Raw genomic sequence first — 69,609 nt, forward strand, 5'->3', positions numbered from 1 at the left:
CAGCCAAGTGATGTCGTGTGCCTGGGGCCAGCTGCACAAAATATACAATAGAGCTCACCAAAAATATGTGCCTAACCACATCAGATAAATCATCTCCTACAAACACCCTTATCCTCCACTCCCTCTGATGAAAGCAGCCACAAATAATGAACTCTGGAGCAGCTGCCCATGCTGTGGACATGGGAAATGTGGGGAGAAGAATCCCAGCTGCAAGGGCTTGGGGTGACAGGATTTAAAAAGAAGGCTTTAAACTGAAACAGAGTAGATTTAGATTGAACATTAGGGGAAAAATTCTTCCCTGTGAGGGTGGGAGCCCTGGCACAGGGTGCCCAGAGGAGCTGTGGCTGCCCCTGGATCCCTGGAAGTGTCCAAGGCTGGGTGGATGGGGCTTGGAGCAACTGGGATATGGAAGGTGTCCCTGCCACATGCACAGCTTAGCAATAATAAAGCATCAGTGGAAACAGCACTGGAAGAATCTATGCCTTTTATTTATTTATTTCAGAAAAATACTTCTGCTGAGTTTATCACAAAAGTCATTGAACAATGAACAACAACAAACAAAATCCGTACAAAAACTGAAGTGACAGGAAGAATGAAACAACAGGATAAAATACCAGAAATTGTTAATTCCCCCCACCCCCTCCAAAATCAGGAAATTTGCACTAAAGCATAAATATGGAAGAACAGACATTTTCCTCAAGTTCCTTTGCTGAAATTTCTGCAGACAAGTTCAACATTTTTGAGGAAAAACTACACACCTCTGCCTGGCTCTTCCAACAGCCATTCTTCCCAGAAAAAATCCCACACAGCTCCAAGGAGGAACATACTTCACTGCTGGGCAAAAAACCTACTAAACCAACCTTTCATCCCCCATGAAGTTTGCTGGAAGGCTGTAAATCAAACCCCATCATCTCCATCCACTGCTGACACAATCTGGGGTCCATCTATCAAAGGCAAGAGCCTGAGGCTGCTGCAAACCCCCAGGCACTGCAGCAAAGGCAGGGTGGCTCCAAGCTTCCAGAGTCACTTGGAGGCAAGGAAGAGACATCCCAGAGTGGCCACTCTTCCCTCCAACCAGGAAGCCTACCAAAAATACTGAGTTGAGGATAAGGGGACCTACAGGGGAACTGGAATTTGGCTACTACTAACCCAAACATGATGAGTAAAAGAAAGAATCCTAAACAACAACAACAACAAGACAAAATGTGACTATAATGCCCCATAATGTAAGAGTCACTCAAAAACTGTATGTGAAATGCTACATCTGTTCTTCTTCCACCCCTTTCTCTTCCCAAGCCCATTCTCCACCTAAGACAAGAGAGAACTAGTGCTGGTATTTCACAGCTCTTCTAGGAGAACACTACACTTCACCCCAAAATCCACAGGCTACTCAATTCCTGGCCTCCTTAGGTTGGATAATGGACACAGACTACTAAAGCAGCCTCAAACCCACAGGAAGGGTGCAAGGAATCATGTCCTACTGCAAGTTTTGGATAAACTCCATCACCTTCTGCACTGTGGTGGACAAGAGCTCCTGTTCAGGGTTGGATTTTGGTGTTGGAGGCATTTTCCAACCTCACCCAACAATTCCATGATGTTTCCTGCAGATGACACAGGGCTTGACAAGATGGGGCAGGAGAAGAGCATCCACTAAAGGGAAGTGAGCTCGTGGCATTTCATAGGCAGAGCAGCCAAGGACAGACTGACCACCAAGGGCTTGCAGTGAAAATGCTCCAAGAAAAAGCTCTTTGGGCAGAGGAAGGCTGGATGTGCTGAGAAATGACACGGACACAGGAGCAGTTACTGTGGGCTTGCAGCCCAGGGATTGTGCTTGCACTACAACACAGAGAGAGGAGCAGCCCATGGCAGCCCCTCTGATGGAGAGGAGATTGAAAACCTCCAGGATGACAGTGGATATTGCCTCACAACAAAGGCTCAGCTCAAAAAAAAAAACAACCTGCCAGGTTTGGGTCTAACCGAAGGATGGGGATTTCTGAGGACTAAAAAAAAAAAAGCCCCATCATCTATAGGTTTAAAAAACCAAATTCATAAAAAGAACAAATGGAAATGCTTCAAAAACAACGTCCCTTTTCCTGGTAGCTCTACCAAAAAGAAAACAAAAGACACCTAAATGTAGCGTGTGTTGTACATATATAGTAACAAAGGAGGGTGTTCAGCTACTGCTATAGTGCAGAGAGGCTACAACTTAAGGCACTTGGGATACAAAGCATCACCAGCTATGGTAGAAGAGAGGATTGTGCAAGTGGAAAAGCTGCCTGAAGGCAAGCAGGCAGGAGGAACCATTCAGCAGCTGTGTTTTTGGGGGGCTCCATGTGTCACCTGCTAGCAGAGTCAGCAGCTCGGCTGCTGTGAGGCCTGGCCAAGGGTCTGGGGAGGTGCCAGCCAGCAGTTGCTCTTGGAGGGCACTGGCAGTGGATGAGAAGAGGCAGGAGAAAGGAAAAACCTCTCCCACTAGACCTTTTCTGTGTTCTCCCCAACATAAAGCTCTCTCATCCCCCAGACACGCTGCACTGCGGGTCCTGTCGCTGCCTCTGAGCCAAACAGTGTTTTATCCTCCCAGCACAGGCTGTGAGCAGCAATGGCAAGGAACCACCCAGGGCTCTGCTCCAGCCTCCTTCCCCACCTCCCCTGAAAATGGGGAAAGGCCTCTCCTGGCAGTATCCCTCACTGGACACTCAAACGTTGTGGGGATTGAGGAACAAGCGGAATTCGACCAAATGTCCTCATGTCCCTGCACATTTTGTCCTTCCAATGCCTCCTCAGCAAGGAGAGGGGGAGGAAAGGACAAAAACCACCCAGACAAATGGGAAAAAAACCCCAACTCAACTCAGAGAGGGGCAGAAAATCAACTGTCACCCATTCCTCAAAACACAACTGGCGTGAAGAACAACGGCACCAGCCTCAAGCTGGAATTGCACTTGGAGAGTTCAGCAGCCTCCAAGGGCTGAGCCAGGGGCATGCCAGGGATCAATCCTGGACTGCACATGGAGAGCAGCCCAGCTCTGTGTCCCTGTCCTCACCCAGCCAAGGGGACACACCACGAGTCCCCTGTTCCTGCCGTGGCGAAGCAGAACTAAAGCTACGGCCGGCTTCGCTGCACAAGGGGCACCAACAGCAAAGCCCAGCTCAGGAACCGCCCCAGAGCACAGTGTGGGGACAGAGGGGCCACCACTGCTCACCTGCCAAACCAGCCTGGCCTGGCACCCCAAAAAGAAGCCCAGAGGGATGGCACTCACCCACAAAAGCCCAAGCAGATGCTGCTCCCCAGCAGAGGGATCAGGCTGGTGGGATCTGGATTTCCACAAAACCTCTTGCACGTGGAGGTGGCAGCGGGCAGGAGCAAAAGAGGAAAGTGGTGTCTGCAGCAGCAGATGGCCTCTGAGGTAGATTTGAGACAACTCCATCTGCCAACAGCTATGTGTCACAAGCCAGGCTTTTCCTAAAATGCAAGCTGCTCCTTGCAGCCCCGGCCTCCTTCCCCTTCCTTCCCTGTCATCTCATTCACAGCTCAGAAAGGGATGAAGGGGCTGGGATTTTTGGAAGAAACCCTGGATTTGATAGCACCTTGGGTGGATACAAGCACTGTATCCTTTGGAAACAAAGAGTGAGGCTGGTGGCTGCCGATGGCATGGCTGGACTGGTACGGTAGGGACGAGGAAGGCTGAGGTGACAGCATAAGGGGCACAGTCCCACTGATGCAAAAACCCTTTGCAGCAACCACCTGGATGTGGTCATGAACAACAAAACATCAGGTCCATGAGGCACAGACAAGCTGGCAAAGAGCCTGGGCTGACAGGAGCCAGGCCAGTGCTCAGAGCAGGGTAGGAATTAAGGATTCATGTGGAACTGAGGATGGTGCTGCCCCATAACAAAACACTGAGAGCTACAGAGCCCTGGGCCCAGCTCTTGGGGCAAGCACAGGCTGGGAGGTGAACCTTCCACATGAAGAGGGAAGTCCTCTCCCTTCTCTGCTGCCCAGCTCTTGAAAATTCTCAAAAGCAGGGTTCAGAACACCCCAGTTAACCAGAGGTCCACCAGGAGACAAAACAGGGTTGAGCTTCCTCCATCAGACCCTGGTGTCTCTGCAGCATCACCATCCTGCTGAGCACTAGCCAGGTGAGCCCCATCTCACCTGAGAGCACCCTTGAGCCTCAGATCTCACAGCCCAGGTGTGCCCATCTCACCTGAGAGCACCCCTGAGCCTCAGATCTCACAGCCCAGGTGTGCCCCATCTCACCTGAGAGCACCCCTGAGCCTCAGATCTCACAGCCCAGGTGTGCCCCATCTCACCTGAGAGCACCCCTGAGCCTCAGATCTCACAGCCCAGGTGTGCCCCATCTCACCTGAGAGCACCCCTGAGCCTCAGATCTCACAGCCCAGGTGTGCCCCATCTCACCTGAGAGCACCCCTGAGCCTCAGATCTCACAGCCCAGGTGTGCCCCATCTCACCTGAGAGCACCCCTGAGCCTCAGATCTCACAGCTCAGGTGTGCCCATCTCACCTGAGAGCACCCCTGAGCCTCAGATCTCACAGCCCCAGCACATTCCCCCAGGAATCTGATCCCACAACACACATTTGGTGCCTTCAAGCTGTCGTGGCCCTGTCCCAAGGGCTCAGGGAAGCACCATGAAGAGAGGGGAGGAACATGCTGTAGGAGAAAAAAGGATTGTTTGGAACCATCTACGATACATTTGCAACCATTAACCAAAATAACCGAACACTAAAATAGAAAAGAAAAAAAAAAATTGCACACTGGTTTACGATCAAACAGAGGAAGGCAAAACCAGGAGGGCTGGAAAATGTTCCTATGAGGGGGATGGGAGGATGGGAAAGGAGCCTTTTTGGTTTTATTGCAAACGGTTCACGAGAGCAAGAAAGGAAGGGAGGTGAGCGAGAGACACCTTGGGAAGATGATTCCGAGCCTTTCCAGACGCCGCTCGTGAGGAGCAGGAGGAGGAGCTGCTCAGTCCTGGTATCTCACCCTCCTCCCCAGAGACAACCCTTGGCTTCTATGGAGACTTGAGCTTCTTGGTGCGAGGTGAGGTTCCGTTCTCTGCTTTCACCACTCCGTTTTCATGGTAACCTGGGGATGGCAACAAAGGGACGCGGAGCTGGTGAGGGGTACAGGGGGTAATCTGAGGGAGCTGGGGTGTTTAACCTGGGGAAAAGGAGGCTCAGGAGGGAAGGAACTTCTTGTTTGCACAGGAGGGTGCAGCCAGGGGGGGCTCTGCTCCCAGGGAACAAAGGACAGGACAAGATGAAACAGCCTCGAGCTGCCACAAGGGAGGTTCAGGCTGGACATTTCCTCAGAAGGAATTTCCTCACAGAAAGGGTAAATAAACATTGGAAGGGGCTGCTCAGGGAGGTCTGGAGTCACCACCCCTGGAGGTGTCCAAAGAACTCAGCACTCTGGTCTGGTTGACACCGTGGTGATTGGCCAAAGGTTGGACTCCATGATCTCAGAGGTCTCTTCCAACCTAAACCATTCTGTGATTCCATGGAGAAAGAAGCTTTGTCCTTTACACAAGCCAAACCCTTTATCCTCTCAGCACTCCCAGACATGACACCAGGACACTGCTGGGGGGATGCAGAAGCCCAGGACTGGCACCTCCCCTTGCAGCACTCACCCGAGTCCCTCTTGAGCAGCTTGGTTTGCTGCTTGGTGCCGGCGGCGGCGGCGGCTCGCTTCCGACTGCTCTGCTCGTTCCAGTACTCCCTCCAGCGCCGCAGCTGGAAGTGGATGAAGCGCCACATCACCGAGGCCTGGAAGAGGCACACCAACAGCAGCACACTCATTCTGCCAGGGGCGGAGAAGAGGCAGGCTGAGAACACAGCAGCGAGGCCACCCCCAGCCCGGCCTTCCCACACACCAAGGTCCCCCTGCATGGCAGACACCGTCCCTCCAGCCACCATCTCTGCTTTCTGCCACCCCTGAGCCCAGAGCAGCCACCTTCCTCTCCTCCACACCATAAAGCCCTCAGGTTTTGATTCATTCAACTTTAGGGCAGGAATGGATGAACGGGATCATCTCAACCAGCAGTGCCCAAAACACAACATGACCCAGTCAAGGTACGATCTAAAAGGTGGAAGGGAGGTAAGAAAGACCCTCAAATCCTCAGGTGTGCCAGCAGCCCTTGCTTCAAGAAGCTTGGGAATGACCATGCCTAGCAAATTTTGAACTGAACCCACAGCTGCTGCAAGGGTGAGAAAGGCTCCCAGACCTGTCAGACTGCAAGGCATGAGGAGCCCATTCCACCCTCTACTTCCCACATCAACAGGAAGCAAAACATGGCTAAGCAGAAGGAAAATGCTTTTTCCTTGACCACATGCATGTAAATGCACTTACAGGTACAACAGGGAGCAAGGATTTCTCCAAGATGGGCTTGCACTTTACAACTTCACTTGATTAACACTTTATTTCCTGTCTTTTCCTCTCCGTTTTGGCTCTGTGTAGCCTTTAAACCCCTCTTTGCTTCCTTCAAACCCCCTTCAGCTCATGAAGACCTTCCCTAAATGGATCAGGATCAGATCCCCACTATCTGGATCCCATTTGGATGCAGCTTGGAGCAACCTGGTCTAGTGGCGGTATCCATGTCCACAGCAGGGGTTGGAATGAGATGATCTTTAAGGTCCTTTCCAACCCAAACCATTCTGGGATTCCGTGATTTCCAAATTCAGCAAAACCCACGCCGGGATAACACAGCCAAGGAAGAAGACACAGGAGACATTCCTACCTGAAGAGGATATTGTTGAAGAGGAAGCTGAACAAGTTCCCTCTCTCAGGGTCCAGGGCCTGGCTCTCCACACGTGGCAGCCCAAAGCCGATGACCAGGATGTACAAGGTGAGGGTGAAGAGCCTGGTGACCACGAACACGACAGCCCAGACGTTAAACCTGCAGGAGGACAAACAGAAGTGTGGGCAGGAGCAGCCCCAGGGCTGACCCAGGAGGGGAGAGCAGGATCCAGGCTCTCCTGGGCTCCAAAGAAGGATGGGAGGCACAGGAAGCTCCCTTGCTTACAGCTTCTCGTTGTTCTCGTCCGTGAAGCAAACCAGCCGCGCCATGTGGAAGAAGAACTCGGCCAAGTACTGCAACAGCAACAGGATCAGCCCCAGGCGGGTTAAGCTGGCAGGGAAGAGGAAGAAAAAACCATCACTGGGCTGGCCATCCTTCATCCTTCAAACCCAGCTACAGCCCCAGCCCTGCTGTCCATGAGCCCAAAGCCAGACTCTGTGCAGCAGTGGGGTAGGACTGCAATAGGGGAAATCTCTTTACAAACCATCAACACAGTGCAAAGCACTAGCAGAGCTGGGATGTATCCAACACAAAACCTTATGGCTTGCAAGACTGCTCTGCTTTTTATCAGAGAATGGTTTGGGTGGGAAGGGACCTTAAATCTCATCATCTCATTCCAATCCCCTGCCCTGGACATCTTCCACCGTCCCAGGTTGCTCCAGTGCCCATCCAACCTGGCCTTGAACACTTCCAAGGACGAGAAACCCTCTGGACAACCTGTGCCAACTGCCTCACCACCCACACAGGCAAAAATTTCTTCCCAATATCCAAATCTCTCCTCTTTTAATTCAAAACCACCCACCCTGTCCTATACACCTGCCTAGTTAAAAAACCACTCTCCACTGAAACAATCCCATTTATTCCCTCTAAGCCCCTCACCCCACTGAGGATTCCCAGGTGACTCCCAGGGCTAAAGAAGCTGCCCAGCCCTGTCCCTGGTGTGGGAGGGGGTGCTGAGCTGCTGAGGCAGGGGACTCACTTGAGCAGGTAGGCGCCGGCGATGTGCAGCAGGTAGAGCGCGATGCAGCGCAGCTGCCGCGGGATCTCCTCCTGGCAGGGCCAAAAAATACCAAATCAACCTCTCAGCCCTCTCCACCCACCCTCTCACAGAGCTCCCTCTCCCAGAACCTCCACCTGGCTCTCACCTTGCGGACTTTTTGGAAGTAGAGCTCGGGCAGGGCGTGCAGCCAATACGCCAGCTGGCACAGGTAGAAAAACTTCACCTGGTACCTGAAATGAAGGGAGGAGCCATGTGAGCCAGCCCAGGCCAGGCAGGACCCTGAGAACCTGAGTGCCAGGGCAGCACTGGGCAATCCCTCCACTGTTTTGGAGCCATGGGATTTAGGAGAAATCATTTCAGGGCTGAAATTATTTGTTGAGATGAGAGAGCCAAATATGGAGTTTATCCAGATGCTTGTGCTGCAGTCTCTGTGCTCTCAGCAAACCTCAATTTTGCAAAAAACCAAGAAGGAAGGGCTGTCCCCCACTACACTTCTGCTGTGAAAAAATGAACAGCAAAGAGATTTTCCCAAGATGATGCAGGAAAGAGGCAGGATGAGTATTCCTGATGAAACCCTCTGGAACACCCTCTCCAGGCTCACAAATGAGATATCCCCATTCCCCATGGTCTCATTGCTGCAGGGTGCATGCAGAGGGTGCTGTGCTGTCAGCTCCCCACTCCTAGCAGGCAAAACCATGGAGAGGAAGGAAGTGGCCAGCCCCAGAACAAAATGCCCTCACAAGTGCTTACGGCAGATAAATATGCGGGTAGTTTTCCCACAGACTCCGGGGGTTTGAAATGTATCCTTCCTGAAAAAGAGAAGAGAGGCAAGGCTTCAGCAAAACAAAACAAAACAAAACAGGTTATGAGAGTGCCTGATGGTGAAACAAGGAACTGGGGATGGCACCCAAGCCTGGAGGAAAAAACAGATTCCCTGTGAGGGCCAAGGCTGAGCTCTGCATCTGTGTGTCTCTAGCACCCCTCTAAAATTCCACCAGATCCCTTGTTTGGGGGATGAAGGCTGCTTGCTCAGTTGCACAAAGCATCCCAAGCTCAGGAGAGGATATTTTGGGGCTTGGAATGCTCTGGAGGTGCAGGGGTGAGATTCCTGTAGCATGGCTCAGGCAGCCATGTGCAGGTTCCAGAGGCTTCTTCCCCACTGGCATTTCCAACCCCAGCAGCACTTAAGCAACAAGAAGTGTTTCTGAAGAGAAAGAGGAAAAGAAAACACCAACAAAAATAACTGGATATTAATTGGACAGTTTCATTTTCCACCTCTTGCCTTACAGGATGGGACTCCCTTCTCACTCCTGCACATGGATGCTCCCTGGGTTTTGCAAGGAGATGCTGGCATGGGAAATTTGTCCTGCCCAGTCACCATCATCCATTCCCTGTCTGTCCCAAGACCCTCTTTTTCAGCTGGGGAAGGCCAGGGAAGCACAAGGGTGACCTGTTCTGCACATGTTGGGTTTTTGGGAGCAAATCACAGCAATGTGGGCTGAACAGGAGGCTCCAGCCCAACAGCTGCTCAGGGATGGGGCTGGCACTGGGCAAGGGGAGCTCAAACCAGTCAAATCAACTGTTTGCCTAAGTTTCCTTCCTTCCAAATCTCTAGAAATGCTGGCCTTGAAGGGAAACAGTTCTTTAAGAAGGGCTGGCAGGACCCTCTGAGCAGTGGAGAGGGGATCTGTCCCCAAGGATCCATCCCCAGACCACAGCAGGACCCCAATGGCTGCAGGCAGAAAAACATCATCACTTCACACCACCTGTTCTTCCCGCCCCATTCCTTCCCAAAATGAGTTTTCCATCTGAATTCTTTGGGTTGATATATCCCCAAGGATATATCATGGCATGGTTTCCCTGTTTTCAAAGATTCTCTCCCATCAGCTTATCAAGGAAGAACCACAAAGAGGGATCCCAAAATTCTGCCCATCAGCCCCATGACCCTGCAAAAGGCATCCAAAAACCTCAAGGCACTGAATGTACATAAGGAGGAAAATAAGAAGCTGAGAAAGGCATCAGGTCCTGGAGCAGAGGATGGAGATGATGGAGCCAGGCAGGATTCTGGGGCCCAGCTCCAACAAATATTTCACAGCCCATTCACATGTGCCTTGTACAGTACATGAGAAGGATCTCCCAAAACTGCCCTCATGCAGTGGCTGGAAAGATCCACCACAGCTGAAAAGTGAACTGACTGAAATGTGCTAGAAGCTGGCTGGGGACTCTGCTGCCTGTGGGATTTTGTGCTCCAGAACCCACAATTCCCCCTGAAAAGCCAAATGCCAGCCAGCCTTACCGTCACCACGACGTACAAGCACCAGATGAGAGAGGTGAGGTGGAAGGCAACCAGCTGCCCTGACTCATTGAACTTGCTGTGTTTGACTTTGGAGAGATGCAGACGCCTGTTGATTTTCTGGGAAGGAGCAGAGGGCGAGACAAACAACAAGAAAATGTGAGACACCATCAACTCTTCCTCCTCCTCATCCTGAGCAGCCTCCAGAGATGAAGGCTCACTCATCACCACCTCAGCCCCCAGACCACCCCAGAAGAGCATTTAACAGCAGCCCCCCGTGGGATTTGAGGGATTTTGAGGACACAAGACAGGAATGGCGCTCACGTCCAGGGCGTACTCCTGCACCACCGCGTGCAGGATGATGGCAATGAAGATGTAGAAGAGGATGGTGACCAGATCCTTCAGCCCATAGTGATACTGGACCAGCTCCCCATCTGCAGAGAGACCAAAGCATGGTCAGACCCCCACAGCCCAAGGGATTGCCAGGGAAGGGCTTAGTGGGGAGCAGCTTGGATGGGGACACCAGAGAAGGACATGACAATGGCAGTGTGGGGAAAAGGGCTCACTCTGGGGTTAGCTCATGGCAGAGGTGGTGCTTTCCCCTCTAACAGGCAACACCTCAAGGGAGGGGACACTAAAAGCTTCTCTCTGCCCCTGGGGACAGCTCAGCTGTGGAGATGGGATTTATCACCTGGAGGGATGAAGACATGGGAGGCTGCAGCAGGTGATGGGATCAGGGGTGCCCCACTAGGAACATCAGGGCTTGGGACAGGATTTCCACCCTCACTTCCTTATGATCTCCCACTCCTCCCTGAAAAGTGCTGGAAGGGATTCAGCTGCCTAAATGCAGATGCCTTCTGCTATTCAGAGATCTCAGACAGCAGCACAGGGCTGGTGGATGAGAAATAGGACCCATGGGAAGCTGTGCTCTTCAGGAGACCCAAGAGCATCCAAAATACCCCAGACATCTGCATTTAGGTGACTATTTGCAGCCCTGATGCTTATGGGAAGAAGCAGAGTTGGAAAGGCTGCAAAAGTATCAATGAAGCTCAGCACATCCTGGCTGCTGCTCTGCCTCATCCTCTCCTGATACCAGTGCTGGGGAGAGAATGCTCTGTCACCAGCCCTGCTCACCCTAAACAAAGCTTGAGTCCAGATTTCTAAGATCTGAACGGGATTTATGAACACAAGGATATGAAACACCCTGTCCTTAGGAGCCCCTGTGCTGTGCAGACCCAGAGGTAAAAATGGTGCCTGTAATCCCAGAGCAAGGTAAAAGGCAGAACTGCAAGGCCAGAGAAAATAATATCATCTGTATGTGCTCTGCCTCCTCTCTCCAGGGCACCTGAGAAGCTCTAGCAGGAGCTGTGGGGGATGTGGGAAAGCTTTGGAAACATTTACATTCCTCCCAAGAAGCTGCTGCACCAAGATCACCCTCCCCACTAGCTCATGCCCTATATTGATACCCCTATACCTGCTTCTGGAAAGGTGTTTCTGTGCCCACTGGGACTTCTCGTACCAGGAAAGAATAAACCCCTTAAAAACCAGCAGAGGAAGTTGTCTGGACTGTGCCACAGGGGAGAAGGGACCACAATTTAATCTGGAAGCTGAATGATTCCTTCAGCCATAACCAAAGCCTTTAAGGGCAGAGCTTTTATCTTCCGCATGTCTGCCTCATTGTAGCTCCACTAATCCCAACACCCTGCTCTTTCTCTGGATGATTACTCAAACACTCCCAATTAACTGCAGTTTTCTGCCACCAGGCCAGGCTTTGTGCCCCGGGCATTTGGCTCATCCTGAGCCCAGGCCTTTACCCAAACCACCTCCTGCTGTCTCCACACCAGTGCCAAGATCCCTGCCAGACCCAGAGAGGCTCTGAGCCAGGAAGGCAGCAACCAGCAGCCAAAATAGAACAGGGGCTGAGCCTCCTCCTGCCTGGCAGCTGGGACATCTCCTCTGGTCTGCTGGGATCTGAGCTGCACCAGCTCAAAGCCTCCTGGAATTCAGTCCCTGTGAATCAGCACAGGGATGCTGTGCACCGCACTCCTCTCCAGGTGCCATCCCCAAAAATCAGCAGGACAGGGATGACAGGCACAGCCCCTGCAGCTTGACAAAGCCCTCCTGCTCCTCAGGAGCTGCTCCAGGCAGGCAATGACACAGCTGGATCCTGCCTGACCAGGCTTGGAGCAGCATCCTCACTCTGCAGGGAACACAGAGTGGCCTGGCAATGGCAGAGAGAGAGAGGAAGCCCCCAGATCCCCTGGAAAGCATTTCTTCCCAACCCTGGCAGCATGAGGGCTGGCAGACATGACCAGAATGCTCCAAGCCACTCCAACTTTGCTTCTTCCCAAAATATCTTGTTTTTAACATCTCTGCCAGACTGCACTTACTGCCAGACAAGACCCTGAGCAGCTGATCAGCAGAGGGTGAGCCCAAGCTAGCTGGAAGTGAGGATTTGGGGCAGAGCAGACTCAACCTTCCCCTGGAATTTGTGGAGCAGAGGCATCTCTCACCTGCTGTAGGCACACTAACATTGTACTGAGGTAAGATGAACAGGAAGGCAGTCTTGGCTGTGACCTGTCAAAGACACAGAGGGAGAAGAAGCCAATCAGTTGTTAAATCCATTCCTCTGGACCAGTTTTTTTTTTTCTATCAAAATGGGAAAGGCAAATCACCCAGGGAGATGTGCTGGCACAAGCTCATTTGCAGAAACACTGAACCTCACACTGGTCACCCATGAGATCCCAGATGCATGTCCAAAAAGGGAAAAGAAAGCCTGGGATTAGATATCAGGACATCCAAAAACCCAGGGCTGTGCTGCTCACTCTTCTTTTTGGAAGGGACCAAAAAGATCATTGAAATCCCACTCCTGTCCCTGCACAGGACACCCCAAGAATCCCATCCTGTGCCTGAGAGCATTGTCAAAACCATTCTTGAACTCTGTCAGGCTTGGGGCTGTGACCATTCCCTGGGGAGCTCAGGGCGCCCAACCACCCTCTGGGGAAAAAATATTCAACCTGAACCTTCCCTGACACAGCTCCAGCTGTGTCCAGCTCCCTCTGGTCCTGTCATTGATCACCAGAGATGTGGTCACTGACTAAATTGCTTTTAATTCAAAGGAGTGATTCTCCTCAGCAGCAAACAGGAGTGTTTGTAGGGATGGGGCAGAGCATTAACCCCACAGGACACCTCAAAACTTCACCTCCAAGACCAAAGCACCCTCTAGCTGGGGCCACAGCAAAATCCAGACATCAAACACCAAAAATGCCTTCATCCCATCCAACCCCACACTGGTCACCAGATTTTCCTCTTCCAGATTGGCTCCCAGCCAATCCTCCAATGTTTCACAAGCACCCGCCCTCAAACACAACCATTCCCAAAAAATCCTGTGCCCGCCAAACACCGATGGAGATGAGATTCATTTCACACAGACATGGCTGCCACTGCTTCAGAGCTGCAGGTTATTAAAATCCCAGCTGGAAATTGCTCCACAGTTTCTGGGGGAGACAGAGGGACTTTGCCAAGCGTTCCCATCCTGCCATCACCAGCATTGAGCAACCGGTGCAGGCAGCCCGGGCTCGGGGACAGCAAACTCCACAGAGTGTTTTTGTGATGTTTGGGGATTTAATTGCTTTTTCCACTTAAAAAAAAAAAAAAAAAAAGGGAATCCCACATGTTGTGCTGTGTTTGTGGAGGAGTAGATGCAGGAGATGGAGACCATGGGCAGAGTTTGGGGTGGGAATGAAAAGTGCATCGCCCGGCTTCAAGCTGGCTGAGGGAGACACTGCTGGCTGGGAAAAGCCAAGTTGCTTTCATCCCAGAGCTGTACAGCTCATCTAGGACCTGCAGTTTACATCCAAACCTTGCCACAGGCTGGCACAGGGCATGAAACAAAGGCATGGAGCCAGTGGTGGCTGTGGTGCTGCAGGGATGGGCGGCCGTGTCACGGACGTGCTAACAGCAGCAGGCACTGATGGATTTACAGCTCCCCGAGGACCTGGCTGACATCCATGGCTGTAAACAGCTGGGAACAAGACATCATCTGCAGGTGAAGCCTCCTAAACCTGCTGGAGAGGACACAGGCCAGAGCTATGAGTCCAGGAAAATGATCCCAGAGTATCTCCAGGGTGGAATGCAATGACAGACAGAGCTCAGCCCCAGCACAGTTCCCAAGGATTGTCTTTATCTTCTTTCCCAGAGCACCTCGTAGGAAAGTTCCTCCATCCACTCCAGCATCAAGAAATACTCTGTCCCATCTCCACATTTGCTTTCTCTGGGCTGGAGAACCACCAGCAGCTTTGGAGTCACCCCAGCACCCCTCCACCTTTCCTTACAGAGGGGGAGCAGGTGCTTCCTAAAGTCTCAGTGAAATATTTTAACAACTAAAGATAAATGTAACCTCCTAGATGCAGGCACCTGCAGGGCAAAAACCAGGTTTCCCTGGCTTGGGAAATAGGGATGAGCACCAAGGATGGCAAAACTTTTCAGAGCCTGCCTTGAGCATTTCACAGGCAGCCAGGGAAAGCAGAAGTTTGGAGTGGGAAGAGCAATGTGAGGATTATTCAGAGGCACAAGACTCGCTGTCTGTTTGTGCTGAAACAAGATGCTGCTATGGGAAAGGAAGTGCCAGGCACACTTCTGCCCTGCAGGGCAGAGAGCAGAGCCAGAGTTGCCACTGAACTGCTACTTGCAGGGGCAGAATTCATGGAATCATAGAATAATTTAGTTTGGAAAAGCCCTCAAAGATCAAGAAATCCAACTGTTTCCCCAGCACTGCCAAAACCACGTCCACAGGTGCCACATCTACACAATTTTTGAACAGCTCCAGGGATGGTGACTCCACTACTTTCAACCTGTTCCAATCCCTGACTGCCTTTTCAGCAAAGAAATTCTTCCTCATATCCAACCTAATCCTCCCTAGCACAACCTTTTAGAGAGTGGGAGAGGGATTTGTCTCTATGGGACACACAGAGCAGGGATCATGTAGCAAATGCTGTATATTTATTTCTCATCCACTCCCTGCCCTGCATTAAGGGCAAGCCTTGCAGAGGGAGATGTTCCTCATCCCAGCCTCATCCTGCCTTACATGAGGGATGTGACACTTGGGGACATGGGTTAGGGGTGTGCTGGCAGTGCTGGGGGAGTGCTTGGACTCCATAACTTTCCTCACATTAATGATTTTATGATTCTGTGTGCCTGAAGCAGATGAATTTGGGAAGCAGTTGTGCTGGGAGCTCTCTACAGCCATGAAGAAGGAACCACATCCTCAGCAGTGAGTGGCTTTCTGCTGGTTAAAGTCACTAACTCAATGACCAAAGTGGATGGAGAAGAGGCAAAACTCAATGTGTCCACCAAGACCAGAGTTTCCTGAGATGCAAGGACAGGGATGAGGCTGAAATGATCAGAAATCAAATCAGCACATCCACCTTGCAGCCCTGAGTGGCAGAGCAATAGATAAAGCCAAGCAACCCCATACATTTACTGTCTACCACCAGGTATTTACTCCCTGATAATGTGGTGATTGGAAAAATCCACAGCCCCACTAGCCTGGAGCTTGCTGTCTAATGCAGAGCAGCAAAGCTCTCCCCATCCTTTTTTAGAGTCCCAGAATTATTTGGGCTGGAAGGGACCTTAAAGATGATGTTTCCAACCCCCTCCATGGGAAGGGACACTTTTCAGGGTGCTCAGAGCCCCATCCAGCAATTTAAAAGATGCTGTTTTTACCCCTGCCATGAAATGTTCCACATCAAAATCCCAACTCCACTTGATGAGCAAATGGATTTTAAAAAGGTGTCTAAGCACACACATCCAGGCAGTTTAGCACCTCTCCCAGACAGTATCCACTGCAACTCTCAAACATTAATATTTTCAGGAATGAGGGATGATTTTTGAGCATCCTTCCCCAGGACACTCTACGAACTCCTAGAACAGCTTGCCCAGATTAGTTGTGGATTCCCCATCCCTGGAAGTGTTCAAGGCCAGGTTGGACAGGGCTCTGAGCAATCTGGTCTAGTGGAAGCTGTCCCTGCTCAGGACAGAAGGTTGGAATGAGATGAGTTTTAAAGTCCCTTCCAACTCGAACAATTCCAGGATTCTATAAAACACATTTCCCTTCTCCAAAACCTCATCCCAGTGGGATTTGTCTTCACCCAGCCAGGAGCCCCCAGGCATGCCACCATCCCCATGGTCCTGCTTGAGTTAAAGCCACTCTGGAGGAAGGAAGCAGCTCCAAATTTCTGGCGAGGGAGGCTGGGGGAGTTTTCTGCAGTCAGAGCCAGGAAAATATTTCCAGGGCTTGAAAAACAACTCAAACTAATTACGGACAAAAAGCTGTCCAAAGGCTTTTCTCACAACTTTGAGTTTCTTTTCCTCCCCCTAGCCAGAGTTTATTGAAAGACAAACTTGCTGATCCACAGTATGGATTGACATAGGCACTATATGTAAACTAAAGCCCAAACTTTGGACCAAAGCCTTTCAAAGTAAACATCTGGCTTGGACAAAAAGCCCTTCCCAAGGGCAGTGCAGCCCCTCTGCCCCCATAGACAAACTCATCCCTCAGCACAGTGATTTCCACTGCCTTACCCTCCCTCTTGTTTATTCCTCATTTTAAAGTAAACCTAAACATTGCTATTTTTTACCTTTTTTCCACTCTTCTCCAGCTATTCAACCCTTACACTGCCCGCATGCCTCAGTTCCCACATCTGGCAAAGACCAGGAGACAGGAACACATTTTGTTTTCCCTCATTAACAATGGGAAGGCCTTAATTTTTAGAGTACTACGGAGGGGACCGGGAAGGGGAAAGTATATTTAGCAGGAAGCCTGGAAATAGCAGCTCATTCGTCAGCTGCCTTCTTCTGACAGTGTCACAACCCAGAGTTTGGGAGCCTGTGACTCACATCCCACAATCTGCACAAGGGGGAAAGCCCAGTAAGGGCTTGGAACTGCTCCTAAAACAATGGTTTATAACTTTATTTCATCACCCCATGCATAAGATTGAGCCTCAGTTTTCCCACCTTAGAGATTACAACAGCAGCCCCATCTAATATAGAAACTTCTCCAAAATCAGCAAAGTTTCCTCCAAACTTGACGTGACACCACTCACAGGAGCCACCCCAGGTGGGACACAGGTTTAACCCAGCCTTTGCTTCATTGTTCTGCACAGCAGGGTAGAAAAAGATATGCAAAGTAATTTCTGCACGAGGATGGGAAGCACCTGTTTCATGTTTCTGTACAGAGTCACTCAAAATAGTTTTTCACCAAAAAAAAAAAGGGGGAGGTTTCTTTCTGGGCTTCAGCAGCCATGTACACGTAGCAAAAACCCTCTCTGGCACCACGCAGCTGCACAACCAGGTGTGTTTTCACACCCTGAAGGCTTGGGAAGGGAAAAACCCTTTGCAGTGCCCAGCTCAGGACAGCTCTTGTTGGGGAAATTCCCTCCAATCCTGGGGCTTCCCTCCCTGAGCAACGCCATGATCCTCAACAACACAAACAGCACAGGAATAATCAAATCACCTGAAACACCAAGGAGCAGCCTCATGCCACCAAATCCCACCAGGACTGGTACCTGCTCCCTGCCACAGAGGAATTTCCAGCTTGGTGAATTCATGTGGAAAGGCTGTACACCCAAAAAGACCCAAAAAGACGCTCAAGGTGTAGCTTATGCTTGAGCAGTGGGAGACCCCCAGCATCCCCCCGAGCAGGGTGCTGGAGCAAAGACGCAGTCAGCTCCTGAGGGATGCCTGGAAAAGGTTAAAAATCTTATTTGTGTCTTCCCAAAAAAAACCTTCCCTGCAGGAAGCAGCCTATTGTGAGCAGGATTCGGCCTTTTCCGCTGGGCCTGAGCTTGGCTGTGGCCACTGGCATTGGGGAAGGTGGAAGCCCAGCTGCAGGGTGGGAAGTAGGGATGAGAGGAGGAGGGGAAGGGACAGTGACAGGACCTCCTCAAGGGATCAGAGCTGCCACAAATCTCACCACAGAGGTGGCACAAATGGCACAGACGGTTTGGAGGGCTGGGTGAGAGCACAGGCTGATTTCTCCTCCAGGGGAAAAGAAAATAGAAGGAATAGATATAATAATAAAATAAAATTAAACTGAAAACACCCACAAGGACCAAGAGCTGCCCCAAACCCCATGCCAAGGGGAAGGCAGGGATGATGTTGCTGGGCACAGGGAGCACTGGAAGCCACCCTGGCATGGCAAGCACTTGTCCTCCCTCAGGTCTTCTGGGACAGCAGAAAATTGCTGCCTTCAGCATCCAAGGGAGATTTAATTAAAAGACATTTAAAAAAAACCCAGAAAGACCACAACCCTCCCTCCATGGGCTTTTCAAAACTGCCCTCACAGCACCATATCAACCAAAAGCACCACAGCAGCCAGCCCAGACACCACCTCTCCAGGATGGGGCTCCCAATATACGACAAAACTGAGATGCAAACTCAGTGGCATTTTCTTTTTAAAGTACGAGCACGAAACTTGCAGCCCAACTCTGCAGCATTTGCATGTGGCTTTGGATATACAGCTGGCCCTCCTGGGTTGGTTTTGAAACCCTTAAATATATATATATATATGCATGCACAATGCCATTGAAAGGGATTTGAGCGTTGTAAGAGACTCGTTCATTCAATAAGTTCGCAGTAAAAAAAGGAGGGGGATAGAAAAGCAGGGGGTTCCAGCGGGGCGGAATTAAGGAAATGGATTTCCTCCTCCTGCGATTTGCTAGAGAAGGAGCCTTTCCTCCCTCGCCAGGCCCCCCGGCCACCCCTTTCCCATCCGGATTTGCTTTGAAACGTGGCACTGCCGAAGGGGAGGGCTCAGAGAGCAGGCGGGGGGGGTCCCGGCCGGCGCTGCCGCTGACCACGGCGTGGGATGCCCGGAGCCAAGCCAAGGGAAGGGGAAAGCCAAGCAGGAGGAGAGGGAAGGAGCGGGGCAGAGCGGCGTTCCCTGTGCCGGGACAGCGGGGATCTGCGGGGTGAAGGGATCCCGGGGATGTCCCACGGGCCGGGATCGGGAAAGGCCCAGGAGCCCCCGGTGCGGAGAAAACACCTGGGAAAGGGCTGCTGTTGAAGTAAAACAGGCCAGAAAAAAAGGCAAAAAATCCTCCTATTTCCAAGAGCTGGGATGGACCAGACAAGGCTTGGCTTCTCGGTGTGCGGGGGCTGATGTGGCCCTCAGCGCTCGGGACATCCCGGCAGCTGCGGAGGGTTTGGGGCAGGGATTTGGGAAAGGGATTCTGACACCCCCTGTGCTCCCTCCCCAGCCAGGGACCCCCGGCAGAGCTGGAGAGGGGCACAGGGATGTGCCAGCCCCAAGGCCAGCACCAGGCTGGGTGCCCCGGGAATGCGGGGAGCCCCTCCGGCGGTGGGTGAGCGATGGGCAATGAATGGGGCGGCTCTGCGAGCCCAGACCGAGGGGACCCGCACCCCACAGCCCCCTGCCCGTGCCGGATGGGGACACCTCCGAGCTGAGGGGGCACAGCAAGGGGGGGGTCACCTCACCCCATGGGTGCGGACACCACCGACAGCCCGTCCCGGCGGGGGGCGACGGCGGAGGGGCTCACCTCGAACATGAGGGCGATGAGGACGCTGAGCACCAGGCAGAAGCCGATGTCGGCGTGGTTGTGGATGAGGAACTCCTGGCTGAAGAGCGGGTGGCTCTTGGCCCGCCGGCGGAAGGCCATGGCCGGGGCCGAGCCGAGCCCAAACTTCGCCGGGCCCCGCGGAACTTCGCGGAGCGCCGCGATGGCCCCGCGCAGGCGCCGCCGCCTGAGCCCTCCCCGCTGAGCCCGCCCGGCTCCGCTCGGGCCCGGACCGACCCCGCCCCGGCCCGCACCGGTACCGCCCCCGGCCCGGCCGGCATGGGCACCGGCACCGCCCCGACCGGCACCGGCACCGGCACTGGCACCGCCCTGACCAGCACCGGGACCGGCACTAGCACCGCCCTGACCGGCACCGGGACCGGCACCGCCCCACACGATCCGCACCGGGACCAGCACCGGCACCGCCCTGACCGGCACCAATACCGCTGCGACCCGCACCGGCACCGAGACTGTTATCAGCATCGCCCCGACCCGTACCAGCACCGATCCTACCCGACCGACACCAGGACCGGCAACCGGGACTGCCCCAACCCACACCGGTACCGCCCCGACCCGCACTGGTATCGGTATCCGCCCCGACCCGCACTGGGACCAGCACCGCCCTGACCGGCACCAGTATCGCCCCGACCAGCACCGGGACCGGCAACCGGGACCATCCCAACCAGCACTGGCATCGGCACCGTTCCGACCTGACCGCACCGGGATTGGGACCGACACTGCTCTGACCCGCACCGGGACCGACACCGGACCCAGCACTGTCCGCACTGGGACCAGGCTACAGAGCCAGCCCTGCACCCAACCATGGACCCGCACCCAAACCAGGACCCAGCAGAACCAGCACCCAACCCTGCCCCGGAGCTGGACCGGACCTGGGCACGGACACAGACCTGGACCCAGCCCCAGTACTGGAACCAGGCCTCACCCCAATCCTGGACGCGGACCTGGCACCGGCGCAGCCCCAGCACCGGTGCAAGAGCCGGGACCTGGACCAAGCCCCAGCCCTGGACCTGGATCTAGTGCACATCTGGGCTCCCACCCACCCCTGCACCCACCCACCATGCACATCTGGGCTCCCACCCACATCTGCACCCACCCACCATGCACATCTGGGCTCCCACCCACCTCTGCACCCAGCTACCATGCACATCTGGGCTCCCACCACCTCTGCACCCAGCTACCATGCACATCTGGGCTCCCACCACCTCTGCACCCAGCTACCATGCACATCTGGGCTCCCACCCACCTCTGCACCCAGCTACCATGCACATCTGGGCTCCCACCACCTCTGCACCCACCCACCATGCACATCTGGGCTCCCACCCACCTCTGCACCCACCTACTGTGCACATCTGGGCTCCCACCCACATCTGCACCCACCTAACTTGCACATCTGGGCTCCCACCCACCTCTGCACCCACCACCCCCTCTGCACACTCTGACACTTTGCTCTGCATCCCAAAGTTCCCGTGCTGAACCCCAAACCTCCCTCATTACCCAGGGAAAGGCCTGAGGCATGAGGTGCCTTCCCCCTTCCCAAACCACACCCCAGCTCGACCTGGGGGTGTAGCAGTGGGGACAGAGACAACCCAAACAGGTCTCCAGGGAAAAACAGTGGAACATTTGCTGTTATTTATTGAAGTCAATCCCTAAAAATCCCCCCAAAGCTCCTCAGGGAACTCCAAGGACATGAAGGGAGTGGGCAAGGCCCTTTGGTGGCCTTGCTTAGGAAAATCAAGGTTTTAAATAGTGGTTTGATTTGAAAAATATCCCTTCAAGCAAAACACGGATCCTTTTGCATCCAGGGTCTTGTTCAGCTCCTCCAGCATCCCTGGATCCCCACGGATCTGTGACAGATCTGTCTTGTGTCCAGTGAGGATGGATTCACAGGAGGGAGAAAACACTGCTCCAGCACATTTGAGAGAACTGAGCCGTCTCAAACCTGGTGTTGAGAGCATAAAGCATTTTCCTCCAGCCAAATCCAGCCAGGGAAGCACAGTCCCTGGGTCCTCATTAAGCACTCGGTCCTATTAGGCAAGTCCTGATTAGCTGGGCTTACCCTCTGCTCCCCCCTCCGTGGTATTGTTTAGCCTTGGAGCCATGGGCACAGAGCTGCAGCCTGGGTCCTGCCTTTTACAGGAACACTGAAGGCACCAGAAAGGGATTTGCAGCAAACCAAATTTAATTAAAGGGGGAAAAAATATCCAAAGTTTCAGCTTGGAAAAAAAAACCAGACAAATAACAACAGCCCCAGGGCCAGTAATTCTATTTTCTGTAATGTCCAAGTATTGTGTTTCAATGTTGTTGGAAGTGAGATGATGTTTTTTTCCGGGGAAATCTTTCTTGGGCTAGTTGGAGGGGAGGGTGAGGGGGTGTTACATCATTTTGGAGCTGGAGGGAATGTTTTTCACCCAGCCCAAAACCTGGCAGCCACGGACAGTGCTCAGAAATTGGGCTGCTGGGGCAGGGCTGCTGCCCCGCCCTCAACTCCATCCTGCTTTTATTTTATTTCACCTTGAAAAGGGGACAAGAGTGACCCATTAAAAATAACAAACCAGGGGAGTGGTGCCTGTGGTCAGGACAGCCACGTTCCCAAGCCCAGGCACCCACCTGGGTATTGTTTAATTCCTTAGGGACGTAGCCTCTGTTCCTGCCTGTTTGCTCCTTTTTCCAGATCACCAGAGTGGCACGGCCAGTTCTCCTGGGGAGCCCTTGGGTTACTCCCTGCATTGTCAAAATCCATGCTCGGTTCCTACTCCCACATTACCCTTGACAGCTTCTCTCACCTGTGGCACTGAGCTCTCCTGGGCTGGGGCATGACCCTCCACCTCTCTGAAGTGATGGAGAGGGTTTCCTTAAGGAACAAAATGGAAATTAGGAGGCAAATGAACAGAAATTGTCTATTCTAGAGCAGGCAAAAGCACTGGACAATCTGTCTGAGTGCAGTGGGATGGAGGTATCCCTCCTGGTCTAGATCAGAATCATTCCTCATCCAAAAACAGCTTCATGGGACATGCTGCAGGAGGAGCAGAGGATCTGGGTCTCCTCAAGCATTTGGGACATTTGGAAAATAAACATCAGCAGGTTGCCTGGAGCAGTTGGTCCACTGCCCCTCTGCCAGCTGCAGTTTTCCAGCCTGGGTTTGGCCATGTTACTCCACACAGAGCAGTGACCTGGGATTTGCGGGATTTCTGCACCCCAGGGGTTGATGTGAAGACAGAGTGTGGAGTGACCAGATCACCCAGCAGGGCACAGCTCCAAGGATACAGCACCAAAATCAGGACTCATGGGGATATGGGTTAGTGGTGGCCTTGGCAGGGAATGGTTGGACTGCATGAGCTCAGAGCTTTTCCAACTTCAATGATTCTGTAACACAGGCGCTGGATGTGCACACAGTGTCTGGATCTTGAGCAGCATCTCCCTCTGGTGGCAAAGGAACAAGGAGTTTTGGGGAGAAACTCCTCCCCAGCGTGACTTCCCCGGTCTGGCAGCATTGGGAAAAACCTGGAGGTGCACCAGTCATTGTGGCATCTTCAGTTCTGCCTCCAGAAGACAGGGAGGGTGGGGAAGGATGCCTGAAGCTGTGATTTGCTGCTGGAGTCCTCCTACTTTAAACAGGGCTTTAGAATTCACTAAAGAATAGGTTTGATGGGATAGAGGGAAGAAATCCTCCCATGTGAGGGTGCTGAGGCCCTGGCACAGGGTACTCAGAGAAGCTGTGGTTGTCCCATCCCTGGAAGTGTCCCAGGCCAGGTTGGACAGGGCTTGGAGCAACCTGGGATGGTGTAAGGTGTCCCTGCTCATGGCAGGGGATTAAAATGAGATGATCTTTAAGATCCCTTCCAACCCAACCCATTCTGGGATTCTCTGATGAAATACAGGTTATTTCTACAGCTGGAGACCTGTGGCTCAGTGCTGGGTCTGTACCAGCATGCAGGACTTGAACCCTGGGTGCAACAGGGCTCTCACACAGGCTGGAAGCCTTTAAGGACACACAATCCATATTATCCCACCTGATTTCACATTGTTCCCAAGGAGAAGGTGGAGCATGGCTCACCAGTGACCACCTCTCATCATCAGGGAGCAAAGCAGTGGGAACACAGCCCTCACACAAACACCCTCATCCAAGGGCAGAGCAATCAGCTCACAGTGCACCTCTGCACTGTGGATGTGCTCTGAGAAATCAAAGTCCACACTTACACCTGTCTCCTGTGCACAAAAGTATTTTTACTTTCTTGAAATTGGCTGTTTCTTTTATGACTGGCCTGTGGGACAGTTTCATGCTGGCTGAATTTTTTTCTAACACCCCTCCTTAACCTTCCCTGACACATTTTCTTGCCATTCCCTCAGATCCTGTTCCCCATGTCACTTCTTCACTTTCCCACTGAAAATCTCGACAGACAACTCATCCTGGGGCTGCAAGAGTGGGAAGAGAGACCCCTCCACACTTATTTTCACCCCCAACATGAGACACAGACAGAGCAAAGGCTGGTTTGGGGTGTTTTCAAGCACAATTGTATATTATCAAAAGTAGAAAACCAAGCTAGATAAAAATTCCTGTAACAGCAATGCTGCCCTCTGTGTGATCCACACAGTGAGAAGGGCTCTGGAAAAGCCACTGGAACTGCTCCTGCCTGCAGAGCACAGCCACAGGACAGGGGGCTGGGGTCCAGATCAACACAGGAAGCCTTCATCCCCTTGGAATGTGGCTTCACTCCATACTCAGCTCAGCACCAACTGGATTTCTGTGCCCTGAGGAAACATCTGGCTGGGTCAGCCCTGAGCAATGAATGCATCATGGAAGCTTTTTAAAATAATTCATCACATGCCTGTGCCCTTCCTGCTGCCTTTCCTGCCCTGTGGCAGCACCAGAGTCCTGCCCACAGCCAGATGTGCTCCAGCTGGCACTCAGGAGCTTGGTGATGAATCCAGCTAATCACACCTCAATTAACACATCAAGCCATGTCCTGGGCACAAACCTGTGCCCTGGGCACAAATCCATGCCCAGCCAGCCTGGGGGGAAGCACTGGCTATTTCTGAGACCGTGGTACTGATGGTTTTAGTTCCACACACAAATAAACTCTGCCTGCACTGGGGTTTTATGGTGGCACTAGAACTGGTTTGAGATTTGGCCTGAGGCTGAGTTTAGGTGGGAGCATCCAGGCAGATGTGGATTATAAGCTGGTAACCTGGTCTAGTGGAAGGTGTCCCTGCATGTGGCAGGGGTTGGAATTGGATGAGCTTCAAGGTCCCTTCCAATCCAAATAATTCTGGGGTCCTGTGATCTGCAGCTGGAAGGGGACGAGGAGGAGGTTGGATAGAAAAGACCACTTGAGGAAACAAGACAGTGGGCAAGCACCAGGACATGGCTTTTGGTTGTAATTCCAGGTTCTGAGGTTCTGGTCTGCAGCAAGAAGAGGATCTCCAATCCTATGTGATCCCCCAAAATGCAGTTGGTAAAGGCCTCAAGATAAACTTGGTGGAGAAAAAAAATCAAGCAATGCTGAGCCTTGAGGCCTTACTCTGCCCAGAGGGAAGGACATCCGAGAGTAAAACCCATCACTTTTCTGATTTAGGCACTTATTTGTCCTGAGAAAACTGCTTTGGCCAGCACTGCAGCCCCTGGAGACAGCAACCAGATCTCCACACTGGGACAGGCCAGCAGCTTGTGCAGGCACTGGTTAGAGGACACACTTCAAGTCACTGTCACAAATACACCAAAGGCAGAAAGCTCCGGCTGCCTGGCAGGTCTGTGACAGAAATAACCTCAATAAATAACCAGCCCTGGACTTTTAGGGCTTTTTAAGGCTTTTGAAGTTCTTCAAGACTGCCAGTAGAAGGTGTACTTCCCTTCCTGGGATGTCTCAGTGATGTCTCAGTGATGGAGGAGCACATCTACCCCATGGCAGGGGCACCGTGGGGACAGTCTTTGTGCCACCACCTCCTGCCACACCCTGCTATGAGACAGTGACCCCAGGGCTGACCCAAAGTGACAGTGCAGCCATTTACAGGGTCACTCTGGTAACCCAGACAGGTCTGTCCCCTCTCCCAGCTCCCCCAGCCCTCGCTGGGGGCATTTAGAGCCAGCCTTGGGAGTGGAGGTGAAGCATGGTGACCTCAGCTTGCTCCTCACCACAGTCCCCTGTGGGCCACAAGGGTGGGTGTCCCAAAGGTGATGGCACCCCACAAGAGCACCCTCTGTCCCTGTGGGCTCTGAGCCCTCTTTGGTGGGACCTGCCACCCCACAGCTGCCTGTGTTGCTGAAGGAAGAGCTTCTCTGCAGATACTTGTGGGCACAAGCACCCGGGATTGGGCTGATGCTGGCCATCCCAAGGGATAAATCCCCTCCTCTTCCTCTTCCTCCTTCTCCCAAGTAGCCTGGGGGAGGCTGAGCTTCACTGTCCCTTTGCAGCAGGGCCATGCCTGTGGCTGTCCCTGTCCCAGGGGAGGTGATGCCTCCTGCACTTGCACTGAAATACACAGAGGAGCTCTCGGTTGAATCTGGGGAGAAGCCACTGGGCTGGGATGTGGATGGGGGAACATCAGGCTCCTGCCCTGCTCCATCCTCCTGTGCCATTCCCAGAGTACCAGCACTGGCTTTGATGCCTGCTCCATTCCCCACTGCCAGTCCAGAGGGATGGATGTCCCTCATGGGGAGGGAGAAGTCTGCCCCAGGCTCAGCACCAGGGGGTTTCCCCATCGTCCATCCTCCAGGAAAAGCCTCTCCCACGCCACCATCTCCAAAAGCTGCGTTGATCACGGACAGATCTCCTGTTTTCAAGGCCAGCTTCACCAGCAGCCAGTGGTGATGCTCTGTCCAGCTGTCCTCCAAACACCCTTTGGATTGCAGCAGTGATGAGCTGGTCTCATTCTTGGGCTCTGTTTTGGTCCCTTCCCCTGGCAAGGACTCTTCATCTGCCAAAGTCCCAGCTTGGGAGCTCTCTCCAGACACCTCCTCATCCCCAGCTGCTGCAGCACTGCAGAGTGTCTCCAGGAATCCCTGCCAGATCTCTGTGGACTTGGGGTGGAGCAGGCTGTAGTAAATCACCAGAGCTGTGGCACCTGGAAAGAAGCACAGAAGTGTCACTGAGGAGTCCCAGCAGCATTTTGGTGAGGTGTGGAGAAGAGGCCAGACCCTGCTGCACCTCCAGATCAACAGGACCTTTGCAATGATGTTGCTGAGCATCAGGTGTATGAGCAAGAATCCCATTTAAGCAGCTTTTGGCAAAAGAAGTGCACACTCAACCCCAAATCTGGATTAATTTGCAGACTGAAGCTGCCCAGCAGGGAGATGTGTGATGCAGGAAACCTTCCATGCCACAGCATCACCATCCTCTGGCCTTTAATCAGCAGGTTTTTAAGACAGTTTATCCCTTACACCCTAAACTCATCCAAGACCACAGGAATTGCTCCTTTTCCATCCCATTTCTTTAACATGGTTGATCTGAGAGTCTGGGGAGTTGCACAACTTCCCTCTGCCTCCATCCCACTGGGAAAATATGGCCCTGCTTGGCACAAAGATGTTCCAAGGGCTGGAGCCCCTCTGCTCTGGAGCTGGGAGAGCTGGGGGTGCTCACCTGGAGAGGAGAAGGATCCAGGGAGAGCTCAGAGCCCCTTGCAGAGCCTAAAGGGGCTCCAGGAGAGCTGGAGAGGGACTGGGGACAGGAGTCTGGATTCTTATTTCCTCAAACTACTCTCAAAGTGTGCAATCCAGACTCTAAAATCAATGTTCTTACCTATGACAGACCCTGACATGACAGCCCCAGTCACAGTCAGGCTGCTCCTCAGCTCTACCTGCAGGAACCGGGTGCCCAACAGCAGCAGGAGCGTGTTCTCCATCAGCATTATCTGCAAGGCAGAGAGAAGGGAGTCATCATTTATATCCTTCTGATGGCTATGGATATGGTTCTCATAACAGAAAATACTCATTTCCCAGATTTTCACAGATTTTTAGAACCACAGAATGGTTTGGGTCAGAAGGGACCTTAGAGCTGATCTCATTGCACCCCCTGCCATGGTCAGGACACCTTCCACTATCCTGGGTTGTGCCAAAGCCCCACCAACCTGGCCTTGGACACTTCTCCTGTTATATTTTGCACCTGATTTATCACTTAAAATATAGAAGTTGTCAAACTGAGCTTTCTGCAAGGTCTTCACCTATTTTTTACCACTGACACTGTAAGGCTGCCTGTAAGGAATCAAAGCCAGCACGGAAATCACATCTGCCTTGGTGACCACGTGGCTTTGCCAGGACACAGCAAAACGCTGCATTTTGAGCAAGTGGTGATGTGAGAGATGAAAATGAAGAGTCTGAAGCTGTTGCTTGTCCCCAACAGCTTCATCCATGTGGAATACAAAACATTGCAGGTACTCACTGCATAAAATACAGCCACCCTGGTCTTGGAGGGGCCGGGCCGGACATTGATGTAGCAGAAGATGTACACAGCTCCCAGCAGGCAGTTGAAAAGCCTCCAGCGGCACGGCTGGGCCACAATATCTGTCTGCTGGGCCCCCAGCCAGAAGGACATGAGCAGCCAGTGGACCCCTGCAGGGAGAAGAGACTGAATTTTTCAAAGCCATTCTCTGGAGAGGCTGCAAACAGTCCCAGCAGCAGGAGCATCACAGGGCTGACATTGGGGTGGGTGTGGGGGGACAGGATCTCAGGTCTTACCTGCCACAGCAAAAACCCAGAAGGAATAGAGCCTGGCAAAGAGCACCAGGGCCAGGACCCGGGTCCCCAGCATCCCTGTCCTCCAGAGCAGCAGGCACAGGAGGACAGCAGCCGGAGGGCTCAGGTGTCCAGGCTTCAGCAGGCAGGTGAAGTGGGTGTAGGACACCAAAGCCCAGGCCAGGGACAGCAGGGACAGCCCTGCACTGACACCTGTATGGGGACAGGGACAGTCAGGGCTCTGATGGAGGCCCAAAGGCACCTCTGTGTTCAGGAGGTGTTGGTAGCACAGCACCCCACACAAGCCAGGCACCCTTTGATCCTGCCAGGTGAATCACAGAATCAAGGAATCACAGAAGGAACCATCCAGTCCAAGCCCTTGCAATGAGCAGGGACACATTCCACCAGGCCAGGCTGCTCAGAGCTTTGTCCAACCTGACTGGAATGTTACCAGGGATGAAACTGGAATATTTCAACTAAATCCTGCCAAACCAGCATCTCTCTGTGGTACCCTCTGAGTGCTGCCTCCATGGACAGAGCTCTGCATCCCAGGGCAGCTCCATCCCACTCACTGCCACCAGAACAGAGTGAGTGTGACCTTGCACATGCCGTGACTCCACACCACAAAATCCCTCTTTGCACACCTGAAAACTCACCTTTGGGGCAAAGCAGCCTCTTCTGCATCCAGCCACAGCAGATCTTTCAGCCACACTTATCCCTGCTGCTTCACATCGAGCCTCCCCAGTCCCTTTGTGCACATTCCTCCATCCCTCACCCAAACTCATCACCCCTCTACAACCTCCCATCCTCCTGGGAACTCACCAGGGATGAAACCTGCTGGATCCACGGCCACCACGACATAAGCCTGGAGCAGCAGGTGAGGCAGGGTCTGCAGCAGAGCCTCCAGGAGCCGCAGCACACAAACATCGCCGAGCTGAGCCAGCACCTCCCCGGCACCACCGCCCGCCTCCGCCCGCAGAACATCCCAGAACCTGCAAGAGCCGCCGTGACGGGATGCACGCCCTGCTTTGGGGAAGTGTGGGGCAGCACCTGGGGGTTTGGGGGCTGTGTGGATGGAGGGGAGTGTCTCTCACCGCTTCCACAGCCCCAGCTGCAGGAGGTGGAGCGCCAGGAGCCAGCAGCCGGGCGTGTGTCCGTCTGCCCGGAACCAGAGGATGCTGAACAGCTGGGCGGCGTAGCCGGGCACCAGGCAGGCGATGGTCAGCCCGAACCAGCCCAGCTGCCCACGGACAAGGTAGTGGATGATGGCACAGAGCCCTGGAGGAAGGCAGAGAGGCGATGCTGAGGGATGACACAGCCACATCCCCCCAGCGGTGCCATCCATAACCACAGAATGCCAGAATGGTTTGGATGGGAAGGGACCTTAAAGCTCATCTCATTCCACGGTCATGGACACCTTCCACTATCCCAGGTTGCTCCAAACCCATCCAGCCTGGCCTTGGACACTGCCAGGAGCAGCCACAGCTTCTCTGGGCACTCTGTGCCAGGCCCTCACCACCCTTACAGGGAAGAATTTATTCTTAATATCCAAAGTAAACCTGCTCTCGGTCAGTTTAAAGCCATTCCCGCCAGAAGTCCATCTCCCAGCCCGCTCAGAGGGTTCAGAGCCCTCATCCTGGGCTTATCTCCAGCTGCCGGCTCCCGCTGCCTTTGTCAGCTGAGGCACAGCCACCGCACCCAGGATGGCTCTGATAAATAGCTACGGCTCCAAAACAGACAAATAAATAAATAAATGGGGAGGAAAAAAATAAAAGCATCAATTTTTCAAATATGAAAAAAAAAAAAAAATCCGAGAGGACGGCTGGACCCGCCGGGATGCCGGGAGCAGAACCGCAAGAACGCAGAACCGCGCATCTCCTCCATGACCCCCTCTCCTTTCCCCGCTCCACGGAGGTGATTCGGGACCCCCGGAATGGCCGCAAAGGCGACACTGCCAGCACCCCATCCGCCTTCCCCCCGCCCTCGGCCGGAGCGCAGCCCCCCGCGCATCCTGCGCGCATCCTGAGCGCATCCTGCGCGCATCCTGCGCGCTCACTCACGGGCGCCGCTCTCCGCCGCCAGCAGCGTCAGGCTGAGCCTGGGGACGGCCCCGCGCATCCTGGGAGCACGGAGGGAGGAGGAGGAGGAGGGAGGAAAGGGAGGAGAAGGAGGAGGAGGAGGAGGAAGGAGCCGCCGGGGCCGATCCCGCTCCGCCCGCCCCGGCCTCACCGCGCACCTCCCCCAGTGTCCCCTCCCCGGGCAATGTGACATCACGGTGCTTGCGTCACCCCCGGGGCTTGGGGACACAGGGACCGAGCCGGGCTTCACCAGCCCGAGACCCCTGGAGCTGCTGTGCGCTGCCGCAAGCCCATCCCGTATCCCCCAAATTGCTGTGCACCGGGATATGCCCACCCTGATGTCCCTAAAATTGCTGTGCACCGGCACAAGCCCACCCCCATGTCCCTAAAATTGTTGTGCGATGGGATATGCCTGTCCCGATGTCCCCCAAATTGCTGTGCACTGGGATATGCCCACCCTGATTTCCCCCAAATTGCTGTACACTGAGACATGCCCACCCCCATGTCCCTAAAATTGTTGTACACTGCGACACGCACACCCCGATGTCCCCCAAATTGCTGTGTACTGGCACAAGCCCATCCCGATGTCCCCCAAATTGCTGTGCACCAGCACAAGCCCACCCCCATGTCCCCCAAATTGCTGTGCACTGAGATATGCCCACCCCGATGTCCCCCAAATTGCTGTGCACTGCCACAAGCCCATCCCGATGTCCCCCAAATTGCTGTGCACTGGAATATGCCCACCCCGATGTCCCTAAAATTGGTGTGCACTGGCACAAGCCCACCCCCATGTCCCTAAAATTGTTGTGCACTGGGATATGCCCACCCTGATGTCCCTAAAATCGCTGTGCACCGGCACAAGCCCACCCCGATGTCCCCCAAATCGCTGTGCACTGCCACAAGCCCACCCCGATGTCCCCGTGCGATGCCCGCGGTGTCCCCGTGTCGCCGGGATGAGCGCTAGGTGGCAGCTGGGACACGGTGTGCACGGAGCCATAAATTAATGCCGCTGTTTTGCCGCCCTCCCGGAGATGAAGCCGTTGTGAAATGGGATCCCAAGCATCGGGGAGCCCTCTTGTGTGCATTTGCTTTTTATCTCAATTTCCAGCCCTGCAGCCTCCAGCCCTGATGCTCTTTAGAAAATAAATTCCCAGCAGGTCACTGCAGGAAAAGCCACAAAAAGGGGTTTAATTAAACCTCTGATTCTGGTGGTTTTTGCAATATGCTGCAGGAAGCTCCCAAAACTTTGTACATCAGCTGGGCTGTTGGATATACCTGTGTCCCAGGGCTTTCATATATTTATTGTTGCTTTTTAAAATTTTGTTGAGGTAATAAAATAAAGCCCGAGGCTCTGCTCTGTAACAGGAGCCACCAAACTGCTCAGAAATGTCCTTGCCTGTTTTGCCCTACTCGTGGGAGCATCCCTGGGCTCTCTGTGGGTCTCCAGCACTGCTTTTTTCCTGGAACTTGGCATCTTTGCAGCCTCAGCTCCATCTGACTGGGTTTGGGGGCCCTTTGGGTGTAAAGGACAATCCACTTTTCCTCCTGTCCCACTGCCCTGCCCGTACTCGTGTTTCATTAATTAATTATGTGCTGCTGGGCCCAACTCCAGCGAAGCATTTGAATAAAGTCAGGGGTGTAATTAGGGCTCTGGAGCCAAGTGAAGCTCAGCCTTGGCTGTCTCTGTACTCCACAGCAGTAAATACCATGTGGTCTATTCCTAGAAAACCCAATTTTTAGTATACAAAGCACAACTCAGCCCTTAATGGGCACCAAAGCCTCTCCCAGACCTGAGAGTGGGATGTGGAAGAACCATTTGTGCAAATTCAGCAGTGCAGATGCTGCCAGGTCCATGCAGGCACAATGTCACCCTTTTTGTCACCCACAGAAGATGTATGAACCTCATCATCTCATCCCCCTGCCCCTCATCATCATCATCATCATCACTCCCACCCTGAGGTGTCTCAGCTGTCTTTCCTCAGTCTCTCCTCCTGCGTGCCAAGCCAGGAATAAATCCTGTGCCATCATCACCCCAGAACTTTGCCAGGCAGAGAAGGAGGAAGCCAGAAGGCCTTCCAGAAGATATTCCCAGAGCTAGCCACCCTCCCCAGCTTCTCTGCCAGCTCCCAGTTGCTCTGGCTGCCTCCCAGCCACTGGTTTGGCTGCACTTTCCTCTGCTGGATTTCAGCACCCAGGAGCCTCTTTTGCTAAAAAAAACTTCCTCGTGTCTCCAAGAGAGCTACATCCTGGAGAAAAGAAGGATCCAGGGAGAGCTCAGAGCCCCTTGCAGAGCCTAAAGGGGCTCCAGGAGAGCTGGAGAGGGACTGGGGACAAGGCATGGAGGGACAGGACACAGGGAATGGCTCCCATGGATGGATATTGTCAAATGTACATTTTTCTTGCGGTCCCGGCATCCACAAGAACATTTGCCTTCCTGGATTAGGTGCCAAGGACTCATTTCCAAAGCTGTTTGTGGGAAAGTGACCACAGGACAAATCTGTGTAACCACGTTGTGGGACATTCAACATGCGAGTATTTAATCTTAAAAAAAAAACCAAAAAACAACCCAAAACAAACAAACAAAAAAACCCTAAAACAAAAAACCCACAAACGAACAAATAAAAAAACAAAACAAAACAAACAAGAAGCCTGCGGGCAGCCTGAAAGCTGCTGAAAAGGGTGTGCTGGAAACATCAGTGAAATAGTTGCTTTGATTGGGAAAGAAAACAAAGAGATCTAAGAAAAATCCCTGCAGGGCATGAAGGGCGAGCCCAGGGAGGTTCTGGCAGGGATGAGCACAGCCCTGCTTCAGCAGCTGCCGGCAACTCCCATGGAATGGGGCCGGATTCCAGCAGGAAAGAGGGATAAAAGGGAAGCGAAAATCCCTTTGCAACAGGCACCTGAATTTATAGAAATGTCTGTAAATGCATAAAAAGCAGGGAGCCACTGGAGGAATCCTTGGTGAGAAAGGAGGATGCTGTGCTCAGAGAATTCTTCTGTCCATAGCAAGAGAGTAAAGATTAAAATTGCTGGGCATGGGCTGTAATAATTTTCATAAATGGATATGGCATAAAATATCTTATGTGCCATGCTAGCAATGAAAATGTTTTGGTGCAAAAATTTGAAAAAAACCCCAAACCACTTATTTGTTTTTTGTTCTTAATTCTTAGATATCAGTTTTCCTCTCTAACATTTTTCCCTACCATTCCCTAGTGTTCTTAATTGTCCAGATTTTCCCTTCCAACACCAGCAATGATGTAGAATTAATGACGGTTAATTTAAGTTAACCCTCTTCCTGATTTTCCAAAGAACGAACTTCCCATTTAAAGTGAGTTTGGTGGTTTTATTTTATCATTTCAGCTGATGATTACAGTAATTTCACGATTATAAGCCGCACTTCCGGGTGTTGGCAACTTTTCATTCTTTGTCCACACATAAGCCGCACCTGATTATAAGCCGCATGTTACAATACAGAGTGTGATAAAAGGTATCTGTTCTATCACCATCTGTTGAGGGTGGGGCAGTGATCCTGATCTCCCTGGGAGATATTCTGCTAATGGGCATCCATTGAAACCAGGCAGGGCATTGTTCTTTATCTTTCCACAACCCATCCTTCCTCCAGCCAGTCATTTTCTGCTCATGGCCATTGAGTCCCACTGTGGCACTGATAAAATTACTGCATCCCATTGGGAGTTGCTCCAGCCAGGGGGAAGAGCCCAACATTTCTTACCAAGATAAAAACAGAGGGTTTGGGACACTAAGGGAGCCCCTTTCTCCACTGGACTCCAGAGGAAAACCGGATTTCTCCACATCACCACTGGAGCTCCGGAGGGAAACTGCACCTTGTACAGGAGCACTGCTCCAGCTGAGCCACATCTGTCACTGCAGGAGGATGCAGCCACCATGGAATGGGACTGCTGCCAACACCCTGCCTGACAGGTGTCAGGCTGTACTCTGACTGTGTCAGGGTTTGGGGTTTGTTTCTTTGTAGTGCTGTATTTCTATTTTAATTTCCCTAGAAAAGAACTGTTATTCCTAATTCCCATATCTTTGCCTGAGAGCCCCTTGATTTCAAAATTATAATAATTTGGAGGGAGGGGGTTTACATTCTCCATTTCAAAGAGAAGCTCCTGCCTTTCTCAGCAGACACTTGTCCTCCAAACTAAAACAGCAGCTTTTCGTTCTTTGTCCATATATAAACCACACCTGATTATAAGCTGCACTTTGGGTTTGGACCAAAATTTTAGTCAAAATGGTGCGGCTCTAAAAAACCTCTAAAACCAAATGGAACCTCTAAAACCTCTAAAAACAAATGGAAACAGAGACCTTAAGTGAGCTGCTGTGGCCAAAGGGAGGAGCCCAGGATGGTTTTTCTCATCTCAACACATTTCCTGAGGTGATGCTGCAATGGTTTGAAAGCCAGACCTTGGTTCCTCTTAGGACAAGAGCAGAGTGGGTCCACTGGGTGTCCCCAGGGCTCCCCAAAGCCTCATTGGCCACCAGAAGCTGTGGAGGTCCAAAATCCCTCACCACCCTGCAGAAAGAGCACAAACCCACGCTCTGCTCCTTGACACTGATCTGGGACCGTTCCAGCTCCTCCTACCTGGTAACAACCAAAATATTCTCATTATTCTGCCTCTCTCACAAGGTTTTTTGTCCTTTTTAAACCTAGAGACTTCATATCTTTCATGTTTATCTGCATTTTGTTTTGAAGCTTTAACTGTGCAGTGACTCCAGTCTGTCATGAGTCAGTTCTAGAGGTGTGAAATGTTGATGAGGGAGAGGAGTTTTTGTTGGCTGCAGGAAATGCAAATACTCAAAAATTTATCCTGGAAATAATGTAATTCTTGATGGGAAAAATAAACAACAGCCTCCAAGCAAGAATAAGGAGAAGCTGGGGGTTTTTTTAGTTAATTGGGAAGAAAATTGCATTTTTCTGCTCTTTTTGTAGTAGAAAAGCTTGAGAAAACCCATGGGGTCATTTTGTACAAATCTATCAAAAATTGTCTTATTTTCTGAATTAACCGCTTTAAATTCCGTAAGGAAAATCAAATTTATTGCAATGCATTGCAAGTTATCAAGAAATCCAGGATAAATTTCTGGTCACTTGATGCATTAATTAAAAGGGGATTTAAATTAGAATTTTTTGTATGGAAGTTTTTTCTTATTCCTTGATCCTACATGTGCTCCAAGAAAATCTTAGGACAAATGATCATGACAAAAATGTGTAATAACCTCTTCTAGGTAAATTCCAGGTCTTGAAGAGCATTTCTCTGTGTCACATCTGGGATTATGGAGGGACAGGACTCTAACCAATGTCCTTTCTCCTTTCTCTGCAGTGACCTGAGATTCCAGCCCTCTGCCATGAAAATCCTTCCTTTTCTCCTTGTTCTCCTCTTGGTGGCATTTCACGGAGCTGCAGGTAAGAGGGAAGATGTTGGTGTCCTGCACAGGTCTCTGTCCCCTTTGGGGTGTGACCAAGCTTCCTCCTGCAAAGAATCCTCACACAAATCATCAAAACTTATTGGAGATTACAAATGAGAAATGAAATTAGCAGGCACATATTCCAAGCATCACTTTGAAAGGAGAAGCCCCAAAATTACCATTCAGCACCAGTCTTTTCCCTGTTAAACCCTGCAGATTTGTGCTTAAATCACTTTGCCTCTGAGTCACCCAACAAGCAAATTAAATCATGATCAAATATTCTTAAACCACACAGAAGAAAAAAAAAAAAAAAAGGAAAAAGTAACCTGGCCCCATGTTCTTCAAATATCCTTTGCTTTAGGGACATAGGGTGGAGAGACACAAAATGATGATGTCTGTTGTGGGGTGCAAGGAGTCTGGATCCCCAAACCAACTCTATTGTCCAGAAATAAGGATTTTATTTTAATATCAGCCCTGAAAATGGCACAGCTACATTTGCAGGGTGCTCTGTGCACAAGCAAGGGCTGGTGGAGTTTTGGGAACAGGGTGAAAGTGTCCTGTGATGAACTGCAGCAGACCAGAAATGTGGGAAAAATGTCCTATACATCCCTGGAGGGATTTAAAAACCATCTGGATGTGGCACCTCGGGATATGGATTAGTGGTGGGCTTGGCAGTGCTGGGTTAACAATTGGACTTGATGATCTTCAAGGTCCTTTCCAACCCAAGTGAGCCTGTGATTCTATGATTTTATGTGGTTGTCTGATGTTATTTTTACCTCTGCCTGTGCCAGTTCTCAGAGGCAGGACACTGGGCAAAGAGTTCCTTTGGTTTGTGTTGTGTCCTTGTTTAACACACAGGGGATGTCTGGGCTTTTTCAGTAGGACTTTCTGGGTATGTTAAAGCCAGAAATTTATCTGTATCTGGAAAGAAAAGTGTTTCTGAGAGCTTAGACTGCTCACAGCCCCACAGACTGCTAGTTTGACACCAGGAGTGTTTTATTCACCCTTTAACGCCCTCCTTTATCTCTCCCTGGGATTTTCTGGGTGTGCATATCACTCCACTCACATGCTGGGAATCCAGCACACCAGGGATGTGTGTACACATGTAATATCCATTATCTGTTTCCTGGAACAAGCTCCCCTCTCTCTGAATACACTGGGCTTTGTGTTGTTCCATGGATGAGCTGGAAACTGGAATTAATTGGTTCATGTGCACTCAGTCAGGTGCATCCAGAACACTTCAGCTGCCAGGCCACATCTTTATTAATCAACCAAACAGGGCCAGGCAACCTCCTGCCTAATTGCTAGTCTGCTCCCTGGGGTTGTTTTGATCCCTGACAATTAGCACTTTCATGGATAAAACCTGTTCTGGGAATAGCACAGGAATGGCTGGTGGCTGTTCCTGAAAGGCAGTTTAAATGTGGGTATCCTATTTTAGCAGGGAATTCCATTTAGGCACGTAGAGAAGAGCAATTCCAGGTTGTTTAGCCCCAGACCCAGAGGGCAATGCCTGGTGTGGTGGGTTTGGTGGTGTGGAAATGTTGTTCTGCAGGGATTGATGAATTTATGGGAGCCATCCCTATGGACTGCTGGACACCAGGACCTGTTTGAGACATGGGTGAGATGTGTAGGGAGGGAATCAAAAGTGTCTTCTCTTTTTTACACAAGTGGGAGTCTCCCAGATGAGCTGGTGCATCTCTCCTGAATTGTGACCTACAAGGTTTTAAGAGGTGTTAAGAGCCTGCTTACTGTTTTTTGTCAGGTCTCTGATGTCCATCCCTAAAATCTGAGTTCCTAAGGAAGTCTTGGGCTTGGAAGCACATCAGAAAAAGGAATTAGACTGTTTGCTTGGTCATTGTGTCCACAGACCTGCTCCTCTGAGGGCTGAATTGTCATGACCTTGTCAGCTCACAGGAATTAAGCAAAATTAAAATCTCTGCCAGAAATGTCTCTCCTCTCCTCTCTTTGTTTATTTGTTGGTTTATTTTTTTCTTTTTTAAGGTAGAAGCTTGGCAAGACCCAGGGGACCTTCCATGGAGTGTGGATATCGTGGGACCTTCTGCCACAGGGGGAAATGCCCTCGTGGCAATGATTTCCTGGGGACCTGTCGTCCTGGCTTTAATTGCTGTAAGTGGTAAGTTCAAGATTTATCTGGTGCAAAGGTGACTTCCCAAGTTATCATCTGGATCCCCAGCAGCAAGATTTTCCTCATAATTGTAATTTTGACAACCCTGAAATATCCTTTTTTTTGTGTAGGTTGTAGTGTGGCTAATTGTGGAGAATCTCCAGCAGTGATTGCTTTTGCCTTCGCTGGATTCAAGGAATTGTTGTAGCAGCCACTGAGGATTTGTCATTCTCCTTTCAATAAAAGCAAGATCTGGAGAGGTTGCATGGCTACTCTGTGTGTTGTTGTCATTAATTTCCAAAAGTAATTCATTTCCCATTCATTTCACAAGTCTTATTTTCACTAAGAATTTTAAACAAGAATTCTGAAATCCATCTAAACCTGCCAGGAATGTGTAGCTCACCAAAATAATGACCCTTTTTGGGCTGCTGATTGAGTGAGTGCTGGCAAGTTCTCCACACATGCCTGCTAGGGAATTCTCTGTCATGACTAAGACTGGGATCAGTCACCATTTCCACTAGGAGCACAAAAGTCTTCTCCAGTGTGATGCTTCACAGCACCTCTGCTCTGAAAACTTTGGATTCCCATCTCCTGATTCAGAGCTTTCAGACCCAGGAACAACATATTGCTTTATTATGAGAACTAAAGTCCCACTGAGCAGGACAAATTGGTAATCTGATTTTATCCTTGGCATTTCTGTCTGATATAAATTTGGAGTGAATCTGCAAAATGTACATTGGCTGCAGTTGCAAATCAGGGGATCAGAGTGAGACCTGTGACATTGCTTGGGACAATTATAAAAATGTGTGAGAGGCCAACCTCACCGTGCCTCTGATCACTTCTCTTCTAAGAGATTCAGCCTGTCCTGCCCTGGACCACACAAAAACCCAGAAGGTGCAGGTTGCTCAGAGAGCTCCTCTCTCTGCAGCTGCTCCTGCAGTCAGGAACATCTTTGTGCTGACAAGGAATCCTTGGTGCCCAGAGAAGCTGTGGCTGCCCCTGGATCCCTGGAAGTGTCCAAGGCCAGGCTGGATGGGCTTGGAACAACCTGGGATAGTGGAAGGTGTCCCTGCCCATGGGAGGGAGTTGGAATTTGATGACCTTTAAGGTCCCTTCCAATCCAAACCATTCTGGATTCTGTGAAGGGAGGAGCAGTACTGGCTGATTTTTTAAGGGAAGCAGCCAACCCAAGTGCAAAGAACTGACTCAAAACCCTGAGCTGCCCATTTGTTGCAAAGCATTTGCCCATCCTTCACAGAACACAGAATTTTTAGGGTTGGAATGTACCTCTGGAGATCACCCAGTCCAACACCAGCCAGGGCAGGCTCACCCAGAGCGGGGGACACAAGAACATATCCAGGTGTGTTTGGAATGCCTCCAAAGAGGAAACTCCACACCCTCCCTGGGCAGCTGTTCCAGTGCTCTGCCACCCTCAACATAAAGAATTCCTTCCTCAAGTAGAGGTGGAATTTCTTGTGTTTCAGTTTATGGCCATTGCTTCTCTGAAGAGAGTCAGTCACCATCCTCTGACAGCCCTTGGAGATATTTCTATGGATTGTTGAGATCCCCTCTCAGTATTCTCCACACTGAACAGGCACAGCTCCCTCACTCTCTGGGCCTGCTCAAAGCAGATGTTTCTACAAATGCCTGTGGCATCATTAAAACCACAGCCCTGTGCAGGGCAGGAAGCTGGGCCAACAGCCTTCTCCAGGGATCTCCCTGCATGGAAACCCGAGGAAGTTGCCAAGTGGAGCCAAACCAGCAATTTACAGTTGGTGTCCTAAGAGGTTTTTGCACAATCCACAGTAGGCGAATGTTTCACAAATTGGAATGGCACAAGATTTTTGCTCAAGGGCTGAGGGCTTTGCAGGGAGGGTTCAGCCCTTGTAATTTTAGATTCATCTGTCTGCAGCCAGCATCATGCAGAATCCAGTCTCATCATGCTTTTAGCTCACCACCACAAAGAGCTGTCCTTGCCTTTCTGGCTGGGGAATGGCTTCAAGAGCCAGTTTAGAGTGAAACAGGCTGAAACCCCCTAGGATCCATGCTGCACATCTCCTCCCCGCTTGTTATCCCAATCCCACCTCCCCAGCACTCTACATGTTCAAATCCATAGAATCAGAGAATCATAAAAAGGTTTGGGTAGGAAAGGACATTACAATCATTTAGATCCAGCCCCACTGCCATTGGCAGGGACATCTTCCACTATCCCAGATTGCCCCAAACCCTGTCCAGCCTGGCCTTGGACACTTCCAGGGATTAAACTGATGCATGTGCTAAAGAGCAACAGCACAAAGATGCAGCTAATTGCCACCTTAATGCTGGATGTAGCTGCTCCCAGTCCCTTGCCTCCTGGGGTTTTGATGCCTAGACAGCTCAACACATATTAAAAAAAAAAAAAGGGGCATAGTCTTTTCCCTTTTTCTGGCTGTAGCTGTAGGATCAGGATTTCCTTCAGTGGTGAAGGAAATAAGCTGTCCTGAGTGCTGTGACTGCCATGGCAGAGTAGCAGTGATCCCCCTGGGTACAGATCTGCAAATAGTTTGTACAATGTCCCTCACCATGAAATACGGTGAGCTGTTTGGACCAAAGGCATATTCATGTATTGCTCAGAGGAGCTGTGGCTGCCCCATCCCTGGAAGTGCTCAAAGACAGGCTGGATGGGGCTTGCAGCACCCACTCAAAGGTGTAGCTGGTTGGAACCTCCTGGTCCCTTCCAAACCAAATCACTGTGTGATTCCATGATTCATGTGACTGCTCAGTGAATGCACACCAGGCACGAGTGTATTTTTAACATCCACCCCCACACATGTACCCAAAACTGCAGCAAGTTTATGAAACGTTTATGAAGGTGTTCCATCAAACAGCAAAGGGTTACACACAGCAAACTCCACCAAACAAAGCCACAATTAAAGCTTGTCCTGCCTGGGATTGCCAGTTGGACGGGGATGTCATCCCAAGTGGCGTCTTCCCAGTTATTTTCAAGTGAAGCATAGCGAGCGCGCTCCCCGCGGGGGGAGGAGGACAGAGCTCCTTTGTGTGATGAAAGCTGAGTGTTTGCCAAGGCCTAACGAACAGGGATGCTGTGTGTGTGTCCCCAGAGGTGTCCAGCAAACCACAGCACCGAGCAGCCCTTATGCAAGGTGGGGTGACACAAGATCCTGGGCTGGAGGTCTGGGAATCCTCCTCAGGTGTCACACGAGGAAAACTCTGCTGGTTTTTCTCTGGCGGGGGAGAAAACAGAAAAAGGAGCTTTGGGGCTGGACATTTTGAGGAGTCAGCCATCCCAAGGGATATTGTGCCACGTGGAGAGACCCAACTGCTGCTGCTGGTGCCAGGAAGCTCTGACTCCCGGGTGTATCCTCCCACAGTGCCTGGTCACATCCCCTCTCCTCAGTTCTGTCCCCGCAGGTGCTGCCCGACCTGCAGGAAGGGACCCTCCCATCCACCTCCGCCTCCTTTCTCTTCTCCCCAGACTGTGCTGGTGACTCCCAGGCATGCGGATCCTGCCTGTCCTCTGTGCTCTGCTCCTCCTGATGCTCCAGGGAGTGACAGGTAAGAAACGAGGAGAGTTTGTCTTTTTGTCGGTGTTTTTTAGGGAGGATTTGTCACCTGAGCTGATGAGTTCTCCTGGTGGCTGTGCCATCCCCGCCGGGGTCCCTCTCACCCCACACCTTTAAGGAAAGAATCCAGCTGCAGATTCTGCTGTTGGGACCAGAGCTGGGGCATTGTATTAAAGCTCTCATCCTTCCAAACTGGGATTTGACTCCTGTCCTTCCTCGCCTCCTGACCCTTGCATTTCTGAGTCAGCAGCACTGCTGGAGAGGAGGAGGAGGAGGGGGAGGAAGGGAAATCCTGCTTCCACCCTTGAGCTCTCCCTTGGAAGGAGGCAGCAGGCACGATGGAGACCTCTCCCACAGCCTGCTTGGGGGTGTAGTGGCTGTGTCCCATCCAAGTGCCACAAAGTCACCCGGATTTCTGCCGCAGCCACCCGCTCCGCACCTGCGGCAGGGCACGAGCAGGGCTGGGCTAACGCTGGCCGCGCAGGGACCAGCGGCTGTGCTCAGCATCTCGGCTGAAATTCTGCTGTCTCCGTGCCTTGCAGGGCTGCCCCCGGTCGGAGCATCAGCCCAGGACTGCGAGCGCCGCCGGGGATTCTGCTCCCAGCGCTCCTGCCCGCCGGGGATCGGCCGCATCGGCCTCTGCTCCGAGCACGAATTCTGCTGTCGGATGTGAGTGCGGGTTTGCTGCCTGTGGGGGAAAAAACATGGGATGTGCAGCTCAAGGGTATGTAAGGATGTTGCTGACCCTCACTGCTTTCCTCCCACAGGCGGTGGTATCCCTGATGATGGGCTCCTGCATCCCTGATGGACTCCTGCATCCCCGATGGGCTCCTGCATCCCCGATGGGCTCCTGCATCCCTGATGGGTTCCTGCATCCCTGATGGGCTCCTGCATCCCTGATGGGTTCCTGCATCCCCGATGGACTCCTGCATCCCTGATGGACTCCTGCATCCCCGATGGGCTCCTGCATCCCTGATGGGTTCCTGCATCCCTGATGGGCTCCTGCATCCCCGAGCACGACCCCAGCCCGAGCCCTCCTGTTGTCAGGACGATGCTGCCTGGAGTCACTGAGCACTGCCAGAGCCAGGATCCCATGGGAATCCCATCCCCAGTGTCCCCAATACAAGGTGGTGGTCACTGCCACTGCCAAGATGTGTATCCTGGGTGTGTGTGTCCTTCCTCTGTGTAGGGAAGGGTGGAGGGGATGGGGTGAATTCCTAAACACTGTCCCACCATCCAGCCTCTCTCAGCCACACCAGCATCTCCACCCATGGTGGGAGCAGGGACACATGTGACCCTCACAGAGACCCCAACTCCAGCCTTTTGGCTCAGCACCCCTCACACAGGGATGGAGGGGTTAATGGGAGCACCCTAATTTCAGTGGGAACATGCTGGTTGTGCCCTGGCTCCCAGGCTGGGTCAGGAGTCCTTGTGGGGCTATTCCATGGGACACACACTGCCTTGGTGTCCCTGGGTCCATCCCCAGCTGTGGGGCCTGGTGTGGGGCACTGGTGGGAGTTGGGGGGTCCAGAGGGAATAGGGACTGATGGCTGTGCCATGGGGCTTCTCAGGGGCTTGGGATTGAGCTGGGAATCAGAGCTGGGAGGGTTTCAAGGCCTGGGCCCAGGTGGGTCATCGTAGATGATGCATGTGGCACATCCAGGATGCTCAGCTCAGAGGTGCCATGGGGGTGGCCCCTGCACTGCCATGGGATGGTGGGACAGGGGACACCCACTGCTCCCCTCCATGGAGCAGGGCAGACAGGGGTGGCAGCAGCCTGTCCTGGAGAATTGTGCACTGCTGTGGGTACAGGGAAGGTCAGATCAGGGTGCCAGCTATGGGTCCAAGTCTGGATCTGGATCAGCAAGGCCAAGCTGCAGCTCTGATGGGGTCAAGCACAAGATCCCCAAGTCAGAGCAGCTTCCCAGAGCAGGACTGGCCCCAGCCATGGCCTCCCTGCAGTGGGGATTATAGAAGTCCTTTCCACACCATGAGCAGCAATCTCTGGCTGTGCTAGCTCTGGGCTGGTCCTGAGTCTGGTTCCAAACTCCAGGAGCGAGGATATTCCAAGGACCCAGCAATGGAGACCCAATCCTACTTCTACAGATTGATGCTCAAGGGATGTCCCCATCATGCATCAAGGCCAGGTTGGGCAGGGCTTGGAGCATCCTGGGATAGTGGAAGGTGTCCCTGCCCATGGGAGGGGTTGGAATGAGATGATTCTTCCAACCAAATCATTCCATGATTCCATGCATCTCTCTGAGAGATGACACCAGACCCCGTGTCCCTGATATATCCAACCTCAAGTCCCATTCTCCTCTCCAGGGCTCAGCTCCAAGAGCTTTGGTCTCTCTGAGCAAGGGACCAGCACGCTGGTGACACACCACAGACAGACTGTACAAAAAAGAGTCACAAATAAAGTTTACTAGGAATATAGGACAGGTAATAAGATGGATGTAGGGCATGGCCAGAAAGCAGCCATGGATACATTGCTCCTTTCTCTCTCATGATCTCTCTTCCATGAGCCACCTTGATTTTTATCTTTCTGAAACCTCACAGAATTCCTATAAATCCAAAAACTCTCCTGATCAAGTCCACACTCCTAAGGCCTGACAAGACCCTATTCCCCTTCCTTCACTAATCTCCCATAGATGGCACATTTTTACACAGTGTTTTGCTTCTGTTTAACCACATCTATGGATTTTGTACCAAGTAGGGCATTTTCAGCAGCAGTGGATTCAGACAGAATGAGGTGAGGTGTGGTCTCCCTGATTTCATTTCCTCTTTGCACTGCTATTTGACTATTATACTGGCTATTATACTGACTATTGGAGTAGACATGAGAAAGGCATCCTTGGGCTTACCACTTCCTGGCAGGTGGAATATGTGTCACCTTGGCAAGGATGAAGCTGTTCTTGTGATGTTAAAGGAGAAGGAAACCAAGATTTTTTTTAATGTTTCTGTGTGTCACAGAGCACCTGTTGGAACCTTGAAGCCTGAGAGTTTTAAACTTTCTGTGCTTTCTGACACTGGCCCTCAAAATAACACTGCTTTTGAGTTGAGGCCTTGGAGTGATTTGAGTGATAGAGTTAGAATCACTGGTGTGTAGTTAGAAGTGTGTAATTTCACATGGTGAAGGGTTTGGAATTTGGGGTTTCAGAATATAGCAATAGGTATGGGACAAGATGGATGTTCTTGGGTGTTGTATCGTCTTCCTTCTTGTTCCATTTTCTTCATTGTTTCAGTTAGCAGTTTTTGGATTTGATAGTTAGTACCACAGTGCAGGTCACAGGTGTTCGGTTATTGGGCCAAAAGTGCAAATAATATAGGTGTAAGTTCTGAATTGGATAGTTAGGGTTTAAAATACCTTGTAACTTGCTAGATTCACCTCCATTTTCTCTCTTTTGTCTTGATAGCTAGGAGTGCTGAAGAACTCTCTGTACTTTAAGATTTAATAAACAACCAAGTCTGAACAAGAAATCCATCTCTGGAGCATTCAATCCTGACTCTGAGTGAAGGCAGAAGAAAAAGGCTAACCACTGTCAAGCACCAGCTCCCTAAGCAAACTGACAGGACAGGCAGAGACAGATATTGTATCAAAGCATCTCAGAATGGTTTGGGGAAGAAGGGACTTTTAAGGTCATCCAGTTCCAACCTCCAGCATGGTCAGGCACACCTTCCACTATCCCAGGCTGCTCCAAGCCCTGTCCAACCTGGCCTTGGACACTTCCAGGGATGGAGCAGCAATTTCTGTGCAACCTGTGCCAGGGTCTCAGTACCCTCACAGGAGAGATTGGTTGGGACTGGTTCCTACTTCTGCCTGCATCCTCCAGCCTGTTTTGTCCATCCCAGGCAGTTCATGCCATGTCACAAGAGGTGTTGCATGGGGACAACGGTGACATTGATTGCAACAGCCCCAGGAGGCCCCTCAGCCTCTGCTGTTGCATTAGAGAGGGATAAGGAGAAGTCCCAGCATCCCCACATGGATGGGTGGCTTTCTGATTGGCCGAGAGGGCATGTGTCAGCAAAAATCAGTGAATGTCCCCACAGCTTGCAACAATATAAAATCAGAGTGCTTTGGCCAGAAAAGTGCTCCTTGAACCCAAGGGTCACTGGACACAGCGATTCCTGTTGGGATTTTTGCTGCCTGAACACCCAGACCTTCATCAGGTAGGTGACTGTGGGGTCTCCTGGAAAAGGATCAGATGAGGTTATAGATTTCCCAGACACTGAAACATCATAAAATGCTCCTGAGGATGGCAAGGTGGCACAAACCACAGAATTCTCTTTAAGAGGAAAGTAGAGGAAACACCATCTGCTGGGGCTGGAAGCAGCCCATCTGCAGTTTGGTGAGCCCAGGATCCTGCCCTATCTGGACTCCTGCATGTCCCCATTGCCTTGGTGTCCCTCTACAGCTCTGTGAAGATCCAGGAGAGGCAGCAGCCATGAAGATCCTGTTCCTGCTCTTCCCCCTGATCCTCCTGTTGGTCCAGGGTGCTTCAGGTGAGAGGGGAAGTGGGGAGATGGGGAGAGGTGTGATCCTCCATTACTGGGGTTTTCCATGTCCCAGGAAGTGACCACTTTAGTGATGCAAAGGTTGGGGGGGATTAAGGAGAAAGGTGTTTCTCCAGTGATAGTTCTGTAGGACACAGAGTTGGGGTGGAAACAGCCCATGGAAATAAAATACTGGCTTCTTTGGTGGGTCAGGAAGGGGTTTGGTTTCAGGCTGCCACCCTGCACCCAGCTAGTAGACAGTCTCTGGGTGTCTCTGAATATTCTTTTGCCCTGTATGTCATCTTTGCTGTGGGGAGGTTGGAGATTAATCCATCCACTGACCAGAAATGCACAAACACCATCACACAAATGCAACCACACACTGCTCTCAAAGATGATTGCTTTAATTGTTCTATATGTTTTTTTCCCCATGGAAACCCAACGTGCAGCTGGATGCAGGCAGAGAGGGGGATACTGCACTTACGGGAGATGCAACTTCCCTGCGAGACCCATTGGAAGATGCACACTGTACAGTGTGTGCTGCAAGAGATAAGGTCTGGAATCCTGTCTGAGGACAGAGTTCCCTCTTTTGTTTACAATGAAATGTGCAGCATATTTATTTCCTATGAATGTCTGCTACATGATCTCCTCTCTATTCCTTGTGGGAGGGATGCCCAAGAAGGGAGGCAAAAGCCAATGTGGATTTTGGAGCTGCTCTGAGTGAGGCTGCAGCAGCCCCAGGTCAGCCAGGGCCTGTCCAGACTCCCCCAGTCCAAGGGGGCTTATTCAGGCTCTGCAGTGGATTTGCCAAAGCCACTAAAGAGAGAAACATTCCCTGTCCACTAAGGGCATGATCCAAGTGTTGCAGTACTACTGGAGCCAGGGCTGCCAGCACAGGTCCAAGCCGCCTGCACTAAGGACTGCACCTCACCTGCCCTGAGCCTGAGGCTGCTGCAGCACACCTGGGCATTGCAGGGCAGGGGGACACAGTGGCAGGGACAGTTACACCAGCTGATCTGCTTGTTTCTTTTCTTCCTGCAGTCTACGGGGATGAGACCCTGAAAATGCTGAGCAGAACATCCCACTGGCTTCTGTCTGCTGTCCCCATGTCCTGCTGTCCCCTGCCCTCCGTGCCTGTGCCGTGCCCAGCTGGGGTGACAGCAGCAGTGGCAGCTGCTCCTGCTGGGTGCTGTTGGGCTGGAGCCCTGTGCTGCCAGCCCCGGTGTCTTTGGGCCAGGGGCTGCTTTTCCCGGCTTCAATAAAGACGAGCACTTTGGCATTGCAGGGCTGGGCCGTGTGTGCGTGTCCTGCTGCTGCAGGGCTGCTGTGCCTGCTGCCTCTGGGGGTGGCACTGCCTTGGTGGCAGCACAAGGCCCTGGCCATGGTGCTGGGGCTGAGCAGCGCCTGTGTCCCTGGGGATGCTCCTGCCTGCCTGACATTTGGGGACGCTGAGCCTGGCACTGCCTGCTGGGCCGGGCTGCCTGGGGGCTGTGCTGGAGCTGCCCTGGCAATTCTCCCTCTGGGGGAGCTGGGATCCCTGTGCTGCTCCTGCCAGTCCCACATGTCCCCTGTCCCTGACAGCCACGGCCTCCTGTGCACAGCTGTGCTGGGGGCTGTGTCCCTTGAGTGGCCATGGCCATGGTGACCCACAGGAGCTGTCCCTGCTGCTCCTCCTTGTGCTGTTCCTGCCCCACAGCCCTCCCTGCTCTGGCTCTGCTGCTCCACACCCCATCCCAGCAGACAAAATGGGGTAGAAGCTGTTCAAATCTTGGGCTGGTGAGCTGAGGAACAGGTCCCATTGTAGTGTAGAAATATCAAACTATGTTTACTGTAGTTATAAATTGAAGGCACTTGGGAGTAGGGCACACTTAGAGGTTTTTCTTCATGGGATCTTTTTTTTTAAATTCATGGGCCTAATTGCATGCTGGTTTGGTTGTTGACTGATTGAAAAACTCATTGTAGAATTCAGTTCCCTCTGTGAATCACATTTTGAAGCAAGTAAACCCCACACAAAAGCTTCTTTTACTTGCGGCCTTTCCCAAGGTGACCCCGCCCTGGCCCGGGCCCTTTTCCCTGCGGCCCAGGCCGGGCAGGGCTGGGCTCGGGCAGGCCCCAGGCTCCATTGCCAAGCACAGACCCCGATGGGCAGGGGCAGGAGAGGCCCTTGCTGAGATCCTGGCCCTCCCTCCCCACAGCCTGGCCGGGCCTTGGCGGGGCCCTGCCGCCGGCTCGCAGCAGCCATGGAGGGCCCGGGGCTGCCCGGCCGCCCTCATGGCCTGGGGGGAGGCAGCTGGGCTCCCTTTGGGCACAGCCCCTCCATGCCCTTGCTGCACTTTGCAGCTTTTGTCCAGCCCCTGCACGGTCTGAGATCCTGCACGGCTCCAGCACAGCCTGGCCCAGCCCTCTGCATCCTCTGTGGGAAAGTTTAACCTTTCCAATGCTCAAATAACACTTGCAGACCTCCCATCTTCTCTTGGGTGAGAGGGAAAAGAACAGAAAGCGTACACCAAAGTCAGTGAAGTAGGAGCCAAGTTTCCAGATGGGAGGAGATTGAGGAGACATCTGTGAAGGTTGGCTGAAAACTTGGTTTGTAAGCTATGGGGTGGACTGTACTGCAATGGAGATTTTTATAAATTGTTGAAAAAAGACATGTAGGGAGAAATGTTTTGGAGAAAGATCGATTACCAATAAAATTACTCATGTTGGAATACACCTCTAAGAATATCAAGTCCAACCATCAACCCAGGACTGCCAATACTAAACCATGTGCCCAAGTGCCACATCCACACAGCTCTGAAATTCCATCCAGGAATGGTGATTCCACCACTGCCCTGAGCAGCATGTCCCAATCCATCCTTATAATTTCTGCAAAGAAATTATTCCTAACACTCATTCTAATCCTTCCATGGTAGTATTTGAGACCATTTCATCTGGTCCTGTCAAATGTTACCTGGGAGAAGAGACTGACCCCAAAAATGTTTGCACTGCTATTGCTTTCCAGAACTGGAGGATTTGGTAAGGATGTTCAGATCATCCCAGCCTACCCTGGCTTTTCCTTCACCTGTGTTCACCTGTCCTGGAACTGACTCTGGGGCTGTTACCTCAAGCTCCCTTTACCTCTGCAGTGAAGTGCTGTTCCCCCAGCCCAGGGGCTCCTTGGGCCAGAACATCTGAGGCCAGAGTCCCTGAGCTGTGGAAAATGAGCTCAGGGATTTTGAAGGGGACATAGAGGCGGAGGAAAAAGGCAAGAGTGGGAAAAAAAGAAGCCCATTTTTTCTAAGAGTGCAGGAGATTTTATTTTTTCCATCTTATTCCCAAACTCCCCAAAAGAGCTGTTGAAATGAGTGGCAAGACTTTCATCGTCCAAAGCTGAGCACGATTGCAATATTCAGTCTGATCTTCCACATCCCACTCTGAGTGTACAACTCAAATATTGAGAGCTTACAAGCAGGGAAACCATTTCCTCATTTCTGCTCTTGCCAACATCAACCCACCTCCCTTTTCCATCCCATCCCTCTCCTGCCTGTTGCCGCTGTGCCGCTGTGCCGCGGGTGTCACAAGAGGTGTTGCATGGGGACAACGGTGACATTGATTGCAACAGCCCCAGGAGGCCCCTCAGCCTCTGCCCCTGCAGCAGGGAGGGACCAGGGGCAGCCCCAGCACCCCCACAGCCATGGGGCACTCCCAGCTTGGCCCAGGGCTCTTGTGCCAGCAGCAATTGGGGCCTGTCCCACCCACCAGCACTGCTATAAATCCAGCCTGTTTGGGCCACAGCAGCATTCCCTGGCCCCAAGGCCATCTGCACACAGCCATTCCTCTGGGCTTTGTTGCTGCCTGAACACCCAGACCTTCTCCAGGGAGGTGAGTGTGGGGTCTCTTTCCACAATCCTGCCCACTCAGGGGCTCAGTCAAAGCCCAGCACAGCAGCAGCTCCTAAAGCACAAACAGCCTGTAGTATCCAAGTGGAAGCTGGAACTGAGGTTTCCTAAGTGCAGGAGAGTCTGGATCAGTCCCTTGATGCTGCAGGAGGCACCCAGGATCTTCTTTGCTGGGGGAATGGATGTTTTCCATTGGAAAGTAAGGAGATTCTATTCCCACAGCGTTACAGAGATTTCCCATCATTTCAGGCTTTCTGTAGCTGCAAAGGCTGATTTGTGTTCCCATTTCTGGGCACCGAGACACTTCCCTGCCCTCTGGCTGCTCCCTGGGTTTGTGCTGGGGAATGTCCTTGCTGGGAATCCTGGGAATGCTCTGAATTTGGGGATGGGCACTGCCAAGCTGAACTGGGTGGATTTCCTGATCCCAAGCGAGCAGAGGGGATTGGGCAGGGTGTTTGGGAGTTGTGTTTGATACATGAAATACGAAGGAGTGAAAGAGCTCTTGTTCTCTAAATTCCAATGGAAAATGTTTTTCTCTACTTTTCCTAAATGTCCCTCTCATTTAATGGACAACACTTGGCCTCATGTCTGCAGTTTATTTTTTAGGGGAAGGTTTATGGAAGCTGATAATAGACCGCAGAAAATAATTTAAAAGAAGCTGGTGGCGTCACTCTTTTCCAAGAGAGTGAGGCACTCTAAAATGCTCCTGAGGTTCGCAGGGTAGCACAAACCACAGGGTCCTTGTAAGAGAAAAGCAAAGGAAACTCCATCAGCTGTGTCTGGAAGCAGCCCTTTGTAGTTTGGGGAAGCACAGAGCCCAGGCTCCTGCCCCACCTGGGCTCCTGCATGTCCCCATTGCCTTGGTGTCCCTCTGCAGCCCTGTGAAGACCTGGGAGAAGCAGCAGCCATGAAGATCCTGTTCCTGCTCTTCCCCCTGATCCTCCTGTTGCTCCAGGGTGCTGCAGGTGAGAAAGGAAGAGGGGAAATGGGGGAAAGTGTGAGCAGCAGCACTCACGCTTCCCCAGCAGTGGGAATTCAAAGTCCCTGGAAGTGACTGTGCTTGTGGGAATGATGAGAAGGTAACAGGGGATTGAGGTCACAGGGGTTTCTCAAGTGAGTTTCCAAATGGACAATGATTTAGGGTAGAGAAATCCCATGGAGAATCAAGGTCAGGAAGGGAATTGGTATCAGGCTCCAAGCCTGCACCCAGATGTTCCTGTTTGGGAGTATCTTGACCTGCACAGGGATGGCAAAGAGCCGCAGGGGTGTCTGGATGGGGGGTTCCATGGGGCACCGAGGTGTCCCTTTCTTATCCATCAGCTGAGTGTACTAGTATTATTATTTAAATTGTTTTCTGTGGTTATTTTTCCCATGGAAACAGGGAGTGCATCTAAATGCAGGCGCAGAGGGGGATTCTGTGCCGGTGGGTACGTCTGCCCCATGCTCCGAAGACGTATTGGAAGTTGTTCAAGAGGCGTTTCGTGCTGCGAAATGTAAGGAACAGATCCCTATCTGAAGAAAGAGTTTATTTTATCTTCCCCAGAGGAATCTACTACACATCTCTTTCTAACCAAAACCTGAAACAAAATCTCTCCTTCTTTTATAATCAGTATAAGAGGCTCAAAAGAAGAGGGAAAAATCCTTGTGGTTTATGGAGCTGCTCTCAGTTGGGCTGCAGGAACTCCAGATGAGCCAGGGCCTCCCCACTCACCAAAGCCCCAGGGAAAGAAACATTCCCTGTCCTTGGGCAGCACTGAGGACATGATCCAGGTGCTGCTGCATCTGCACAGAGCTGGAGCCAGGGCTGCCAGCACTGAGATAGCCCAGGGCCAAGCTGCCTGCACTAAGGACTGCACCTCACCTCCCTGAGCCTGAGGCTGCTGCAGCACACCTGGGCATTGCAGGGCAGGGGGACACAGTGGCAGGGACAGTTACACCAGCTGATCTGCTTGTTTCTTTTCTCTTACAGAAGCTGAGTTTGAAATCCAGAAATTGCTGAGCAGAACATCCCCCTGGCTTCTGGCTGCTGTCCCCATGTCCTGCTGTCCCCTGCCCTCCGTGCCTGTGCCGTGCCCAGCTGGGGTGACAGCAGCAGTGGCAGCTGCTCCTGCTGGGTGCTGCTGGGCTGGAGCCCTGTGCTGCCAGCCCCGGTGTCTTTGGGCCAGGGGCTGCTTTTCCCAGCTTCAATAAAGACGAGCACTTTGGCATTGCAGGGCTGGGCCGTGTGTGCGTGTCCTGCTGCTGCAGGGCTGCTGTGCCTGCTGCCTCTGGGGGTGGCACTGCCTTGGTGGCAGCACAAGGCCCTGGCCATGGTGCTGGGGCTGAGCAGCGCCTGTGTCCCTGGGGATGCTCCTGCCTGCCTGACATTTGGGGACGCTGAGCCTGGCACTGCCTGCTGGGCCGGGCTGCCTGGGGGCTGTGCTGGAGCTGCCCTGGCAATTCTCCCTCTGGGGGAGCTGGGATCCCTGTGCTGCTCCTGCCAGTCCCACATGTCCCTTGTGCCGACACCCACCAGTTCCTTTGCCCATCCCAAGGATTTCCCTGCTGGCCCCACAGCCTGTTGCTGCTGTGCCGCGGGTGTCACAAGAGGTGTTGCATGGGGACAATGGTGACATTGATTGCAACAGCCCCAGGAGGCCCCTCAGCCTCTGCCCCTGCAGCAGGGAGGGACCAGGGGCAGCCCCAGCACCCCCACAGCCATGGGGCACTCCCAGCTTGGCCCAGGGCTCTTGTGCCAGCAGCAATTGGGGCCTGTCCCACCCACCAGCACTGCTATAAATCCAGCCTGTTTGGGCCACAGCAGCATTCCCTGGCCCCAAGGCCATCTGCACACAGCCATTCCTCTGGGCTTTGTTGCTGCCTCAACACCCAGACCTTCTCCAGGGAGGTGAGTGTGGGGTCTCTCTCTGGAATCCTGCCCACTCAGGGTCTCATCTGAAAGCTTAAATGCAGGAGAGACTGGATGGTTGCCTTGATGGTGCAGTAAGGAGCTGAGATGTTTGCTGGGGGAATGGGGACTTTCCTTGGAAATATACAGGAATTCTCTTCCCACAGCACTATAGAAATTTCCCATCATTTGAGGCTTTCAATAAATCTAAAGGTTGATTTCTGGTCCCATTTCTGGGCACCAAGGCCCTTCCCTGCCCTCTGGCTTCTCCCTGGGTTTGTGCTGTGGAATGTCCTTGCTGGGAATCCAGGGAATGCTCTGGAGTTTGGGATGGGCACTGCCAAGTTGAGCTGGGAGGGTTTTTGTGATCCCAGGGTAGCATTGGGGATTGGTCAGGGTGTATACATGAATGCTGAGGGAGTAACTCTCCTTTGCATCTGTAACTTTCGATGACAACTTTTCCTCTGCAATTCCAAACTTCACTGGTCATCTTTTTGGTTTAATTGGCAACATTTGGCCACAGATCAGAAGTGCCATCATTTCTTTGGGGAAGAAAAACCTTTAAGGCAATTAATGGAAAAGGATCCGCTGGGCTAATCTTTTTCCAAAAGATTGAGACATTAAACACTCCTGAACTTTGGAGTGTGGCACTGACCTAAGAACAGTTTTTGACCAAGTAGTAGAGGAATCATTATCTGCTGTGTCTGGAAGCAGATTGGTGAACCAGAGAGCCCAGGCTCCTGCCCCACCTGGGCTCCTGCATGTCCCCATTGCCTTGGTGTCCCTCTGCAGCCCTGTGAAGACCCAGGACAGGTAGCAGCCATGAAGATCCTGTTCCTGCTCTTCCTCCTGATCCTCCTGTTGGTCCAGGGTGCTGCAGGTGAGAATGTGAAGATGGGGGAGGTGTGATCCTCCATTACTTCTGTTTTCTGTTTGCCTGGAAGTGACTGTTATTAGGAAGGATGCAAATGTTTGGGGGTCTTGAGATGCTTTTTTAGTGATCTCCCAATAGGACACAGATTTCAGGTGGACAGAGATCCTGGAAATAGAATCCTTGCTTGTTTTGAGGGTTTGATTTCAGGCTCCAAGCCTGCACCCAGCTGTTCCTGTTTGGGACTCTCTGGGTGTTCTCTTGCCCTGCACAGGGATGGCACAGAGCCCCAGGGGTGTTTGGATGGGGGGGTTTCCTGGAGCACAAAGGTGTGTCCCTTCTGATCCAGTGTTTCATCCCCTGGGTGTCCCAAATCCCCATCACCCCAAGGGATGATCCCTGCAAGGGCTGCACGAGGATTTTCCACCAGAGGTCACACAAATCATGGCACAGCCAGGACAGGGGTGTGGGCTATCAGTGAAGCTCAGGCAGCCTTAACTGAAGGAAACCCCAGGGTTTAAGTCTGAGGTGTCCATGGGGAGTTGCTGAGTTCAGGAACCCATCCAGCAGCCCTGAACCTCATCACAACATGGAAACTTGGCAGCCAATTAATCACTCCTTGAGGAACTATGGGACATTTCAAGTCAACTGCCCTTGTTCTTATAGGGGACCCATCTTGCCAGGAATCAACTGGGAACATCTCAAAGCTGGAACAACCACACCCAGAAAATTCCTGAAAAACCTGGGTGACAGCTTTATGGAACAGATCCTATAGGAGCCAGCTTGCAGAGATGCCCTCCTTGATCTGCTGCTTGTCAACAGAGAGGATCTCATGATCCTCTCCAAGTGGGGTTGGGGCTGTCTTGGCCACAGCAATCATGGAGCCATCAATGCTAAAATCCTCTTGACAGGAGGAAAAACCTCAAAACCTCAAATCTGCTCATGAGGGGAACTGACTTCAGGCTGCTCAGGGAATTAGTAAGGTCCCCTGGGAAAAATGCTAGAAAACTGTGCCTAGGAATGGGACTTGGGGATCCTGGTCAATGGAAGCTGAACATGAGCCAGCAGTGCTCTGGCAGTCAGGAGGAGCAGACACTGATCTCTTCTCTGTGGTGACCAGTGACAGGACCCCAGGGAATGGCCTGAAGTTATGTCAGGAGAGATTTGGGGAGGGGATCAGGGAAAGGCTCTTCACTCAGAGGGTGGTTGGGCACTGATCAGGCTCCCCAGGGCACCGGGTGTTCAATTGACAGAGTTCCATGAACATTTAGAAGTAGTCATGGGCAGGTGTGTGACTCTTGGGGATGGTCCTGTGCAAGGTCAGGAGTTGGACTCAATGATCCTTGTGGGTCCCTTCCAAACTGGATTATTCTGTGATTCTGTGAGGAGTCCCTTGCTTGCCAGCTGTGCTGGTCCAGGTGGAGATGGGAATGCAGCTGGAGAGACAGCACAGCTCTTTCTCAATCTCATACTGGTCCTTCTCATTCTGTCGTGGTGTGCACCCAATTTAGGAGAAAAGAGTCTTTGCTGCAATTGGAGATGTGGCTGTGGGGAGGTTGAAGCTGAGCTCTTCTACAGGCTTGAAATGCATGGGGAGTGTCATCTTTTCTGCAGCTACATACTGCTCTCCCCAGTTTTTTATTTTATGGCTCTGTATGCATCTCTCCCTATGAAAACAGGAATTAAAAATGCATGCCAGCTACTAGGAGGATACTGTACTTTTTGGAAGTGTCGTTCCTCTACAAGACCTATTGGAAAGTGCTCAGCTTTTACCATATGCTGCAAACGGTAAGGTCTGCGTTCCTGGGTGAAGAAAGTCTCCTTCTTTGTCCATGGACAGACCTGTTAAAAGATTATTTCTAATCAAAACTTTTTTTCTTGACTCTCTGATTTATTCTTACAGTGTGCGGGGTTGAAACCCTGAAGCAGAACGTGCCCCCTGGCTTCTGTCTGCTGTCCCCGTGTCCTGCTGTCCCCATGTCCTGCTGTCCTCTGCCCTCCGTGCCTGTGCCGTGCCCAACTGGGGTGACAGCAGCAGTGGCAGCTGCTCCTGCTGGGTGCTGCTGGGCTGGAGCCCTGTGCTGCCAGCCCCGGTGTCTTTGGGCCAGGGGCTGCTTTTCCCAGCTTCAATAAAGACGAGCACTTTGGCATTGCAGGGCTGGGCCGTGTGTGCGTGTCCTGCTGCTGCAGGGCTGCTGTGCCTGCTGCCTCTGGGGGTGGCACTGCCTTGGTGGCAGCACAAGGCCCTGGGCATGGTGCTGGGGCTGAGCAGCGCCTGTGTCCCTGGGGATGCTCCTGCCTGCCTGACATTTGGGGACGCTGAGCCTGGCACTGCCTGCTCGGCCGGGCTGCCTGGGGGCTGTGCTGGAGCTGCCCTGGCAATTCTCCCTCTGGAGGAACAGGAACATTGTCCTAGTGCTTATAGGTCTGGATATATTCTTTTCTCAGAACCTACTCCCATATTAGAAATACTTGGTCTAGGATCACAGGACATAGTGGCAAATCCTCATCCCTAAAATCGCCACAGGTTTCTTACAAGGTCCCAGTTCCACTCCCTTCTGCAAAACCTTCAGCAGGAGCCAGTCCTAAAAGGGATGTGGTGTTGGGGATGTCATGAAGGATGACACAAGCATAGACAGAACTCACACATGATTCATGAGTTTGATAGGGATAAATGAAATACCTGAACCATACAGTTTGCTTGGTCTTCTTTCATCTGCATTATGTCTGTATGGAATACTCAGTATCCATGGCACAGCTGCACTGGAGCTTCACTTAAATCCTCCATTTCTCCATACATCCAATTCATTATTTTCTTTGCTGCTGCTCCATGCAGCATCAGGATGGGGACAGCACTGAGGCCAGGCTGGAGTCACCGGTAGCCCAAAAGTTCCTGTTCCTGTCTCTCACCCTACACCAGAGAAAAGGAGGCTTTAGGTTCCTCTCCTGACACCTCTGAGAAGGATTCCCAACCCAGGGTCTTGTGTCATCCTGCCTTGTGTAATGACCTGGTGCTGCTGTGGTTTGCTCGACACATCCAGGGACCATGGACACATCCAGGGACACATCCAGGGACACAGGACACATCCAGGGACACACACACAGACCCTGGTCTCTGGTAACCAGCACCAATCTGCTGCTCTGGCACACAGTGGAACCTTTTCTCAGTCCCTTCAAGAACCCCTCCCAGTGAAGCCCACCTTCAGTAATGTGTGCAGGTGGTGCCTCTGCTTCTGCTGAGCATGTAGAATCCATCTCCCACATTTTTTATGATTGTCACCCTGTCACTGTGACTTTGTGAGTTTAGTCCTCCGATGCTCGCTGGCACTGACTTCGTCAGGTTATCTCAAATGAGCAATAGTTGCTCTAAAGATGTTTATTACAAAAGCGCATCAGTCTCGAAAGCAAAGTCACAGATGTTAATGTCCACGCTAAGTTTTAGTATGGAGTCCCAAACAGAAGCTGCTTCTGTCATGGTCTTGGAAGCTGATGTTGCTGCAGCAGCTCCCATCTTCTCCTCGGGTGTTGATGATGGTGGTGAGAGAGCAAAGCAATCACAAAAAGCAGTAGCAAAAAACAAAAGCAAGAGCCCCAGCTCTCCTCAATGCATGTTCTTATATTGGATTTTCCCAACAAGCTAAGACACAAACTTACACCACCACTTCTTCACCTCTTAGAGTTCTATTTTCTTAACACCCTAGAGTATGTATAAACTAAGCATACAACCTATCTTGTTCTATCTGAAAAATGTCTGCAATATTCTTACTAGAGCTCTGTTATGTCTAAGCACTGCCTGAAACTACACTCCTGGAGCTTCCACTGTATGCTTTGCAACCTTCACTAGAACTTGCAGTTCTACTCTGGCATCTGAACCTTCCACTCCCTAAAACCATTACAGCTCATACTAAAACTTAGATTGACTTACTGACTGATCCTAAAACTTCAACTTACACCTTTATTTACACGTGAGTGCCTTAACATACTTCAATCCATCCAAAGACTTTAATTCAAACCCTGCAGTCTGATCTCCACTCTGAAGAATTCAGAGAGACGTGCGACTACCAAATCCAATTAACTTCCCCTCTCAGGGTTGTGAAGCAGAACACGGTGAGACTCCAGACTCCACTGACAAATCCCCAGCAGCTCAGCTCAGTTTGGGGATTCCTGATTGCTCTTCCAAACACCTGGAGAGGGAGCTGCTAAATTGGGCACATGGCACAGACCCTCCTGCCTGGCAAGGACTGTCACCTCTCCCAGTGGCGTGGCTGGCATCAAACTCACGGGAGTCACAAGTGATGGCTGCATCCAGCTGGTATTTATTCACCTTGGCTGGCATTAGAAGGAGACACAGGTTTGTTGTTTCACCTGGCTTACAGAATTTACCATCTATGGTGTTGCTCTGGCTTTATAACAAGAGCCACAGGAGAGAACCCTGTTAATCCCCCTGAAATGACAGGTGCACAGATATCTTCTTCAATAAGATATTCCTGGAGAGTCTAAATTTGCTTTACAGTTTTTTTTTTCTGTGAGTTTTTGCTCATCCCATGACAATTGGATGGCATCAGCCATCATGAATCACTAACAGGACAAGAGACATAGATAAAGGATAGGAGAAGAGGGAATGGTTTCACACAGACAGGGGACAGGTTTAGATGGGATATTGGGAAGAAATTCTTCACTGTCAGGTGGAGAGGCTCTGGCACAGGTTCCCCAGAGAAGCTGTGGCTGTTGCATCCCAGCAACTGCTCCAGGCCAGGTTAGATGTGTCGGGAGAAACCTGGGAGAGTGGAAGGTGTCCCTGCCAATGGAAGGAGGTAGAAAGAGATGATCCTTCAGGTTCTTTCCAACCCAAACCACTCATGAGGTGATACTGTGAAAGAAGGATTCTGCTCCCCCAGGACTGCACTGCTGCCTGTGCCTGCACTCACCAGTTCCTGTGCCCATCCCAAGGATTTCCCTGCTGGCCCCACAGCCCGTTGCTGCTGTGCCATGGGTGTCACAAGAGGTGTTGCATGGGGACAACGGTGACATTGATTGCAACAGCCCCAGGAGGCCCCTCAGCCTCTGCCCCTGCAGCAGGGAGGGACCAGGGGCAGCCCCAGCACCCCCACAGCCATGGGGCACTCCCAGCTTGGCCCAGGGCTCTTGTGCCAGCAGCAATTGGGGCCTGTCCCACCCACCAGCACTGCTATAAATCCAGCCTGTTTGGGCCACAGCAGCATTCCCTGGCCCCAAGGCCATCTGCACACAGCCATTCCTCTGGGCTTTGTTGCTGCCTCAACACCCAGACCTTCTCCAGGGAGGTGAGTGTGGGGTCTCTTTCCACAATCCTGCCCACTCAGGGGCTCAGTCAAAGCCCAGCAGAGCAGCAGCTCCTAAAGCACAAACAGCCTGTAGTATCCATGTGGAAGCTGGAACTGAGGTTTCCTAAGTGCAGGAGAGCCTGGATCAGTGCCTTGATGCTGCAAGAGGCATCCAGGATCTTCTTTGCTGGGGGAATGGAGGATTTTCCTCGGAAAGTAAGGAGATTCTATTCCCTCAGCAATACAGAGATTTCCCATCATTTCAGGCTTTCTGTAGGTGCAAAGGTTGATTTGTGTTCCCATTTCTGGGCACCAAGACATTTCCCTGCTCCCTGGCTGCTCCCTGGGTTGATTCTGGGGAATGTCCTTGCTGGAATCCTGGGAATGCTCTGGAGTTTGGGATGGGCACTGCCAAGATGAGGGATGAGGATTTCCCTCATCCTGTTGAGGCAGAAGGATTGTTTGTGGTGTTTGGGTCATGCATTTACTTCATGAAACCTCAGGGAATGAAAAAGCTCTAGTTCTGTAATTTCAATGACAATTTTCTTTTCTGCTTTTCCCAAATTTCACCTCCTGGAGCTTTAGAGGGATGGAGAAATCCTGGCCCTAGGTCTGCAGTCTATTCTTTAGGGTAAATCCTTTGGAAGACCATATTAGAACAGAGAAAATAAATTAAAATAATCTACTTACATCATTGCTGTCCAAAAGAATGAGGCACCCTAAAATGTTCCTGGGGTGTGCAAGGTGGAACAAACCAAAGAGTTCTTGTAAGTGAAAAGTAGAGGAAACACCAACAGCTGTGTTTGGAAGCAGCCCTTTGCAGTCTGGGGAAGCACAGAGCCCAGGCTCCTGCCCCACCTGGGCTCCTGCATGTCCCCATTGCCTTGGTGTCCCTTTTGCAGCCCTGTGAAGACCTGGGAGAAGCAGCAGCCATGAAGATCCTGTTCCTGCTCTTCCCCCTGATCCTCCTGTTGGTCCAGGATGCTGCAGGTGAGAAAGGAAGAGGGGAAATGGGGGAAAGTGTGAGCACCCAGCAGTGGGAATTCAGTGTTCCTGGAAGTGACTGTGCTTGTCGGGGAGATGAAATGGTAACAAGGGATTGAGGTCACAGTGGTTCCTTGTGTGAGATTCCAACAAGACAATGATTTAGGGTTGAGAAATCCCATGGAGACAGAATCCTGGTTTGATCTGTAGGTCAGCATGGGGTTTGCTTTCAGGCTCCAAGCCTGCACCCAGCTGTTCCTGTTTGGGACTGTCTGTGTGTGCTCATGCCCTGCACACGATGGCAGAGAGCCCCAAGGGTGATTGGAGGGTGACATTTCCTGGGGCACAGAGGTGTCCCTTTCTAATCCATCTGCTGAGTGTATTAGTATGATTGCTGTAATGGTTTGTGTGTGTTTTGTCCATGGAAACAGGAAATTTTCCTGACTGCAGGCGCAGAGGTGGATTCTGCACCTTTTGGGGATGTCGCCACCCTGCAGTACATTTTGTTGGAATGTGTCCACCATTCCAATACTGCTGCAGAAGGTAAGGACCAGATCCCTGCCTGAAAAAATAGTTTCCTATGTCTTCCCCAGAGGAAAATGTTACAAATTTTTTCTAGCCAACACCCGATAAAATCTCTCCTGCTTTTGTAATTCATCTAAGAGAACCAAAAGAGAAGGGAAAAATCCTTGTACTTTTGGAGCTACTCTGTGGGAGGCTGCAGGAACTCCAGATCAGACAGGGCCTCCCCACTCACCAAAGACCCCAAGGAGAGAAACATTCCCTGTCCTTGGGCAGCACTGAGGACATGATCCACGTGCTGCTGCATCTGCACAGAGCTGGAGCCAGGGCTGCCAGCACTGAGATAGCCCAGGGCCAAGCTGCCTGCACTAAGGACTGCACCTCACCTGCACTGAGCCTGAGGCTGCTGCAGCACACCTGGGCATTGCAGGGCAGGGGGACACAGTGGCAGGGACAGTTACACCAGCTGATGTGCTTGTTTCTTTTCTTCTTACAGAAGCTGAGTTTGAAATTCAGAAATTGCCAAGAAGAACACCCCACTGGCTTCTGTCTGCTGTCCCCATGTCCTGCTGTCCCCTGCCCTCCGTGCCTGTGCCGTGCCCAGCTGGGGTGACAGCAGCAGTGGCAGCTGCTCCTGCTGGGTGCTGCTGGGCTGGAGCCCTGTGCTGCCAGCCCCGGTGTCTTTGGGCCAGGGGCTGCTTTTCCCGGCTTCAATAAAGACGAGCACTTTGGCATTGCAGGGCTGGGCCGTGTGTGCGTGTCCTGCTGCTGCAGGGCTGCTGTGCCTGCTGCCTCTGGGGGTGGCACTGCCTTGGTGGCAGCACAAGGCCCTGGCCATGGTGCTGGGGCTGAGCAGCACCTGTGTCCCTGGGGATGCTCCTGCCTGCCTGACATTTGGGGACGCTGAGCCTGGCACTGCCTGCTGGGCCGGGCTGCCTGGGGGCCTGTGCTGGAGCTGCCCTGGCAATTCTCCCTCTGGAGGAACAGGAACATTGTCCTAGTGGTTGTAGCTCCAGATATATTCTTTTCTCAGACCCTACTCCCATGTCAGAAAGAACTGGTCTAGCATCACTGGACTTAATGTGAAAACCTCATCCCTAAAATCGCCACTCCCTTCTGCAAAACCTTCAGCAGGAGCCAGTCCTTAAAGGGATGTCGTGTTGGGTTTGTCATGAAGGACGACACAGGCATAGACAGAACTCACACATGATTCATGAGTTTGATAGGGATAAATGAAATATCTGAACCAAAAGGTTTCCTTGGTATTCTTTCATCTGCATTATGTCTGTATGGAATACTCAGTATGCACAGTACTGCTTCACTGTAGCTTCACTTAAATCCTCCATTCTTCCATACACCCAATTCATTATTATCTTTGCTGCTGCTCCTTGCAGCATCAGGATGGGGACAGCACTGAGGCCAGGTTGGAGTCACCGGTAACCCAAAAGTTCCTGTTCCTGTTTCTCCCCCTGCACCAGAGAAAAGGAGGCTTTAGGTTCCTCTCCTGACACCTCTGAGAAGGATTCCCAACCCAGGGTCTTGTGTCATCCTGCCTTGTGTAATGACCTGGTGGTGCTGTGGTTTGCTGGACACATCCAGGGACACAGGGACACATCCAGGGACACAGGGACACATCCAGGGACACACACAGACCCTGGTCTCTGGTAACCAGCACCAATCTGCTGCTTTGGCACACAGTGGAACCTTTTCTCAGTCCCTTCAAGAAACCCTGCCAGTGAAGCCAAGAATGACCTAGGCAGCATGTCCCAAATCATCATTATTATTTCTGCAAAGAAATTATTCCTATTACACAGTCTAATTCTTCCCTGGTTGATAACATTCCATCTGGTCCTGCCAAATGTTACCTGGGAGAAGAGACTGACCCCAAAAATGTTTGCACTGCTATTGCTTTCCAGAACTGGAGGATTTGGTAAGGATGTTCAGATCATCCCTGCCTGCCATGGCTTTTCCTTCACCTGTGTTCACCTGTCCTGGAACTGACTCTGGGGCTGTAAGCTCAAGCTCCCTTTACCTCTGCAGTGAAGTGCTGTTCCCCCAGCCCAGGGGCTCCTTGGGCCAGAACATCAGGAGCCAGAGTGATGGAGGTGTGCAAAACGAGCTAAAGGGGGTACCAAGGGCACATACGATGGAGGTAAAGGGCAATAGGTAGAAAAAGAGCAGCAATAATTTATTCTCAAGAGTGCAGGAAAATTTATTTTTTCCATCTTCTTTTGATACTCCCCAAAAGAAATGTCAAAATGAAACGAGTGGCAAAGCTTTCCTCTCACAGCACAGAGCTGAGCACGATTGCAATATTCAGTCAGATCTTCCACATCTCTCTCTGAGTGTACAACTCAAATACTGAGAGATAACAAGAAGGAAAACCATTTCCTCATTTCTACTCTTGCCAACATCAACCCAACTCCCTTCTCCATCCCATCCCTCTCCTGCCCAGCCCATTGCCGCGGGTGTCACAAGAGGTGTTGCATGGGGACAACGGTGACATTGGTTGCAACAGCCCCAGGAGGCCCCTCAGCCTCTGCCCCTGCAGCAGGGAGGGACCAGGGGCAGCCCCAGCACCCCCACAGCCATGGGGCACTCCCAGCTTGGCCCAGGGCTCTTGTGCCAGCAGCAATTGGGGCCTGTCCCACCCACCAGCACTGCTATAAATCCAGCCTGTTTGGGCCACAGCAGCATTCCCTGGCCCCAAGGCCATCTGCACACAGCCATTCCTCTGGGCTTTGTTGCTGCCTGAACACCCAGACCTTCTCCAAGGAGGTGAGTGTGGGGTCTCTTTGCAGAATGTATGGGGCAATGGAGGATTTCCCTTTGAAAGTAAGGAGATTCTTTTCCCTCGGCAGTACAGAGATTTCCCATCATTTCAGGCTTTCAGTAATTCCACACAATGAATTCTGTTCCCATTTCTGGGCACCAAGACACTTCCCTGCCCTCTGCCTGCTCCCTGGGTTTGTGCTGGGGAATGTCCTTGCTGGGAATCCTGGGAATGCTCTGGAGTTTGGGATGGGCACTGCCAAGCTGAACTGGGAGGATTTTCCTGATCCCATGGGAGCAGAGGGGATTGGTTGTGGTGTTTGGGTCATGTGTTTAATTCATGAAGCGTGAGGGAGTGGAAGTGCTCTACTTCTGTAACTTTCAATGACAATTTTTTTCTCTGCTTTTCCCAAAGTGCACTTCCCAAAGCATTATTTGGATGGACAACACTTGGCTCTAGGCAAGCAGTCTGTTTTTTAGGGTAAGGTTTTGGAAGACCATAATAGAGCATAGATAATAATTTAGAAGCATCTGCATACATTGTTTTCCAAGAGAGTGAGGCATCCTAAAATGCTCCCAAGGTTGGCTAGGTGACACAAACCACAGGGTCCTTGTAAGGGAAAAGCAAAGGAAACTCCATCAGCTGTGTCTGGAAGCAGCCCTTTGCAGTTTGGGGAAGCACAGAGCCCAGGCTCCTGCCCCACCTGTGCTCCTGCATGTCCCCATTGCCTTGGTGTCCCTCTGCAGCCCTGGGAAGACCTGGGAGAAGCAGCAGCCATGAAGATCCTGTTCCTGCTCTTCCCCCTGATCCTCGTGCTGCTCCAGGGTGCTGCAGGTGAGAGAGGAAGAAGGGAAATGGGGGGAAAGTGTGAGCAGCAGCACTCACACTTCCCCAGCAGTGGGAATTCAAAGTCCCTGGAAGTGACTGTGCTTGTGGGAATGATGAGAAGGTAACAGGGGATTGAGGTCACAGGGGTTCCTCAAGTCAGTTTCCGAATGGACAATGATTTAGGGTGGAGAAATCCCATGGAGACAGAATCCTGGCTTGATCTGTCAGGATCAAGGTCAGGAAGGGAATTGGTATCAGGCTCCAAGCCTGCACCCAGCTGTTCCTGTTTGGGAGTATCTTGACCTGCACAGGGATGGCACAGAGCCCCAGGAGTGTCTGGATGGGGGGTTCCATGGGGCACAGAGGTGTCCCTTTCTTATCCATCAGCTGAGTGTATTAGTATTATTTTTAAAATTGTTTTCTGTGGTTATTTTTCCCATGGAAACAGGAGGTCGTTATAGATGCAGGCGCAAAGAGGCAATCTGTGTTTCTCGGTACACCTGCCCCAACGACATGAGACGTGTTGGAATTTGTTCAAGAGGCCTTGCGTGCTGCGTACCGTAAGGAAAAGATCCCTATCTGAAGAAAGAGTTTCTTTTATCTTCCCCAGAGGAATCTATTACACATCTCTTTCTAGCCAAAACCTGAAACAAAATCTCTCCTGCTTTTATAATCAACCTAAGAGGCCCAAAAGAAGAGGTAAAAATCCTTGTGGTTTATGGAGCTGCTCTCAGTTGGGCTGCAGGAACTCCAGATCAGCCAGGGACTCCACACTCACCAAAACCCCCAAGGAGAGAAACATTCCCTGTCCTTGGGCAGCACTGAGGACATGATCCAGGTGCTGCTGCATCTGCACAGAGCTGGAGCCAGGGCTGCCAGCACTGAGATAGCCCAGGGCCAAGCTGCCTGCACTAAGGACTGCACCTCACCTCCCTGAGCCTGAGGCTGCTGCAGCACACCTGGGCATTGCAGGGCAGGGGGACACAGTGGCAGGGACAGTTACACCAGCTGATCTGCTTGTTTCTTTTCTTCCTGCAGTCTACGGGGATGAGACCCTGAAATTGCCGAGCAGAACATCCCATTGGCTTCTGTCTGCTGTCCCCATGTCCTGCTGTCCCCTGCCCTCCGTGCCTGTGCCGTGCCCAGCTGGGGTGACAGCAGCAGTGGCAGCTGCTCCTGCTGGGTGCTGCTGGGCTGGAGCCCTGTGCTGCCAGCCCCGGTGTCTTTGGGCCAGGGGCTGCTTTTCCCGGCTTCAATAAAGACGAGCACTTTGGCATTGCAGGGCTGGGCCGTGTGTGCGTGTCCTGCTGCTGCAGGGCTGCTGTGCCTGCTGCCTCTGGGGGTGGCACTGCCTTGGTGGCAGCACAAGGCCCTGGGCATGGTGCTGGGGCTGAGCAGCGCCTGTGTCCCTGGGGATGCTCCTGCCTGCCTGACATTTGGGGACACTGAGCCTGGCACTGCCTGCTGGGCCGGGCTGCCTGGGGGCCTGTGCTGGAGCTGTCCTGGCAATTCTTCTAGGGGAACAGGAACATTATCCTAGTGGTTATAGCTCCAGATATATTCTTTTCTCAGACCCTACTCCCATGTCAGAAAGAACTGGTCTAGCATCACTGGACGTAATGTGAAAACCTCATCCCTAAAATCGCCACAGCTTTGTTACAAGGTCCCAGCTCCAGTCCCAGCTGCAAAACCTTCAGCAGGAGCCATTCCTTAAAGGGATGTGGTGTTGGGGTTGTCAAGAAGGACGACACAGGCATAGACAGAACTCACACATGATTCATGAGTTTGATAGGGATAAATGAAATATCTGAACCAAAAGGTTTGCTTGGTCTTCTTTCATCTGCATTATGTCTGTATGGAATACTCAGTATCCATGGCACAGCTGCACAGGAGCTTCACTTAAATCCTCCATTCTTCTATAAATCCATTTCATTATTTTCTTTGCTGCTGCTCCTTGCAGCATCAGGATGGGGACAGCACTGAGGCCAGGCTGGAGTCACTGGTAGCCCAAAAGTTCCTGTTCCTGTCTCTCACCCTACACCAGAGAAAAGGAGGCTTTAGGTTCCTCTCCTGACACCTCTGAGAAGGATTCCCAACCCAGGGTCTTGTGTCATCCTGCCTTGTGCAATGACCTGGTGGTGCTGTGGTTTGCTGGACACATCCAGGGACATAGGGACACATCCAGGGACACACAGGGACACATCCAGGGACACAGGGACACATCCAGGGACACACACACTGACCCTGCTCACTGGAAACCAGCACCAATCTGCTGCTTTGGCACACAGTGGAACCTTTTCTCAGTCCCTTCAAGAAACCCTCCCAGTGAAGCGAAGAATGACCTAGACAGCATGTCCCAAATCATCATTATTATTTCTGCAAAGAAATTATTCCTATTACACAGTCTAATTCTTCCCTGATTGATAACATTCCATCTGGTCCTGTCAAATGTTACCTGGGAGAAGAGACTGACCCCAAAAATGTTTGCACTGCTATTGCTTTCCAGAACTGGAGGATTTGGTAAGGATGTTCAGATCATCCCTGCCTGCCATGGCTTTTCCTTCACCTGTGTTCACCTGTCCTGGAAGTGACTCTGGGGCTGTAAGCTCAAGCTCCCTTTACCTCTGCAGTGAAGTGCTGTTCCCCCAGCCCAGGAGCTCCTTGGGCCAGAACATCTGGGGCCAGAGTGATGGAGGTGTGCAAAACGAGCTAAAGGGGGTACCAAGGGCACATACGATGGAGGTAAAGGGCAATAGGTAGAAAAAGAGCAGCAATAATTTATTCTCAAGAGTGCAGGAAAATTTATTTTTTCCATCTTCTTTTGATACTCCCCAAAAGAAATGTCAAAATGAAACGAGTGGCAAACCTTTCCTCTCACTGCACAAAGCTGAGCACGATTGCAATATTCAGTCTGATCTTCCACATCTCTCTCTGAGTGTGCAACTCAAATACTGAGAGATAACAAGAAGGAAAACCATTTCCTCATTTCTACTCTTGCCAACATCAACCCAACTCCCTTCTCCATCCCATCCCTCTCCTGCCCACACCGTTGCCGCAGTGCCGAGGGTGTCACAAGAGGTGTTGCAGGGGGACAACGGTGACATTGATTGCAACAGCCCCAGGAGGCCCCTCAGCCTCTGCCCCTGCAGCAGGGAGGGACCAGGGGCAGCCCCAGCACCCCCACAGCCATGGGGCACTCCCAGCTTGGCCCAGGGCTCTTGTGCCAGCAGCAATTGGGGCCTGTCCCACCCACCAGCACTGCTATAAATCCAGCCTGTTTGGGCCACAGCAGCATTCCCTGGCCCCAAGGCCATCTGCACACAGCCATTCCTCTGGGCTTTGTTGCTGTCTCAACACCCAGACCTTCTCCAGGGAGGTGAGTGTGGGGTCTCTTTGCAGAATTGATGGGGCAATGGAGGATTTCCCTTTGAAAGTAAGGAGATTCTTTTCCCTCAGCAGTACAGAGATTTCCCATCATTTCAGGCTTTCAGTAATTCCACACAATGAATTCTGTTCCCATTTCTGGGCACCAAGACACTTCCCTGCCCTCTGCCTGCTCCCTGGGTTTGTGCTGGGGAATGTCCTTGCTGGGAATCCTGGGAATGCTCTGGAGTTTGGGATGGGCACTGCCAAGCTGAACTGGGAGGATTTTCCTGGCCCCATGGAAGCAGAGGGGATTGGTTGTGGTATTTGGGTCATGTGTTTAATTCATGAAGCGTGAGGGAGTGGAATTGCTCAACTTCTGTAACTTTCAATGACAATTTTTTTCTCTGCTTTTCCCAAAGTGCACTTCCCAAAACATTATTTGGATGGACAACACTTGGCTCTAGGCCTGCAGTCTGTTTTTTAGGGTAAGGTTTTGGAAGACCATAATAGAGCATAGATAATAATTTAGAAGCATCTGCATACATTGTTTTCCAAGAGAGTGAGGCATCCTAAAATGCTCCCAAGGTTGGCTAGGTGACACAAACCACAGAATTCTTGTAAGAGAAAAGTAGAGTAAATACCATCAGCTGTGTCTGGAAGCAGCCCTTTGCAGTCTGGGGAAACACAGAGCCCAGGCTCCTGCCCCACCTGGGCTCCTGCATGTCCCCATTGCCTTGGTGTCCCTCTGCAGCCCTGTGAAGACCTGGGAGAAGCAGCAGCCATGAAGATCCTGTTCCTGCTCTTCCCCCTGATCCTCCTGTTGCTCCAGGGTGCTGCAGGTGAGAAAGGAAGAGGGGAAATGGGGGAAAGTGTGAGCAGCAGCACTCACACTTCCCCAGCAGTGGGAATTCAAAGTCCCTGGAAGTGACTGTGCTTGTGGGAATGATGAGAAGGTAACAGGGGATTGAGATCACAGGGGTTCCTCATGTGAGTTTCCAAATGGACAATGATTTAGGGTAGAGAAATCCCATGGAGACAGAATCCTGGCTTGATCTGTCAGGATCAAGGTCAGGAAGGGAATTGGTATCAGGCTCCAAGCCTGCACCCAGATGTTCCTGTTTGGGAGTATCTTGACCTGCACAGGGATGGCACAGAGCCCCAGGGCTGTCTGGATGGGGGGTTCCATGGGGCACAGAGGTGTCCCTTTCTTATCCATCAGCTGAGTGTATTAGTATTATTTTTAAAATTGTTTTCTGTGGTTATTTTTCCCATGGAAACAGGAGGTCGTTATAGATGCAGGCGCAAAGAGGCAATCTGCGTTTTGCGGTTCACCTGCCCCAACAACATGAGACGTGTTGGAATTTGTTCAAGAGGCCTTGCGTGCTGCGTACCGTAAGGAACAGATCCCTATCTGAAGAAAGAGTTTCTTTTATCTTCCCCAGAGGAATCTATTACACATCTCTTTCTAGCCAAAACCTGAAACAAAATCTCTCCTGCTTTTATAATCAACCTAAGAGGCCCAAAAGAAGAGGTAAAAATCCTTGTGGTTTATGGAGCTGCTCTCAGTTGGGCTGCAGGAACTCCAGATCAGCCAGGGACTCCACACTCACCAAAACCCCCAAGGAGAGAAACATTCCCTGTCCTTGGGCAGCAGTGAGGACATGATCCAGGTGCTGCTGCATCTGCACAGAGCTGGAGCCGGGGCTGCCAGCACTGAGATAGCCCAGGGCCAAGCTGCCTGCACTAAGGACTGCACCTCACCTCCCTGAGCCTGAGGCTGCTGCAGCACACCTGGGCATTGCAGGGCAGGGGGACACAGTGGCAGGGACAGTTACACCAGCTGATCTGCTTCTTTCTTTTCCTCCTACAGACGCTGAAGTTGAAATCTGGGAATTGCTGAGCAGAACATCCCCCTGGCTTCTGGCTGCTGTCCCCATGTCCTGCTGTCCCCTGCCCTCCGTGCCTGTGCCGTGCCCAGCTGGGGTGACAGCAGCAGTGGCAGCTGCTCCTGCTGGGTGCTGCTGGGCTGGAGCCCTGTGCTGCCAGCCCCGGTGTCTTTGGGCCAGGGGCTGCTTTTCCCGGCTTCAATAAAGACGAGCACTTTGGCATTGCAGGGCTGGGCCGTGTGTGCGTGTCCTGCTGCT

At 51.9% G+C, this 69,609-nt stretch overlaps 3 protein-coding genes across 5 annotated transcripts; 1 reads left to right on the forward strand and 2 right to left on the reverse strand.

Annotated features, from left to right (window-relative positions):
* Positions 1-488: 488 nt before the first annotated feature.
* On the reverse strand, positions 489-23,424 carry TRAM2 (translocation associated membrane protein 2). Of its 2 annotated transcripts, none has more exons than XM_033056043.1 (11): positions 22,312-23,424; positions 12,622-12,685; positions 10,433-10,542; positions 10,112-10,228; positions 8,566-8,624; positions 7,961-8,045; positions 7,795-7,865; positions 7,041-7,145; positions 6,756-6,914; positions 5,649-5,818; positions 489-5,104 (listed from the first exon to the last, which is right to left on the reverse strand). In XM_033056043.1, the coding sequence occupies exons 1-11, from the start codon at positions 22,429-22,431 to the stop codon at positions 5,031-5,033; spliced, it is 1,134 nt and encodes a 377-aa protein (XP_032911934.1). In that variant the 5' UTR covers positions 22,432-23,424; the 3' UTR covers positions 489-5,030. The 2 variants fall into 2 exon arrangements, with proteins under 2 accessions (XP_032911934.1, XP_032911933.1); XM_033056042.1 differs by lacking the exon at positions 22,312-23,424 and adding an exon at positions 19,666-19,857.
* Positions 23,425-24,585: 1,161 nt separating this feature from the next.
* On the reverse strand, positions 24,586-30,560 carry XKR5 (XK related 5). Of its 2 annotated transcripts, XM_033056382.1 has the most exons (7): positions 30,430-30,560; positions 29,464-29,647; positions 29,192-29,361; positions 28,373-28,582; positions 28,077-28,246; positions 27,438-27,549; positions 24,586-26,763 (listed from the first exon to the last, which is right to left on the reverse strand). In XM_033056382.1, exons 1-7 carry the CDS (start codon positions 30,485-30,487, stop codon positions 25,715-25,717), a joined length of 1,953 nt encoding a protein of 650 aa, XP_032912273.1. In that variant the 5' UTR covers positions 30,488-30,560; the 3' UTR covers positions 24,586-25,714. The 2 variants fall into 2 exon arrangements, with proteins under 2 accessions (XP_032912273.1, XP_032912272.1); XM_033056381.1 differs by lacking the exon at positions 30,430-30,560 and having other exon boundaries at positions 29,464-29,792.
* Positions 30,561-35,797: 5,237 nt separating this feature from the next.
* Positions 35,798-38,009, forward strand: LOC116994824 (gallinacin-4-like). The gene is made up of 2 exons (XM_033056795.1): positions 35,798-35,869; positions 37,873-38,009. Exons 1-2 carry the CDS (start codon positions 35,812-35,814, stop codon positions 38,007-38,009), a joined length of 195 nt encoding a protein of 64 aa, XP_032912686.1. The 5' UTR covers positions 35,798-35,811.
* The last annotated feature ends 31,600 nt before the right edge of the window (positions 38,010-69,609 follow it).

The sequence above is a fragment of the Catharus ustulatus genome, chromosome 3 (assembly GCF_009819885.2).
Source record: "Catharus ustulatus isolate bCatUst1 chromosome 3, bCatUst1.pri.v2, whole genome shotgun sequence".
Classification (NCBI taxonomy): Eukaryota; Metazoa; Chordata; class Aves; order Passeriformes; family Turdidae; genus Catharus; species Catharus ustulatus.

Coding starts and splice junctions, on each gene's coding strand:
- TRAM2 (XM_033056043.1), bottom strand. CDS start 22,431: ATGCAGGGAGTAACCCAAGGGCTCCCCAGGAGAACTGGCCGTGCCACT. Junction 8,046..8,565: donor TACCCGCATATTTATCTGCC/GTAAGCACTTGT, acceptor CCTTCATTTCAG/GTACCAGGTGAAGTTTTTCT. Junction 6,915..7,040: donor GACGAGAACAACGAGAAGCT/GTAAGCAAGGGA, acceptor GTCCTCCTGCAG/GTTTAACGTCTGGGCTGTCG.
- XKR5 (XM_033056381.1), bottom strand. CDS start 29,714: ATGGATGGCACCGCTGGGGGGATGTGGCTGTGTCATCCCTCAGCATCG. Junction 27,550..28,076: donor GGGTGGCTGTATTTTATGCA/GTGAGTACCTGC, acceptor TCTGCCTTGCAG/ATAATGCTGATGGAGAACAC. Junction 26,764..27,437: donor CATGTCAGGGTCTGTCATAG/GTAAGAACATTG, acceptor GCTTCTTTCCAG/GTGCCACAGCTCTGGTGATT.
- LOC116994824 (XM_033056795.1), top strand. CDS start 35,812: ATGAAAATCCTTCCTTTTCTCCTTGTTCTCCTCTTGGTGGCATTTCAC. Junction 35,870..37,872: donor GGCATTTCACGGAGCTGCAG/GTAAGAGGGAAG, acceptor TTCTTTTTTAAG/GTAGAAGCTTGGCAAGACCC.